Source organism: Myotis daubentonii, chromosome 7 (assembly GCF_963259705.1).
Source record: "Myotis daubentonii chromosome 7, mMyoDau2.1, whole genome shotgun sequence".
In the NCBI taxonomy this organism is placed as follows: domain Eukaryota; kingdom Metazoa; phylum Chordata; class Mammalia; order Chiroptera; family Vespertilionidae; genus Myotis; species Myotis daubentonii.
The window spans coordinates 77,845,242-77,906,968 of NC_081846.1; the positions used below are offsets into that span (position 1 = coordinate 77,845,242).

Here is a 61,727-nt window from a genome sequence, read left to right on the forward strand (position 1 = left end):
ACTGAAAACACTTTGAGCATCCCAGACCCACTGGCTGTAAAGATGTTTCAGAGGCAAATTTCTTTTACAAAATAAGCAACATGTCAGCTTACACTGATCAAATTTCAGATATTAACATAGCTGAATTTAAATTCTCAAATGAACACATTTGTATAGTAACTTGGCACCCTGAGCAGCCAGGGACAGAATGTGCTGCTTTTCTAATGTAAAAATGCCTGTCTAAATCAGCCCATTATAAAAGAATTCGTGCACGGGTGGGGTCCCTTGGCCTGGCCGGCAACTGGGGCCGATCAGGGCTGTCTAGTCCAGTCCGGGGTGGGGGAGGGGCAAGAGGTTGGCTGGCCGCAGGATGTTGGCGGTGGGAGCACACTGACCCCTGGGGGCAGCTCCTGCATTGAGCGTCTGCCCCCTGGTGGTCAGTGCGCATCACCGGCCGGTCGATCAGTCAACCAGTAGTAATGGTCACTTAGGCTTTTATATATATGATGGGCACATGAGACAGCAAGATGCCTACAATTACCAACAATTTAGGCATGTTACTAGGTGAGGAAACAATTACTTTCTATTTAGATAAAATTTGGGAAGAGTGAGATTTCTTGACAATACAACCAACCTTCTTCCTTTACAGATAATATACCGTGTTAAAAAAGTCCTTATTTCCAAAGCCCTAAAATATCTCATCAACCAAGGGTACTTAAAGAGTACATAACAGTCATTCACTGTTTATTTCTAAGGTTGGTTATAGGGATAAAAATCAGCCATTTTAACTGATCAAATATAACAAAAATGTGCTTTAAGTGCTTTTAAGGCAAGGCATTCAATAACAAAAAAACCACTTTAAATTGGTTATCTAAAATAGAACTCAATTAGTCATTTCTTTAGTTCTAAGGGGACAGACAGGCCAAAATTAAGGTATCCAACTGACAAGAGGAAAATTCTGATGTCCTATCCCAAATTAAATTACATCAGGCTGGAGTGTGGGAGAGACAGGAAATAAATCAGTTAACAGAGCCTAGGAATGAAACCAACAAGACTGTTCATATTCCTGAACGTATGTTGAAACTGGGAATTAACGTCCAGGTTCCTATGATCTAGAGAACAGCCGTCATCAGGTGATGTCTCATCCAGTTTACACATGAATATGCCAAACTGTTGCCCACAACCAACACAAAAGCACCAAATACCTTTCCTTTACAGCCTATCCTAGGATGGTCCCCGTTTCACCTTTTCCAGCCCCTTTTATCTAGAGCCAATGTGAATTCTTTCATAACCTCTTACACTTTTCTTCCCCAAACTCATTGTATGAAAGAGCCTCACCCACCCCAGGATGGTGGCTTAGACTGTACGCCCCAGGACCCGACCCTTACTCTGGCCAGTCCTCTTTTTCAGAAAACCTTTCAGTTTTGAAGATTTCTAAGAGTACAAAGCAATGTAAACACCCCTCATGAAATTTTGTATGAAATCAGGTATCACGGTAGAAATTTTCTTGGACTCTTATGAACTCTAATCAGAATGAATAGCAGGCTCATAGGAAGAGCCAGCTGCATCTATAAGTACACTCAAAGATAAAATTAGGGATGATTTATATGACTTTTCAGTATTTAAAAACCTGCAATAAGAAAGGAACCTCGGATTTAAACAAGAAAAAATAACTAGGATTTTTGCAAGGTCTTCCCAATAAAGACTACTGCCAGTTTTGTAAAGTAGGCCTCCAGGAAAATTTCTGTGAAAAGATATTCCTTTGTTTTGGTTCTAAAATACTGTTTTAAAGTAGCTAAGGCAAATATTAGGGGGCACAGCTCAATGTTGGAAAGTTGGTTGAAAGAGGTAGAAGTAAAGCCTTTGTATGCAGTGTGCTTCTGCATAAAGGTAACAACCTATGACCTGGGGAGAACACAACTAAAAAATGAATCACTCTTTTATACGCTGTTAAAAGATAATGCTTTTTAATATTTCAAATAGTTTTAAAAATCTCATCAAAAATGTTTCACCTTAACAGTACTTTGCACACGTGGAATTTCATACCTAAATTTGGTGATACTATTTTGGTTCATTTATGGCTACTTACAAGAAGACTCAGAAATAATGTCCATTCTCTAGAGTCTTTTTCTTTGGTTGAGCCTACTGGGACCAGGCTAATGAAACAGCTAAAGCAAATTCATGGTAATATGAATTATGTGAATTTTCACTGAATGGAATTGAAACTTAAAAGGATTTCCATATTTATCCCCTTCATGGTTTTGGAAGCTAATGTCCCGTTCAGAAGTTAAAGAGTTTGAACAGCTCACACAATCCTGTAAAAATTACAACTGGCTGCCCTTTAATAAATAAAGTCATTGTAAAGATTTACATTTACAGAGTGAAAAGTGAATACATAGCATTTTAAATTCAATTTTGGAAGTACTAATAAGTACTGACCCATAACAATATACACTAGCCAACTTTTTAACTGTCCATCATTAGCACCAATAAAGATTCAACAAAATTACTTTTATTCCCACATCTCAAAACAATTCTGCAAATTCTTTGTGAAGTTTAAGTATAGTCACAGACCTTAAATATTCACATTGTTTTCTATGTCATACTGAAAATATGTTCACTAATTTTCTGGATATTCTTTACAAAATCTTATTAAAATTCCTGGTATTATCATCCCTAAGTATACAGTAGCATAACCACACTATGTAGTTTCACATGATAGCTCCTTAGAGGTTTCACATCTAAATTACCAAGAACAAAACCCTTCCCTCCCTCATTCTGTACTCAGCTTAATTCTATATACTAGTCCTTGGATTATGTACCACTGTCAAAGTATAACTGCATCAAAATTATGTTTGTGGATAACAATAATATGCCATACAGAACAACAAAGTTACACATAATGACAAAGATTACTAAAGTTATGCAAGACAAACAAATGTTAGGACATGCTAGCTAGGGAAAGTCCCTAGAAAGAAGCTCCTACTATACTAAATTCAAATAACATTAACAAAATAACAAACAATTATCTTTTAAAAAATTATAAAGCTATTGGCAAATTAGGTAATTGCTAAATAAAAGTAGAGCACAAGATTAAACTCTCATATTTACAACTGCAACATACTTGAATAAAATTACAATTGTGCACATATCAGTGGCTTTTTAAAACAAAAATAAATCATATACATAGAGGAAAAATGAAGACAGCTTTCAGTTCAACAGAAGCTGAATTCAACCCATCTCAAAGATACTCAACAGCTCAAAGATTTACCACAGAATAAATAGAAGACTCACTGATAAACCAGGGCCCTATTACTGCTGTTTAAAACAAATTTTAAACAAATTAATGTCTATTGTTTATTCAAAGTCAGATGACTGTGCCAATATGACCTCAACAGGACTATACTGAGACGTGCAAACAAATGTAAAACCTCCACTAGCTGTCTACCTTTTTTTCCTCAGAGGTTCCTGATAAGCTATAAATACAGATACAATGCACAGTGATCTTTTTATTTATTGTTAGAATATAAAAGAACTGAGAGAGTAATAGTTTTAATTTTATTTTTAAAGGAAGACTGAATTTACCTGAAAAAGAAATGTGGCATCACACACAAACAAGCTTGAGGGGAGGAGTATGTTTGAGAATACACTGTCATTCCGAATGCTGAAGGAAACGCGATCCCTATTTACTGTTAAACTATGTAGTGTGACGTTTTTTCTTTAAGGAAAAAAACTTAATTTTTCACTATGTACTTTTTGTGAATTTAGTTTTCAAATCACAGTAATCTACATAACCATTATTAACAGCTCTGTGTTATAGTACTGCAACAAACCAACAAACATTTAACTGCACTTCACATCAAGAGTATGTAAACTTAATTTTTTCCTCTTCAAGCCTTCAGAAAACTAGGGGCTATTTCAGCAGCCGATCTGGTCAGAACCTCTGAAGGCAGGTCAGTGCCTCACAGTGTAAGTGACCATCTGTGGCACTGCATACCCATCAGGTACTGAAGCGTCCCCCTTCAGAGGCTTCCAGTAAGGCCTAGAGTTTAAGGTTAACATGAAAAGTGCCACCTTTGTTTTAGATTAGTGATGGACTCTGACAAGATAAAATAAAGTTATTCTGTATATTGTTATACTTACAAGCAGCTCCAATCCTGAGTATTTATGGTAATATCTAAACATACAAAAATGTATGTACATTTTTCTCCACTTTCCTGTAAACTGTTTTCAGTATACTGTTTTATCCCTTTAACATTGAAACATGCAAATCATACATACAAGTATAAATACACAAAAGAAAACAATTTACACTCATTCAAAAGTCAAGCAACAACAAAAATAATATAGCTACAGTTTTCAAATTATAAATAACAAATGCTTGAGGCATCTTATATTCCTAGAAGCAGCCAGCCATTCATCCTAATGTTCTCAGCTGCAATTGTAGAAATACTGAGTTTTGCACCTTCCATGCTTTTACAGTATTTATAACACTATCATATGTGGAGATAAAGACTTGTTTACTATAATCTCTTCTTTTCAGAATGAAGAATAAAGCAGCACTTACAAATATTGAAACAGTGGCAGCAACGGCAGGTGTTACCACTGCTAGATCAGGAGGATTCCATTCTAACAATCTTTAAATTAAAAAAGGAAAGGAAAAATTGACCTAAACAAACAATTACATGTTCATTCCTTGGGCACTTAACAGCGAGTCCAGCATGTCGTATGTGTCTTTGTAGTCCATATGCTGGCTGTTTGTACTGTACTCGTGATGGACATCAGGACCGTTGGTCTCCACTGGCTTCTTGTCCAGTTTCACGAGGGTGCTGAGATGTCCGTAGCCCACCTGGTATGTGACAGGGGGAGGAGGGGGTAAGGGATGGTTAAAAACAGAGTTGTGAGAGGATATATACTGCTTAACAGAGGAGGAAGAACTAGATGAACTACCTGAACTTTTGGAACTTTTGCTCATTTTGGCGTGATGGTTGTGAGATGCATCATTGACATGCAGCTTCTTCCTTGAAGAGCTGGAACTAGAGGAAATGCCATCACTGCTCAGGCCAACAGGACTCCTCAGAACAGTGGGTGGTATTCCATCAGCACTGTGTTTACTGCCACCACTGCTGCTGCCACTGTGTGAGTGGGAATGCTTGTGACTGCTGGGGTGATGGCGGTTGGAGGGATGTTCCTTGTGCTTATCTTTATGGTCTCTGCTAATATGTGGGCTGGAATGCTTGCTCTTCCCACTGCCTTCATCAGAAGAGCTGTGCCTTTCTGAAGAAACTTTTATCTTCATTTTCAGTTCTTCTTTACTGGCACTTTTATCAGTGGGTGGTAATGGGATCCGTAATTTCAGCGATCCACTTTTTTCCTTCTTATCTGCCATATATTTTTCAGGTTTTTCTGCATTTGTGATGGGAATTTTCATTTTAATGGGAGAAGTTACAGAGCTGCTGCTGGTTGCCTGCGACTGAACGTGTTTGTGTTGCTGTTCTGCCTGGGCAGCTATATAATGATCCCTGACATCCAGATCAAGGGTTTCTAGCTTACGTTTTTCTCTGTATTTATCTAAAGACATCTTCTGAGGAATAACTCCTGGAGTAGCAGATATTGGTCCATGGTGCTTACTGCTCCCTGCTTTATGAGTATATTCTTGCTTAATAGAAGAATGATCAGAAATTTTGTCAGGTCTGTGATGCAATCCTGAATGCAGGGAGAGAGAAGGTCCCTGCTGGAAGTTGATGTTGTACTGGCTACCAGACAGAGATGTCTCCTGTTTCTGTGAATATATCTGCTCGGTCCTTGCTGATTCTTGATGTTGAGGCCATTCTTGGTGTGACGACAAACTGTATGAGGTACCTGGCATTCCTGTTGCTAGTACTGACAAATTATCAGACGTATGGCTGTCTTGAACAGAAATATTTCCTGAATTCAGAGGTACTGGTGCAGGGAATGCTGATGTAGATGGTTTCTGAAAACTTGGGTTTGCAGGCACACCAGCAACACTATCTACTAAAATGGAATTTTGGACCAGAGATGAACCAAGAAGCGGTGTTTCCGATACTTGTCTATCTACTTTTGGTTTCTTAGCCGCCTGATCAGCCTATTTAAATAAAACACAAAAGAAGCAATGACAACAAAGGAATTTAGTACACAATTCTTTGGTTATAAAAGTTCTGTATTTATAAGCATAAAACAAGACTATAAAATGAAAGCACTAATTTTGGAATTCGATACACAACCTAGCCACCATTTGAGAAAGCAACTTAACTTGTCTAGGCTTTAACTTCCCCATTTGTAAAATGAGAATATTTCCATCATTGTGAGGTTTATAAAAAATTTATAAAATACTCGGCAAAGTCCATTGGACATAGTAGTTGAATACAATATATGTGTATATAGCTTCTGATACATTATAATTATTCAGGAATACTGGAAATAAGAATATTTAACTCCCAACATTAAACTGGTTAGCTTTGTAATTGTTAGATAAATGACAAACTGATAATCTTTTAAACCCTGCCAATTCTCTTACCCTCCAGTTTCGAATCTTCTTCAACCTACTAGGCGTTTTCTCCAGTATCTGTAGAAATTCATGTGTTAACTCTAAAAATAAAATTTAAATTTATAACTTAGAAGGTGCCTTTATGATTTAAATTTCTCTCAAGTGAGCAATATTAAAAAAGTTCTCAAGAGTTCATCTACTTCACTATCACCCTCCTATTCAACCTTCAGCATTTACAGTAGACATAGCTCTGAACTAGTATTTTTAAAGAAAATCACTCTCACACCCAAATTTTATATGCTTGCTCACAATCTCTGGAAAGTTTAGTAGCATTAAAAAAATATTCCCCCAAAATAAAAACCTCCACTAAGCAAAAACAGTAATAATATTTGTTGCAGGCAAGATCCATCAATAGATTTAAAATTAGTGGGCAAAAGTTTGAGGAAAAAGAAGGATATTTGTATAATCCCAACGTATCTTCTTCAAGATATTAATTGCAAAGAGAAAAACAGTAACTTTACAATGGAGAAACACAGTAAATACCATCTTAACCAAGTAATGATGGCTATCATTATTAGCAATAAGAGGTATCAACATGATGTACCCCTATAAGATCTAATCTAATAATAGACAAACATGGTAATTGACCGTACCTTCGCTACGCTTCCCATAGGCGAATCAGGGCGATATACAAATTAACTGCTAAGGTGGCGGTTAACCGCCAACAAAGATGGTGGCTAATTTGCATGCTGTAGGCAGGGTAGGGCAGCGCAAGCCGACATCCAGGCCCCCGTGTGCGACTGGGGGGCGGGCGGGGGCTGAGGTGAAGGCAAGCGGTGCCGATCGCCTCACCGGAGCCCTCACCCGCCCACCGGAGACAGGGGGCCCACTCCCGTGTGCGACCCAGGGGCGGGCGGGGGATTGGCGGCATCGCTTACCTTAGCATGAGCCCCGCCTGCCCACCGGGAGCTGGCCAGCCCAGGGCCAGGAAAGCGGGATGCGACCCTGGAGCGCTGGAGCTACCTGGGCTCTCCCTGCTGTCCGCGCTTCATGAATCGCAAGTTTCCGCAGAGGCGGTGGCTGCAGGATGCAGAGTGGGAAACAGGGGAGCGGGCAGAGCGCGGCTCGGCCTCGGGCTCGACGGAAGAGATATCCCCAGCGGGCAGCAGCTGCCCCTGCCGCAGGGGAGATCTCCTCTGCGCCGGTGCCCTCTGTCGAGCCCGAGCCTCACTCGGCCTGCTCCTGTCTCCCGCTCTGCGTCCTGCAGCTGTCGCCTCCGCGGAAACTTACGATTCATGAAGCACGGGCGGTGTGGTGGAGGAGGCACCTAAGAAGTCCCCAGCCGCCAGCGCCAGGAGCTGGGAACTTTGTGCCGGGCGCTCCTGGTGGGGCCATGGCAGAGGGGAGCTGGGACTCTGGCCACCACCGCCGCCGCCGCCCCCCAGCTGGCTTCGGGCGCTTGGTGCACTGGCTACTGCTGCTGCTTTGGCTGCTGGAAGCTCCGCTACTGCTTGGGGTCCAGGTGAAGGAGGCTGGCCAGGGGCCTGGTCCAGGTCAGCAGCCCCTGCCGCTGCCGCCTCAGCAGCAACAGAGCGGGCAGCAATACAATGGTGAGCAGGTCCTGAGCCCCGTCCACCCGCCGGGGACACGGGGCCCTCTCTGAGAGAGAGAGAGAGAGAGAGAGAGAGAGAGAGAGAGAGAGAGAGAGAGAGGGAGGGAGAGAGGGGAGAAGCGGAATTTGGCACCCCACAGCCCTCCCTGATCGACCACTGTGATTCTAAGCCAGCGAGGCCTGCCTTCAGGCCGCAGCTCCAGGTCCCTCATCCCCACCCAAGGCCCGAGAGCACAGTGCTGGGCAGGGGCACCCAGGGGTTCAGGAATGCAGCGCGAGGGGCAGGCACGAGGTGCGGGGGGAGGGCTGTGTTTATACCGCCAAGTTCCCCTCTTCTGCCCTGGCCTGCATCCCTCCTCCTTCCCCTCGAGGCCCAGCTCCTGCCTACATGCTTGCTGGGCAGGCCCAAGTGCACCGGGGAGTGAGCCATGGCAATCAGGATGGCCACTTCCTGGGATGGGATGGACAGACCACGGGGATTCATGAGGGTGATGAGGCCCGTGGGGCATGCGCCGCCCTCCGGCGGTGGAGGTGGCTGGCCAAGCCGAGTCTGGCTTCAGTGGTGCCAAGTGGGAGCCCGAGGCCACCCCAACCCCCACAGATCCTGGGCAGACGGTGGCTCAGTGGAGAGCGGTGTCTCCATGCATGGTGCCCAGGGGGGCTGTGAGCTGCTGCAACCCCGCCCCACGCTTCAGGGAGGGGGAGAAGGCTCGCAGCCACCAGCACCCTAGGCTGCACTGACTGGCCTGTGCCTCAGCCTGCCAGGTTGGCAGGGTCCAGAGCAGGTGAGCTGTTCCCTTCCCCCAGTGGGAGAACAGGGAGGAGAGCGCTGGGTGCAGGGAGGGGACCTCAGCTGGGATCCTCCTGGTGTGGGGAAGGGGCCCAGCCTGGGCCCGGTGGGGAGCTTAGGAAGTCTGGCTAAACAGGCGCTGGTTCATACCAACTCTTACTCTGCCATCTTCCTCCAGCTCTTCAAGCTAGCCCCCCTGCCCCACCTGTCCGGGGGAACGGACTCTGGGTGACCTCCCTGAGCTCAGACTGTGGACCCAGAGACCTCAAGGAAGAGTGCCCGGCCGGGCCCGGGCAGGGGCCGGTGCAGAACTACCAGGGCAGAGTTGCTTTGGTGTCTTGGTGAAGTCTGCAACTGACCCAAGGAGGAAACCTGAGAGGGGAAAGGCTGGGAGGCATGAATTGCCAGCACTTTAGCCACTTGAAATCAGCTCCACTTGGAATGTGAGGCGGTTGTATGTTCAGCTGAGAAGTGAGGGGGCTGAACTCCACCATCGCCGGGCTCCTGTCAGTCCGAGGCCTAAGCGTCCACCATGACAAGGAAAGAACAGAGCAAGGGGCCTGGAGGAAGGGAGGACAATTGAAGAAAACCGTGTCTAGACTTTCCCCAGCCCTCTCCTTCTTTCTGCTGCCTACAAGAGCCCCAGGCCCGACCACAGTTCTGTCTCCACCTTTTAGTCCCCTATTCTCCAACCACAGAGGAAAGAAATAAGGACGGAGTCTGTGCTGCCTTCAGAAAGTATCTATGTACCTGATCGGCCAGTTGCCTTCCACAGAGGGAGGCCAGGCTGCGGCTTAGGCCTGCTTCCCACAGTGACATCATTAGGACATCCTGTGAGAGCTCCCAGACTGTTAGATGGGGCAGGCTGGGCTGAGGGATGGCCCCCGAGTGCACAAATTTTTGTGCATTGGGCCTCTATACTAATAAAAGGGTAATATGCTAATTAGACTGGACGTCTTCCGGATGACCATCCAGATGTCCTTCCTGACAAAGCCGGGCCCAGGCGAAGCCACCTGCCCACGGTTCTGGACGCTGGTGCCTGCGGTTGCGGCCCAGGAGAGGGAGAAAAGCCATCCGCCCCGCGGTCCCGGGAGCCGGTGCCTGCGGCCTGGGAGAGGGAGAAAAGCTGCCTGCACCATGACTGTGGCTGGCCCGGGTGAAGCCGGCCCAGGTCCCGGGTGCCTGTGGCTGGCCAGAGGGAGGGAAGCCTGGGTCCTGGGTGTCTGTGGCCGGCCAGAGGAGGGAATCCTGGGTCCCGGGTGTGGGGCCGAGGCAGTTAGGGGCGATCAGGCGGGCAGAGGTGGTTAGGGGCAATCAGGCAGGCGAATGGTTAGGAGCCAGTGGTCCTAAATTGTGAGAGGCAGTCAGACATCCCCTGAGGGGTCCTGGATTGGAGAGGGTGTAGGCTGGGCTGAGGGACCCCCCATCCCTGGTGCATGAATTTCGTGCACCGGGCCTCTGGGGCATTGATAAAATGCATTTTTGTGTTTCTAGATGTCCTCAGTTGCAACAGGCATAAATCCTATTTTCCATTAGCTTCAAATTTTGTGAAGGAAGTTGGGGAAAGCCCACAAAAAGAATAAGCTAAAACCCAACATACTAGTTTAGGCACATCTATTAAGTAAGAATGTTATCTATTTCTTTTCTGAAATTTATAATACATAGCTAAAATGTCTTAATCTCCAAGAATCTCCTACCTCTGGCCAACTTCTCTTACGTCTTAACCAGAGAAATTTCTTATCAGGAGACCCTCAAATCCAGGTTCAATTTAGAGAACTTGTACCCCCAATTTTCCCTTGTCAACTCACATTTAATGATGTAAGACAACAATGGCACATTTCATCAGTGGAACTACAGAGCAAGAACTGTTACCCAGAAAATACCACTAGTTCATTGCTTCATATCTTCTGCAATACCTGACTTTGAGTCTGTACATTTTAAACTCAACAAAACTAATCTTTGAGTTTGAAAAAGCCTCAAAAGGCTTGAGATATTCAGTGGTGGTTAATATATGTACACTTTATTTTTTTTAGGCTAATGAATCCTTATTTTCATCCTGTGTTCATTTGATCATGTAATTATTCTTTAAAATCTATTAACAAATTGTTAAAAAAGAATTATAGTTATGTTTTTAAAGTCTATTTTTTGAAATACAAACTAAAATATTAATACATGAAATAATGATATCTGGGATTAGCATTAAAATAATTATAGGGGAGCCCTGGCCGCTGTGGCTCAGTTGGTTGGAGCATTGTGCTGTACACCGAAAGATCGTTGGTTCGATTCTCGGTCAGGGCACATACCTAGGTTTCGGGTTCAATCTCCGGTGGAAGTGTATACGAAAGGTAACCAATCGACATTTCTCTCTCCCTCTCCCTTTCCCTCTCTCTAAAATCAATAAAGGCATGTCCTTGGATGAGGATTAAAAATTAAAAACTGCAGGGGAGGAAGGAAGCTGAATTGGGCAGAATTGGTAACTATTCAGTTTGGCATGAGTATATGGAATTCACTGGTTTTCAAACCTATACAGAATTAGACAGAATTTTTCCATAATAAAAAGAAATATTTTTTATTTAAAAATGATTATTTTCTCTACTTACCATCTAATAATTCTAAAGTAACTGTAGGATCCACATATTCCCACCAATGTTTTCCATCAGTTGACACAGGAATCTCCCAATTGGACCATTTGCAAGCCAAATGAATGCATACACATGCTATCACTGTTGGTTTGTACTGAAGACAGAAGGTGGTAAGATGTAGACTGTTGTGGCGCATGTTTGAAAATGAAGAGTCATAGAAATTCAAATATGTAAAACAAAGAAAAAACATTTACCAGTAAGATTAGAACAGAAACAGAATTATAAAGGTTTTCTTCTGTAAGCCTAGAGTACAAAACCTTACTTTATTATGTTAAAAGCTAACACTATACTTACAAAATTCCAGCACTAAAAAAACCCTATACATTATGAACATTCCCCATACTCGTAAGCCCGAGTATTATATTAATATTTTATTAATACTAATATATTAATATTTCTGAATTTTGCTTTTACATCTAAATTCAAAGTATTTTTATTTCTTTATAAGTGGAGGTGAAGACATACCTAATACACTTCTATTTCCAATAACCACTATATACCAGTACAACACCTTAAACTTTTTTTGGTGGCATTTTTGTTTCTTTTGTAATACCATGGCAAAAAAGTAATGAAAAAGCTGAGGATTCCTGGTAAAAGTGACACATTTCAACAATGCATTATAATCAGAGATTCTACCATTTGATGTGGCTTAAACATAATTCTCAAGTAAGTTAAAGAGAATTTAACACTTATCTATGTAAATCTCTGTCTTCTTTTTAATAGAGCCACAGAGAAAACTTACCTTTTGCGTAACAGCTTCAAAGCCCAATGTTGCCATGAACTACAAAAATACTTTCTTTCTCCTTCCACTATACTGGGCATGTAGCATGTTACAAGTAGGCTTTTCTAACCAAAGTTTTAAATTTAAGTTTTTTGGGTTCTTTTTGCTTTTGTTGTTCAGAATTCCTCAGAATAGAGGTTAAAGCCCAACAACACATATCTGAGGAAATACATAGATTATTTGCCAATCCAAAATTTTAAATAAAACTTAACAGTGTCACAAAAAAATTAAGGGCCACACAAAGCTGGTTTGGTCCCCTCCTCCCCAGAAACCCATTAAAAAAACAAATTTAAATAATTAATATAATCAATACAGAACAGAATTTTATATATTAAAGGCTTTTAAAAACTATTCTTCCACTTCAGTTTCAGAATTAATGAAAATGTTTATTGATCAATCACAACTCACACCATTTTTTATTTATATAAACTGAAAAGGAAGTAAGGTTTTTTAGAAGTAAAAGTTGTACTTATGCACATCCAGGCACTGGTAAGAGTCGACTACTTCTAATTTACTACTAATGGGTATTATATAACCAAGCTATAGAAATTTTACTTATTAAAAAACTTTAATGATTAAAGTTAAGATTGGATCAATGTGAAATTTTAAAAATTGTCATTTAACTATAATTATAAACTAGAAATAGCTTTATACTTACCAAGTTGCTCGAATTTCTACGTTAAGTTTAGCTCTGTGTAATCTTTAGCTGCTATTCAGGCTACCAATTTTAGACTTATGCACTCACAAATCGAGAATATGTCATCAGAAAGCACCACTACACTTCACATTGTGCATTTAACCCCTCTGTGCCCAAAGTCCCTTGTACAATACACCGCAAAGCAGACAGGAAGGTACCACCACAGTAGATGGTCCAGTCTCCTGTTGCAACAAGGGTAAGAGACACATTGAGGGGGCCCTGCATTAAAGGAAGCTATAGTGTGCTACAACAGTGCAACAAAGAGGGTCAGGATAACAACCTGTTGGTAGCCATGAAATAGGATGTCTGTGCCAAATCCTTGCTTGCTGTAAGGAAAAAAAAGAAAAACGAAGACAATACTATCAGCTTTAACATGCTACCATTAAAAAGTTCTCAACATAACAAAAACTTCAAAGATGTGTACACAAAAAGTAAATTTTACTTACTACTTACAAATATCACAAGAGCGCCATCATTTTCTATACTACTGAAAATCTTCAACAACATTCACTCAAATGTTTCTTGCTATCCCCCAAAGATCTGAGAAACAAGCCGATTTGCTTTTAGCTAGCCAGTTACAAGGGCTAAACTTGTTACTAAGTTAAGCATCTAGTCAGCTAAAAGTTGCAATAAAGCATTCTCCTGGATTTAAAAAAAAAGAAGAGGAAGAAGAAGAAAAGATTTTGAAGTCTAATACAAAATACAAAGAGTTGCCTGCCAGACTTAATCCTCAGTCATATTTAAATTGGCTTAGCACTTCCATCAAAATAAAAGAAAACAAACCCCCACCCTCCAAAGTCAGAGAGCACAACTGCTCAGTTTTTCATCATGCTACTAAGCATCAACAGAGAATAAACAACCTAAAACATTATAAGGACAGATATAGGAAACTCCACTATATTGTTTTTTTTTTAAAAATTATAGAATCCAATTAATAGAACTTTAGATTATGATATGAGTATTGTAGAGGGAATCATGGTGCTTCAACACTGTCACCCCCTCAAAGAATGGAAATTAAGACACTGAAATGGAAAACTGGCCCTCCCCTTCTGCTTCCTATTCTTCCCAACAGGGATGCCTCTGCTATCTATAGTTCACCCTTTTCTTCCAATTACATTCACGAAACTGACATAAACTTTCCCCTTTGTTTCAACTAGGATTAGTTCCCTTCAACTCACCCCTCTTTAAAAGGCCTCAAAATCCTTGTCCCCTGGTAGTTTTATCTGCAGCACCTGTAATCCCTGCTGCCCCATGTGAATCTTAAAAAGGGACCTGGGCTTAGCAGAGCTGTGCTAAGAGTGTCAAAGCATCAGATGTCCTGGAGACAGTGTGACTTAAGTATTGCTTTCTTTCCTTATGGGAAAGGAAGGATAAATCAGAAAAGTGAAAGTCCCTGTAAAATGACATTAGCCAATTCTGCAGCAAAGGAGCATAATACCAATTTTCTCTTGTGGGGAAAGGAGAGAGGTAAAGGACTTGAAAGAAGCCAAACCATTTACTCCCTTCACAAAAGACGCAAAATATGTAGATAAGAAATTTTAAATTGCCGTAGCAGTTTTCACCTCAGAATATGTCTAAATTCAATAACCTCACTGTGCATCAGAGGAAAAATGTAGGGAAAATGGTCTTTTGTTAGCTTGAAATTGTAATATAACAAAGAAAAAAAGAGACCAAACATGAAAGAAAATTTATTAAATAGAGTGAGATACAAACCCTGTTACTCAAAATGTTAGTCAGACAAGAGGAGTTTAAACATATATAAAATCTGTACTAAAATTTAAGAGTTAGTCACATTTTAAACATTAACAACAAAAAAAATCATATTTTAATATTTTGCTTTGGATGATATATAAAATTTAGTTTTTGTAAATGTTTTAAAATTTACTATTCAATTTTGCAAATCAATGTTCTTTATGTCTTTGGCTTTTTTAGATATAGGAGAAAGTACAAAAAAAGTAATAAACTTCGGAAAACGATTTTTAAAAAGCTGACTAAAACTTCACAATACTAAGCTGAAAATCCAGTTTCAATTCCTACTAAAGCATTATTTTAACCTATATTAATACCTTCCTTCAATATCATTCTTCATCAGACTCAATTTAAAACAAATTATATGGCTTTCCATTAGTCTGACAAAACAGTTTACCCTTTCAAGTTTCTAGGAAAATAGAACTACTCAGATTTTTTTTCTTAATTCAACATCTACACTAGTTATCTATAAAAATCTATACTATACTGTAATACTGGGGATGAGAATGTGCTATAAAATATATTCAATCACAAAGAATAGGCACTATAATTAAGTATGTTCAAGTTTACAAATGATATGTGCTAATGGCATTTTTAGAGGTCCAGTTCTTGTGATGTCAGATAACAGAGCCTTTGTTTTAAAAAAAAAATGTAGTCATAACATATAAAATCCTACCTAGATATAAAATGAATTCAATTTAGAATGAATAAAATGTGAGGATATTTAGGTAAACACTAAAAAACAAAACAAGGCCTTCAAAAGTCTTACCCATTTTGTTTAGAATAATCCTAAAGAAGTCTGGTGGTAAAAGAATGAAACTGCAAAATTTAATTTTCAAAAAGGAAGTAATAGAAAAAGGCACACTAAAGATTCTAAGGGGTTGCTATTAGTAAGTAACATTTCTAATGGGAAGCAGTAGTAGCAGCAGCAGCAGTATAACAACATGCAACCGTGGAAAACTATTTCTAGGCAAATAACAGATACACCAGATTCATTAACAAGAGCAGAAAAACGTGTTCCACATGCTTTATAAGCAGTAAAGCAAAAGGTACAAAAGCTTCCTTATTCCTGTTTATAAAAGGTGTAATAGCCACATTACACACTACATATCATGCTATATAATTATTTCCTTATACACAAAAAGGAAACCATTTTTAGTAATACTAAAGAGCTGTGAAAAATGTATTAAGCCAATCTTGTTCAAATGAAGATGGGCAAGACATTTGCAAACATGACAAATCTAAGAAACACAATTTTTTTATAGAAAAAATCTGAGGTTGATCTCCAAATTCTTATACTGTAGTCTCTTCAAGTCAATGAAAGTTTCTGACATAATTAAAAATTAATACTACTCTCTGTACACATGTGTTAATGGCCTTCATCTTAAATAGTAACTGAAATATAGGACAGGCATAGCCCAAAGGGGAGGTAGAGAGCCCGAATATTTAAAGCCCTCCAAATTTTTAGTGAAATAAAACTCTCACTGAAGTGTATATAAATAGAAGTAGATGAGTAGGAAGATACATAACACTACAAAGTAATGCTTCAAAATGACATTTTCCTTATTAAAATTCAAGAAAAGGCTTTAAGAACAAAATAGCATTCAAATCAATTATAGACAACAAAAATCATAAATATTGTATTTAATTAAAAAGTTTCAAAGATCACTTACCTCTTACTAACTGGGTACATTTCACCACATCTGTGTGTGGGTGCTCAATGGTGATCTCAAAACCTGAAATGAAAAGCACTTTTTTCCCCAATCACTTACCACTACAATACTTGCCTGAGAAATGCCATTCACCACACAACCATAAATGTGTAATATATTTTTCACTATTAAAAAAACCCAAAGACAATGTTTCTTATCACTGACATGATCACTAAATACCTCTGATAGGAAATCATTTCTTCTCAAAAACAATGTTCCAATTATGAAAATTTATTATCAGTTATTTATAGATCAGGGAGGAATATTTATTCAAAAATCTGAATTACAATTAGTTTGAGATTATCCTCATTTTAAAAATAAACTAAAATCATAAGTTTGCCCCACATGTTAAGCAGGGAATTCAACTATGTAGTATATTTCTTTCCCCTTCCCCCTTTTATTGAATTTACTGGAGTTCTTAAGTGTATTCCAACTCTTTCAGATGTGAAAAATTTTTCATAAATATAACCTTTGGGCTACAGTGTAAGAAATGACCTTTTAAATAATACAGTGCTCTTATTTTCTTAGTATGCCTCAGATCAAAAGTTTCAGCAAGTTAGCTTATAACTGTGTTTCATTAATAATAAAATTGTTAAAGTTAAGTATACCTGTAGGCCTCAAGATTCATTAAATCACTGTTTCTAAAACCAAAGATAAAATGTTGAAAAGCTTTCAATGCCCAATCAACCCTTAAGTAGGGTGAGGACACATCTAATGCCTTCAGAAGCAATAAGTGAATAATATCCTAATAATAGGTAATCTGGATTTATAAAGTTACTGTATGGTCTATTTATATTCCCATAATAAAACCTGCAAAATCATACTTTAATGAAAGCCAAAGAGGTATATCTTATACATTCTTATGTTTCCCTTAAAAATGCTATTATTCATTCTTCATGCTTAATACTCTGTCATAATGCAAACACACTGATTTTTAAAAAAATATCTTTATTTTAAAATACAATGTTCTTTTTTCAACTTTCATTATATTTAAATTTTCATATTTATTTAACTTTATATACTAAAACAATAACATTTACATTACTGAATTTGAAGGGAATGAGAATATTCTCACTTTTATTTTTGTATCTTTTTATACTATAAAAACTTTAAACAAGTGATATTTCAAACAAGCTACTTTTGTAATAAAAATAATCAGTTATTATGAGAAGCTGTGATTACCATTTGAATTCAACATTTGGGAATGGAGTAATAAATAAAATAAAAGTAACTACCATAATAAATAATGATTATGACACAGACACTATGTGGCAATTTTTTAATATATCATCTTCACAATGTTAAGGTAGGCATTATCATTCCACCTCATATATAGAATGGAGGATGAAAGGTAAAGAGGGGAATTTTGCCCAAGTCAGAGGCCTACAGATTTAAACCCAGCTCTCTGTAAAGACAATGTTCTTCTAGGAGTAATACATGACTTTACAAAAGTCAAAACTGTCTTAAGCCCCAATTTCGTCATGGTAAAGTGAAACATCAGAATAAATGATCTTTAGAGGCCAATTAAGTTGCACTAACTTTGCAGACAATATAACTTTTAGAAAACAATGTTCAACATTCAACTATTATGTCACATTAAAAATGATATACATTCATTAAACACTGACTATAAGCTCTAGGACAGTGATGGCGAACCTTTTGAGCTCGGCGTGTCAGCATTTTGAAAAACCCTAACTTAACCTTGGTGCCGTGTCACATATAGAAATTTTTTGATATTTGCAACCATAGTAAAACAAAGACATATATTTTTGACATTTATTTTATATATTTAAATGCCATTTAACAAAGAAAAATCAACCAAAAAATGAGTTTGCGTGTCACCTCTGACACACGTGTCATAGGTTCGCCATCACTGCTCTAGGAGAACAAGAACTGCCATGTATATTTGTACACATTACAATCATGTGCAACAGTTTGAGAGGAATTATTTTATTCTCCAATGCAAAGCCAGAACGAAACATAGGATCCCAATTATCTGAAAACATTAAAATCTCACCAAAGGTTGTTTATGTGAAATGAAATGAAATTTTTAAAAATGGTTTTCTTATAACCAGGCAATAATATTCTGGCCCTAAACTTTATTTTAAAATGAAACTTTCATCAAAGATAAAATCACTCCAGACATTTTTTCCTTTATTTAGAATATATATAGCAGGCACTTGAATAATGTCATTTCACTCAACATCATTTGTTATACCATAGGAACTTAACTCTTGTTTGTATCAATTAGCCCATAGTAAACTGGTTTTATTATATGTTGTTTCACTTAGTTAAAATACCAATTGATGACATTAAGTAAAGACTTATTGTACTGCATTGAAGAACACACATAAAAATCTATGACGTAAGTACATACCTAGGGTTTGTAGCATTATGGTTTCAAGTAAAACCAGTTCTTGAGTTTGTTGAAGGTAAGCCTGCGAGGTAAAAACAGCAGTATTAAAATGCTTAAGATAAACATAACTACCAGACTATGAGACCGTTAAATTTCATGAGAATTATAGATTGATCACAACAGAATTAGAGTAGTTTATAAATATGAAGGAAAGAAATCGAAGGAAATGGAGAAAGCTTATATTCTGTGGCAAGTCAAAATTGAATTACTTCTGTAAATAAAGTAAAACCCCAAAAAACCTAACGATAATGATAATATGACAGGAAGGAGGGCTAGTCTATAATATAAAACTTTACCCAGGTATTATTAGTGCTCCAAGACATATTAGATAGGAAGCACCAATCCACGTAAGAACACCAAATTCAAACCCACCTTAAAGAAAGACTTATCAACTTAATCTAGGATACCTTCATGTGATAATTTGACAGTAACAGGTTACTTTTAGAATTAACTTCCTCTCTCCAAAAAAGGCAAAATAAAAATTTTAAAAAGCTGTATAATCTCTAGATTAAAAGGAAAAATTTTAGATATAAAATACCAAAATAATATATCATACACCCAACCTCAATAAATTATTCACCCCCCAGCTGGCTTTGCTCAGTGTTAGAGTGTTAGCTCCCGGAATGAAGGGTTGTGGGTTTGATTCTGGTCAAAGGCACATACCTCCGGTGCATACCTCGGGGTGCACGTGGGAGGCAACCAATTGATGCGTCTCTCTCACATCAATGTTTCTCTCTGTCTCCCCATCTCCTTTCCACTCTCTAAAAAAAAAATAAATGGAAAAAAATATCCTCGGGTGAGGATTAACAAAATAAACAAACAAAAAATTCCTCTACTGCAATTACTCTGAAAATAAAGGGTATGAAAAATTTTCTGCCATCTCATTTTTAGATCATGACATAACTACCAGAAATATTGTTAGTAAGAAAACAATATATCACATATAAGTATTCATTTATATAAAGACATACTACTAAACCCAGAGAGTGAAAGTACCTTTAATTTTACTTATGTCCCATTTGAAAAGGTCACTGAGCTGATTTTTAAAACATACATTTCGGTTATTTGAACAATATCCTAAGTAACCACAAGAAATAATTCTGAATTTGTAAAATTAGTAGACACTACTAATTTTAAATAGTTCTTATTTTTGAATAATCATACATTCTCTATTTTTGAATGGCTATATTATTATTCTACTTCCTTAACAACATATAGGATAACAACATCTAGATTAATAAAATCAGATATAGTTAATTGGAACTTAAACTTGATCCAAATCAAACTGAATTAATATAATCTGGTAGTCACTTAGTACTTAAAAGTTCCTGATAAAGAACTCACCTATAATAAGAGTGCTAGAAAAATGATTTTAAAGGCCCAGAATTCTTTCTTGTTATAAGATATCAGAGCATTTTAAAATGGTGCTTTCAAACAAGGTCTATTAAAATACTGATGAGAACAAGTTGTTTGGAAACTAGCATTACTCTTTAGGAAAATTAAAATATTTTTAAAAAGTGCTTGCCGCTCATGAAAGCATGGTGAAATGTATTTTTATGTATCAAAGAGATAAGTAGTAATATATATGCATTAAATAAAGAAACAATCCTGTAAAAAAGATTAACTACTGGTCTGGAGGTAAATCCAGAGGTTTTCCTATTCCTTCATTTGCTGACAATTTTGAGTTATTTATCTCTGATTTTGAACATACCCGAACAATGGAGGTGAAATGATTTACCCTCTACACATATCACAAGTATGCTGTGAGGATAAACAACAAAATGTGAAATACTTAAAAAGTACCTTACATAATTCAGAATGACATTATAATTCATGAACATACATGAAATATGTCTCTGCCTGATTGCTTCCTGCCATTACATTCCTAAGTGGTAATAGGAATAAGCAGCATTTGGAAGGCAACACTAATTAGGATATATTTTTATCATGTCTGAATAATGAAAAGGTTTCAAATTTACAAAGAAAACCCAAAAAACCAAACAAACAAAAAACAAAAACAAAAAAACCCCCCAATTTTTACATACATCACACTTAGTATCCAGCAGTGGCTCTAGGGGATGAAGACAAGCATGTGCTACTTTGATAACATGTTCAAGTTTTCGAGCCTGTTCTTCCACTTTTGCAGCCAAAAATAATGCAGTAGGTGATATTATCTGCAGCAAAGAAAGAAAGTTGGTGATTTAAAAACAAATTTTGGAAAAAACCTTACTTTCTAAAGAGGAGAGGTGTGCAAGAAAGGAATGCAACACTGAAATTATGAATTGCTAGTTGGGCTATGAAAATATTGATAAGAGTTTTAATAAAGTTATTCAATAAATCAAACTAGTTACCCTAATTGATAAAATCTGTTTTACTTGTTTTGCAAGTAGAATATTAAAGGGAAAAAGACTTCTACTTTATTAAACTAAGAGAAAGTTTAAATAATATTAATGCACATTGTGAAGGTAAAGGGAAAAACACTCAAGACAATGAATGAAGCCATAGCTTTAAAAAACAACGAAAAACTGGGTAAAGTATACCTAAATTTTCCTTCTTTTAGGACAGCCACCACTTTCTAGGGTTTTCTTAAATTAATCAATGACTCATTGTGTGGCTAAGAGCTACACAATCTTGCTTAAGAGACAGGAAAAGGATCTACAAGGCAAACTGAAGATTCTGCACGTGAAACTGCTACCTAATATCTCTAGTACTTTACTTACACCATTAAAAGTTTCATGGAAATAAACATGTTAAGACAAACTAATAGCATAGAAACATTAACAATTGAAGATCTAGAAATTAGCAATTTTTAAAGCATTACTGAGTTATGTTCTTTGGATTAAGGTATAAGAACATAGCACTAACAAAGATACTGAGAGAACACTAATTTTGAACAAAATTTATCCCTGAACTTACTAATAAACCAAATAACTGCTGACTCAGAAAATGGGCATACTTTAAATTCAAATAACGTTCTAAGATTACAGACGAGAAATATTTCATGGTGATAGAAGGAGACAAGACTTTGGGTGGTGAGCACACAATGGAGTATACAGATGTTATATTATAATATGTACACCTGAAGTTTATAAAATTATTAACAATGTTACCCCCATAAATTTAATTGAAAAAGGAAATATCTCATGGAAAGATAATGTCTAAATGTCAAGATTCAGATACATTATTTTTCAAGAGATAAACATCTGAGTTTCACTGTATTGGGGTTCAATCACTATAAAGAAACAATGTCAAAAGAGGGAGGGAAAAAGGGAAGGGCATAAATCAATGCTATGCGATTTGGGTAGGTAACAAAAGGAGAAAATTTCTGATACAGGGAAGGTGGAGCCTTTATTTCACTGACATGAAATTTAACTGCCAGATTTTGTATCTGAAAGGAACCTTCTCTATTTCAAACGCATTTGCAGATGTATGAGTAAAAATAACTAGAAGTCCTCTTCCTGAAATATAAATCTTTAAAACAGACCTAAAATTAAGTAAGTTTGGCTTTAAATAACCAGAAGTAATGTTACCTTAAAAGGACTGAATAATTTTAACTTGAACTTTCAAATTAATGTCATCTTTTAAAATTAAAATTATAACAAAATATCTTTTAATTGAGAATGCTAAAAAAGCAATGTATTCTTACAACAGATTTAATTAAGCAATATCAAAATCAGCTAATATTTTTGAAATGCCAGTTAAATAGCAGTCACCCAGGGCGGAGGAGCAGGGATGGTGGTGGTGGTATTTCTGAGATGTAAAAAGTATAAGATAACCGAGATTGGACAATTATTCCTATCTGGTACTTTTCCCCATACTTAAAATTTCCTACCATTGTTACCTATTTTGATTAACTCCTTTTCTATTTAAAGGCTTAACTCAAAAGATCATCTCCTTCCAAAGTAAAATTTCTGAGTCAGAGTGAAGTGCCCTTCTTTATTCAATGAAAAATTATGCATACCTCTATCATTGTACTTATACTGTATTCTAACTTCTGGTTTATTAATCTTTCTGTCCTCCAGTCTAGAAACAGCTTGAACACAGAGACTGAATTATTCATTCATGTTCCCATTATCTAGTATTGTGCAGCTGCTGTCCAATATATTTGAATGAATGACATGTGGATAATCTATATATAAACATAAAGGCACTAATATTAAATTCAAAGTATTCCAAATGCCACAGTAAAAATCTAAGAATCAATACCAAGGTAAGAAATGCAAGAAAACACCCAATAAAATGAAGACACTCAGTTTCGAATAACCTCTCATTTATTATCTTATTCACATCTAAAAGGGGAATGGCTAAGCCAACTTTCAGATGCTACAACTATTTATCAAGGAGTGAAGCAATAGAGGAACAAGGCAAAAGTCAAATTAGACTAAACTTAATATTTAAACTCCTTCCCAACTGCCAGATGATCCAGAATTTCTCTTACTTGCCTAAAAGGCAATTTTAAATGTCTCTAATGAGTTTTTCTTGGTAAAATCTTTAAGGATTCCCAGTCACAGGTCCATCCTCTTCAGACTTTTTGAAAGCCTCAATATGAAGAGGTACTTTCAGACCACACAGGTACATTGTCTCCTTAGAAGAGTCTCAATGTAAACAAAGTATTGTACTAGTGAGTGATTCTCAAATTCTACAAGTAATTTTAAAAATTAAGTATTCAGTGAGCTAAGCAATGATCATCAGGGTAGATTCCTGTGTATTTACCCACACTCCTCACAGAAGTCTTTCTGTTCCCTCTAAATAGGGCTCAATTCTCATTCTCCTCCAGTGCAACTAATACCCAACACTCTTCCAAAGTTTCTGGTGAAATCCACTAACTCCATTCACATTTCCTTCTCTACAGCCTGCAAACATTTTACTCCATCAGGGCTGTAAAAACAAAACAAAACACCTTTTTAGATAAATACTTTGTAAATATCCAAATGAGACTTTAATTTTAAGGGTGACTAAGAAAGGTAATCAAACTAGGCACTACTGCTTCTTATATGGAAAGCTGATTCTGTTGCGTGGCTTATTAAAAGGATAAGAATGTCAAATGTTTTAAATACTGGCAGTACTAGTTGGTCTGTGGCTTTTGAGGGAACAAACATTCATTAACACACATAAACTTGGCTCAAAGTCAAAGAATTCACACCAATACTGGAGTACATACTTGGCTGGTTCAAGTGACCAATTACTAACTGAGATTCAGTTCACTGGGGACAGGGACAATGCATTATCCGCCTTGTGTACTGGTCCCTAGTTTGATAAACTTTCTCCAATTACTATAACTAAAGGGAAGAAAAATTTATTTTTAAATAGTCCAGAGTATGTTACTCTAGCAAACCTACAACTAGTTCAAGGAGGTATTATATTCTCAAAACAATATACCATACAAATCATGGAGGGGGAGGAAGATGTGATGAAGCCAGCTGCAGCACAGTAGTCAGACTGCCTCAGTAGAATCTGACTAGCCTAGGCAAATTACTTATTCTCTTTGTGGTTCAGTTTCTGCATCTGTAAAATGGGAGAAACAGTATCTGCTGTAAACTTGTGGTGAGGATTAAATGGATCAAGATATGTACAGCACTTAGAATAGTGCCCTACAGTAATATGACTCAAATGTTATTACATGTTGAAAAATTAAACAATTGTGTATTGCTACTGTTGAGTTTAAATTTTAAATGCGATTTAACACGCTATAAAAATTTTCTTCTTTCTTGCTCACCTCTTCCTTCCACAGTTAAACTCAATTCTTTAAAGGTTCTTAGTTTCAAACTAAGCAGATTAAAACACTGAATTATGATACTTAACATGAATGGTTATACCCACATTCCTTTCTCCCTGCCGTTGTTTTCATCCCCTTCTCTTTTTCTGTTCCTTTATGTTTTCATTCCTACCTCTTGGTCTCACTCCTCCTGCCCATTCCTGGCCGCTGTCTCCCCTTTCTGCTCATGATGATGCCCTCACTGCTGACATTCTTCACTCTCCATTGCTGGCTTCAACCTTGATAGTTGGAGGCAAGGTTTTCGAATTAACAAAAAGCCTGGGCAATTTCTAAGTCACGGAAGATGGCTGTATCAGCCAGTTTCAAGTGAATCATCTGGTCTTTGTTTTAGTAATTAACTTTATGCACACACTGTGTGTACATTTGTATTTAAGAACCACCCACAGCTGTGTTATTACTCAACTTTAAATGTCCTAATTCCAAAAGAGCACTAAAAGCAGCAAAGATAACACTTCTAAGTCTGTTTCCTATTTGATAATACAGTACTAGTATCATCAGGCTCCTAAACTATTCTTATGTTTCCATCTCCCTGTCGCGCAGGCCAGTGAACCCATTCGCCGCCCCCCGCCCCTCCGCTTTTTAACTGCCTCGACACTAATCCCTCCCCTAAGGCTAGGATAATTATTTCTGTGCTTTGAAAGGATTTCACTAATAAATATCTAGCTAGTTTCTAGGTATCACAGCTTAAAATTTGGAAATCACTTGCCTAAGGCTATAGGTGAGGACAAGTAGTAATGGTATAACTTGAGCAAAGACTCATAGAAAGAAACTCCTAGAATAGAAAAAGGAAAGGTAGAAACTTAGATATAAGTAAAAACAAGGGAGGTAAGACCCCCACCAAAGAAGAAAATGTTAAAGTTCAAAATGCACATTTGCTAATAAGAAAGATTACCAAGCTCAAGCAAATTAAACCAAAATTCCAGCACAATATTAAGAAGTGGTTTAAATCTTTAATTTTGCTACACTGAAAAGACTGACATTTCAATATTACAGAAAACATAATTAACTCAGCCTGGTATTTTAGTTATTTTTTTTCTACTCATATAATTATGTGTGAATGTAATACTGTCAACAGAAGATAATTTAGCTTGAGAATTTAAAAAATCTTCAGGATGGATGTTATTTGGGACATCTAATTACATTTAAAAGAGAGCTGGCTTAATAAAGACTAAAAAATACTAGTATTCATTATTGCTGAAAAGCAGTCTTCAAGAGAGTAAGGCTTGATTTCCATAATTACATTTAAATATATTAAATATGCCTAATACTATCTGGCATTTTAACATTTATTTATTGTTACAAAAGAAAAACAACACATAAACAATAAGCAACTTATACTTTAAAGTACACTTAGCATTTCATAGTTAAGTCTCTATTCTCAGCTACCGTCTCACAAACTCATGTAGTACTTACTGTGAAACAAGAACATTAACACTGCATAGGTACTCAAATATTCTACATTAATCTTAAAAAGTCCACTTTTGCCCTGGCCAGTGTGGCTCGGTTGGGAATTGTCCTGTGCACTGAAAGGTTGCCAGTTTGATCCCTGCTAAGGGGCATGCAGAAGACAGCCGATTAATGTTTTGCTCTCACATTGACGTTTCTCTCTCTTCCCTTATCTCTCTCTAAAAATAAAAAAAAAATTTAAAAAGGTCCACTTTCCTGCAGATGGTTAAACAAATAAGAACTAATATTATAGAAGAGTTAATATTGTGAAGATAGCGATATTCCTCAAATTGACCTATAGATTCACAGAATGCCTGTCAAAATCCCAGCTTCTGTTTTACAGAAACAAGCTGATCCTAAAATTCTGGAGATAGCCAAAACAATCTTGAAAGAGAATAACAAAGTTGGAAGACTCATACTTCCTGAATTCAAAATTTACTACAAAATTATAGTAATCAAAACTATGTGGTACTGCACCAGAGCACCACTCAACCACCTCCACAAATGACACACCCAAAGAGCAGGCAGCAGAGCCCCACTGTAGCAAATCCTGCTCTGTGGGGTCAGCCCCTGCACAACAGCTCCTTCCCTGTACTGACAGCCAGTCCTCACACCAATCAGCTCGAGGGTCAATCCCTCCCACTGAGGTGCCAATAGCAATCAAGCCTCAACTACACACAACCCATACAATGGACACTCCTGGAGCACTGGCTCTGGTGACCAGGGAGATGAGGTGACGGGGCCCTACAAGACACTTACTACATCAGGCCACTCTACTAAGACGGAGAGATGTAGCGGCCCTACCTAATACCGAGAAACAAACACAGGGAGACAGACACAATGAGGGGACAAAGAAACATGTCCCAAATGAAAGAACAGGACAAAACTCTAGAAAAAAGAACCAAACAAAATGGAGATAAAGCAATCTATCGGATGCACAGTTCAAAACACTGGCTGAATAAGAAAACAAGACCCCTACATATGCTGTCCAAAAGAAACCTACTTCAGATCAAAAGATACACACAGATTACCCTGGCCGGAGCATCGTCCTGCACACCGAAAGGACATTATTTCGATTCCTGGTCAGGGCACATACCTAGATGTTTCTCCCTCACATAGATGTTATAGATGTTTCTGTCCCCCTTGCCTCCCCCCAAAAACACACACCACACAAACTGAAAGTAAAGAATGGGAAAAGAGAGTTCATGCAAATAGAAATGGAAAAAAAAAGCTGGGTAGCAGTATTTAGATCGGACAAAACACTTTAAAACAAAGGCTAATCATAAGAGACTGTTCTACTTCTGGTATTTATCTGAAGAAACCCAAAACATTAATTTGAAAAGACAGAGATCCCTATGTTCATTATAGCGTTATTTATAACTAGAGGCCTGATGCATGAAATTCATGCACTGACAGCAAGCTTCAAAACTTCATATGTCAAATTTGCTGAAGGTTGTTGAATTTCGTGCCAAAAAAAGAGCATCTGGGGGGAGTTTTAATTCATTACTTTATTTTGAAGAAAAAGTCGTATACTTCAGGAAGCTTCTGGTGAACATGCTCCATCTCAAGATACTTGTGAACGCTGGTTTTAAACACTTTAAAAGTGATGATTTCAATGTGAAAGATAAAGAACATCCAGGTTAACCGAAAAAGTTTGAAGACCAGTAATTACAAGCATTATTGGATGAAGATGCGTGTCAAACTCAAAAACAACTTGCAGAAAGATTAAACATTGCTCAGTAAACAATTTCCGATCATTTACCAGCAATGGGAAAGATTTTAAAGGAAGGAAAATGGGTGCCACATCAACTGAACAAAAGACAAATGGAAAACTGAAAAGTCATCAGTAAAATGTTTCAACGGCACAAAAGTCTTTTTTTGCATCAAATTGTGACTGGCGATGAAAAGTGGATTTATTCTGAGAATTCCAAATGCACAAAATCATGGGTGCATCCAGGTCAAACATCAACATTGACTGCAAGGCCAAACTGCTTCAGAAAGAAGGCAATACTCTGCATTTGGTGGGATTAGGAAGGTGTGGTGTATTATGAGCTTCTAAAGCCAGGTGAAACCGTTAATACTGACCGCTAACGACAACAAATAATCAACTGAACCACACTTTGATCATAAAATGACCAGACTGTTCCACAAGACATGACAAAGTAATTTTGCTTTATGACGACACAGCATCACACACTTCAAAACCACTTAAAGACACGTTAAAAGATCTTGTCTGGGAAGTATTAACCCACCCGCTGTATTCACCAGAACTTGCTCCTCCAGATGACCACTTGTTCTGATCGATGGCACATGCACTTTCTGAGCAGCACTTCAAAACGTAGGAAGAAGTGGAAAATTGGGTCTCTGAAGGGTCTGCCTCAAAATAAGAAAAGTTCTATTGGGACAGTATCCACAAATTACCTGGAAGATGGGGGAAATGTGTAGCTAGCAATGGACATTACTTTGAATAAAGCACTTTTGATGTTTCTCTTGAAATTATCGTGTTTTCTTTGATTACAAAATCCACAATTATTAACTGGTACACCTAGTATATATGTATGGTGTCAGATGAATACCAGGCTTATTGGGGTGATCACTGTGTATGTTAATGTCTCATCACTACATTGTATACCTAAACTAATATAATGGTGAATGTCAACTATAATTGAAAAATAAAAATTAAAAAACAACAACACACAAACTATGTGGTATTGGCATAAGGAAAGACATACAGATCATGGAACAGAATAGAGAGACCAAAATAAACATATTTATGGTAGACTGATTTTTCAACAAGAATATCAAGATAATTCAATGGGGGAAGAATAGTCTTTTCAACAAATGGTGATAGGACTACTGTATATCCACATGCAAAAAAGTGAAGATGGCAGTTCCCTTCTTTACACCATAAACAAAAACTAACTCAAAATGGATCAAAGACCTAAACGTGTCAGCTAAAACTATAAAACTCATTAGAAGAAAACAGGAATATATCTTCATGTCCCGGAATAAGACAATGCTTTCTTAGGTATAACAGCAAAGCACAAGTGATAGATGAAAAATATAAACTGAATGCATGTGATACAAATGATAACATCAAGAAAGTGCAAAAGATAGTCCATAGCAGGGAAAAGTTATTTGAAAATCATATCTATAATAAAAAAAGTGTAATATACTAATTAGACGAGAAGTCCTTCTGGATGACCTTCCAGACGAAGCCGCGGTGGCAGGGGCTGAAGCAGAGGTGGCCGCTGTGGTGGTGGGGGCCGAGCCCTTTGCACGAATTTTGTGCAGAGGGCCTCTAGTATCTGATAATAGACTGTTACTCAGGATATATAAAGAACTCTTAAAACTTAATAAAAAGACAACACAAATTAAAAAATGGCGAAAGGATCTAAGCCAGGGGTGGGCAAGCTTTTTGACTCGAGGGCCACAATGGGTTCTTAAACTGGACCGGAGGGCCGGAACAAAAGCATGGATGGAGTGTTTGTGTGAACTAATACAAATTCAAAGTAAACATCATTACATAAAAGGGTACAGTCTTTTTTTTTTTTTTAGTTTTATTCATTTCAAACGGGCCCGGGCTGTAGTTTGCCCACGGCTGATCTAAGCAGACATTTCTCCAGAGAAGATACACAAAAAGATGTTCAATACCATTAGGCATTATGGAAACACTAATCAAAACCACAACGAAATACATTACACTCACTAGGATGGCCACAATAAGATCTTTTTAAATCTTTGATTAAAAAAGAAAAAAGACAATACTAAGTGTTGACAAAGAGATAGAGAAATAGGAACCCTCACACATTGCTTGTAGGAAGATAAAATTGCGTGGCTACTTTGGAAAACAGTTTGGCAGTTTTTCTAAATGTTTTTAAAAAAACTCTCCATGATTACTGAGGCCTAGAGTTACCATACAACCCAGCAATTTCACTCCAAGGTATATACCCAAGAGAAATGAAAACATGTGTCTACACAAAAACTTGTACATGAATGTTCACAATAGCATTATTCATAATAGACTCCAAATAGAAACAATCCCAATGTCCATCAATGAGGTATATCCCCATGATGTATGGAATGTTTGTTATTCAGCCATTAAAAGGAATAAAGTACTGATACATGTACCTTATGGATGGATCTTGGAAACATTATGCTATGACCATATTGCATAATTCCAGCTATATGCAATGTTCAGAATATGCAAAGCTATAGAGATAGAGAACGGTATATCCCAGGGTTGAGAGGGAGAAACTGTGAACTGCTAAATGATACAGGGTTTCTCTTTAGGGATGAAAATATAAACAACACTATAATGATTATACAACGCTGCATTATACATTCTATGTGGATGAATTATATCTTAATAGATGTTTTAAAAAAGGTGCTGTTATAGATATCTTTTAAATATTTAGTGTACACAAACCAACAAATTGCAAGGAAACAAAAGCCTAATCACAACATAATACTGATAAACATGTATAACTTTATTGCACATGTTAATTTAAATTAGGTTTCATTTTCATAAAGTATGTATCCATTTCTCTTTTTAAAATGTTTTTATTGATTTTAGAGAGGAAGGGAGAGAAAGAGAGAAAAGAACATCAATGCATTGATGCATGCCTCCTGCACACCCTCTGCTGGAGATTGAGTCTAAAACCCAGGCATGTGTCCTGACTGGGAATACCAGAGACCTCTTAGTTCCATGGTCGATGCTCAACCATTGAGCCACAGGAGCTGGGCTATATCCATTTCTTAAACAATGATTCATTCACTTTGACTTATGCAATTATTCCAGAAAATCATTAATTTTCTTGTTTGGTTAACAAAAATAATTTGAACTATGTTCAAGTCTACATAAATGAACCTTATTAATTTAAATAGATACTCCTATTAGGCATTCAAAACAACAATCACTGAACTACAGCAATAGAAACTACAGGATCTACCTAAGGATATGGGGAGCGTGTAAAAAATCTGGAATCCTCTCTGAATCAATGCATCATTTTATTGATTTTTTTACAGAGAAGAAGGGAGAGGGATAGAGAGTCAGAAACATCGATCAGCTGTCTCCTGTACACTCCCTACTGGGGATGTGCCCAAAACCAAGGTACATGCCCTTAACTGGAATCAAACCTGGGACCCTTCAGTCCACAGGCCAACGCTCTATCCCCTGAGCAAACCGGTCAGGGCCAATGCACCATTTAAAGATTGCTCCCAAATCCTCAGAACTTTTTCCTGCTCTCTCAGCTGTTTTTTAAACCATCACCTGAGGATATGTTTTTATTGATTTCAGAGAGAGGAAGTGGGGAAGGGGAGAGGAGGGGGGAGAGAGAGAGACAGACAGACAGACAGACACACAAGAGGGAAACAAACAAACATTGATTGGTTGCCTGCAACACGACTGGGGATCAAATCCTAAACCTTTCAGTGTGCAAGACGATGTTTCAACCAACTAAGCCATCCCACCAGGGCTCAGCTATTTTTTCCCAAGCATGGAACTATGTCAGTTTTCATGATCTTAAGATTCTTCACTAGAAAAGAATTATCATTTTTACTTTTTCAACTTCTAAATGAGTCCTCAATTTAAAATTAGTTTGAATGTGCACTTTCTTATAGAACAAATTCCATAGTCAATTCCACTATAATTTATTTGTTGATAGATATAAACATCTATACAGTACTTTCCATTAGTAGTTACCTTGTGTTACTTTTAAGAGTTTATAGTCCAAACCAGCACTGTCAAATATAAATGTAATGTAATTATGATTTCTCAAGTAACCACATTAACATAGTAAGTAGGAAATTAACTCCTAGCTAATGTTTATATAGACATATATATCAGCACAGGTTTAAACCTATAGTTGGCATTCTGAATATAAAATTCATTAAAATTACATTAAAACAAATCTAAATGTATTAAATGCTTCACATTGCATGTATTTCCTTAAATGCGATCACATAGGTACTTAATATGTCAGCTTTATAACTAGAACCATACTTATTTAAGTATAAAATATTAAGTTTAATACTCCCAAATATAATAGGGTAGTAAGGTATAGTGATGGAATTTGTTTACTTAAAAAAGTACCCAATTTTATATACTAAAAACATCTTCAGAATTCCTGTTCTAACTGCCTTCAAAGACAATTTATAAATGACAAAAAGTCAGTCTTTATACAGAGACCTTTATGTGTCTTGGTCAATGCAAACATTCAAAACACTGTCTTCGTTCTGGGATAAATGAACTAATGCCACCATAGAAGCATTTGAACTATTAGTACTAACAGACACATTTATGTATGTGTGTGCATGTGTATATGGAAAAGCTTTGAGTATTTTACAATCATCTAATTTTTGAAAAAGAAAAACCTGCTTCAAGGAGACTTTATAAAGACTCATGTAATATATGGTCAATATGCTCCATAAGTCAATATCCCTGCAATTAGGCACATGGAGCACCATGTTTGAGAATAACCTTAAAGCTATTTGGAAAACTTTATAGGTATTCTTTTCAGATTCAATTTGAAAAAAAAATCAATAAAAAAATATCACATGCTTTTTTCATGTTATCAATAAACTCTTCCAGATAGATTCTTCTCCTTGTTTAACAGAATAAACTTCAAGTATATTAATTATTCCTAGGACTAACCCTAATGAAGTACATTTAAATGATAGTCTATTGTAGTGATTAGAAATTAGTGTATCAACTTCTGAAGTGACTAAAGATAACCTTTTAATATCTTACCTGAGGAGTTAATATCCAAAATATAAAAAACTCCTACAACTTAACAAAAAACACCCAATTAAAAAATGGACAAATGTCTACTTGAATAGACACTTTCCCAAAAAAGACATAGTGGCCAAATAAGCACATTAAAAGATGGTTAACATCAATAGCCTTAAGAGCAATGATAATCAAAACTACAATGAGATACCACTTCACAGCCATTAGGATGGTTATCAGAAAATATAGACTTCAACATAAGCACTGGTAATGAACAATATAGAGTTACGTGCAGAACCAAGATTAAATGAGGATTAAGTGTTTTGTAATGGCTGTTTAAGATAATGTAGACATATGAATTAAAACCAGGGATGAAAAACAAGAGCAAAGCAAAAACATTTAATTGTTCACAGTAAATATGGTGGTGGTGGTAGTACTGTTATTCTGATACTTAACTAAGATTTTTGGAGTGAAAGAAAGGTCACACCTTTTGAAAAGGTAATAAAAAAGAGGTTAACAAAAAATAATGTTGTCTTGAATCAGAATGAATTCCTGAGGTATTTTAAATATATATTAAAATAAAAATATATAAAAAGCCCAGTTAATGTATATTTCATGTTAATGCGTAAACAAAATTTAACATATTGATGTGCACAGTGAATATATATTTAACGTACTATGTATTTTCTCTTTTCATTAAAGATGCCTAGAAACAAGACCAACATAATATGATCCCTAGTGTCCAAGTTGGAATCTTGAAATACCACTTGCTACTAAAAGAAAGCAAGTTTTTTAAAGAAATGGCCAATCCAGCTGTGGAGCAGAAAATGTACAAATGAGCCTAGAATACCTTGCAATAGCAGATAATGAGGAAGCTATCCAAGATTACTGGAGTATAGAGTTACCATATGGTCCAGCAATTCTACTCTTGGGTATATAATCAAGAGAAAGCAAGACATGTTCACACAGAAAGTTTTACATAACTGTTTATAGCAGCAATATAATAAGCCAAAAGGTGGAAACAACCCAAATGTTAATTAACTGATGAATGTATATAAAATGTGGTATAATGGTAGTTCAAGAAAAGTAAAGTACTGATACATGCTATACCACAGGCAAACCTTGAAAATGCACACTAAGTGAAAGAGGCCAGTCACAAAGGATCACATTACCGTATGATTCCATTTATAAGAAACTAGGGGCCCGGTGCACGAAATTCGTGCACTGGGTGTGTGTGTGTGGGGGGGGAGTGTCCCTCAGCCCAGCCTGCCCCCTCTCACATACTGGGAGCCCTCAGGCGTTGACCCCCATCACCCTCCAATCGCAGGATCGGCCCCTTGCCCAGGCCTGACGCCTCTGGCCTAGGCGTCCGGCCCGGGCAGTGGGGACCTGCAGCTGCAGCGGCCCCATGATCGTGGGCTTCGCTTTAAGCCCAGGCAAGGGACCCCTAGCTCCTGGGACTGCCAGCTTCGACCATGCCCAGCTCCCATTGCTGGCTCCACCCCTACTTCCTGCTATCACTGGCCAGGGCGGAAAAGGCACCTGATTCTCCGATCATGGCTGGGGGGCAGGGCAAAGGCGGCCCCAGGGCCACCTTTGCCCTGCCCCCCAGCTCTTAGCTCCCCCCTGGGTTTCCGATCACTGTCAGTGGCAGGGGGCTTCTTCCTGCTTTCCCTTTCGCCTCCCTGCATTGTGCCTGCATATGCAAATTAACCGCCATCTTGTTGGCAGTTAACTGCCAATCTTAGTTGGCAGTTAATTTGCATATAGCCCTGATTAGCCAATGAAAAGGGTAGCTCGTACGCCAATTACCATTTTTCTCTTTTATTAGTGTTGATGTCCAGAATAGGTTGGAGGGACTTGGGGCAGAGGGCCAAAGGGTGTGGAGTTTCTTCGTTGGGTAATGAAAATTTCTAAAACTGATGTACAACTCTGTGAGTACACTAAAATAACATTCAGTCTTATACTTTTAATAGGTGAAATGTGTGGTATGTGAATTACACCTCAACAAGGTAGTAAATATAGGGCAAGAAACAAGTATTTATCTTGCCTTTTCAATATGAATCACAGCATTTCATTATAAAAATATTCTAATTAATGAAGAAAGATAGAATTAGAGTATCAAAATGAATGAAAAGAATGTAGGCATCAAATGTCAATAGCTGCTTAACACCACAAAAAGAGAGACAACCAGACATTAGGTGCCTCCTGCTGAAAGAACACAAAACCACCTGTACTTTTGCCAAAGGGATCTAATACGAATCTGATCAAATTTCAGGATCCAAATGGCAATTTGCAGGGAATACAAGAACAAAGAAACATGATAAACCACACCATGAGTATACAATGAACAAATTCCAGACAGCTGGAAATTCTTCAGATCTAATGCCCTAGGTCAGTGGTCGGCAAACTGCGGCTCACGAGCCACATGCGGCCCTTTGGCCCGTTGACTGTAGCTCTTCCACAAAATACTGACTTCTGCGCATGGGCCACAAAGTTTCAATCACACTGTACATGCACGCCCGCATGTGGTATTTTGTGGAAGAGCCACGCTCAAGGAGCCAAAGAGCCGCATGTGGCTCGCGAGCCGCAGTTTGCCGACCACTGCCCTAGGTCCTTCAACAGATTAAAACTTATGTGAAATAAAGGGACAGAGGGGAAACCTGTATACCGAGACTTAAAAGACCGATCAAACCTTAGTCTTGCCTAAACTATCGTGTTTAGGAATGCAGAGTTGGGTGATAGAGTATAAATGAACTGGAAAAAGTGATTACTGTAACATAAGAATACTGGTACTTTGTGGAGGGGAGGGTTTGATAGCAAAATGGGGCACATGGAGGCACTTCTGGGGGTAGTTAGCAAAGTTTCTTGACTTGAGTGGGGATAAAACGGTTATTTGTCTTATAATTCACTAAGCTATACATCTGGTGGTTTTATGTTTATTGTACTTTATAATCATAAACACTTCACCTCATATATGCATGGTTTTCCCTCAGCACTAAAGGACACCAAACAGATGGAATACAATGGAATGTGAATAGGACCTAAATGATAAAACCAGAGAGAAAAATTTAGAAGTGAAAGAGTGGAGTTATCTGGGAAATACTTTATGAAAGAGTTGTGATTTCAGCCGAGTCATAAAACCTGATAGACCATAATCACATGAAATGGAGAAAGCACCACATAGGGGGGAAAAACAAAGAGGGGGAGGGGAATATGGCTGAAAGAGGAATTAGGGGCCTAATTCAAAAAAAGGACTTTATTGGATTTTGTCCAATGAGGTAAAAGCAAATCAAAATCGGCGAGTATTTTCATTATTTACTTCTGTTCTCATCTCCTCAGAAATCACTGGCATCAATGATTAGTGTGCCCTATTTCTTAATATTAGGGTAGGACAAAAGTGAGAAAAATACAGCATGGGATTAGGCAACAGATCTAAGTTCGAATGCCAACTACATAATGGACAAGTAGATTTGGACAAGTCACTCAGAAACTGCATCTGTTTTCTCAGGAGGAGAATACTTTAGCTGAGATAAAGTGCCTGTTACATAGTGGTTCTTAAATTTTCATCCATGCAATTTATGTTAAAAAGGAATTTAGAAATCATCTAGTCTAATCATCTCAAATGTATAATCAAGGAAACATGTGTTTGGTTAGTATCTACTGTTTTAAACAGCAAAGATACGATATATTTCCATTACTGTAGAGCAGTGGTTCTCAACCTTCCTAATGCCGCAACCCTGGACAGCATACAGTATTTCACAGTTGTAGTCATGAATAATATATACATTATTATATATATTATATGTATAATAATATAATACATATATAATATAATACATATTATATATAATAATAATATATACGTATACATATACATATATATATGCCTCAGTAACTGGTAGGACCGAACAACTGGTCGCTATGATGCGTACTGACCACCAGGGGGCAGATGCTTAATGCAGGAGCTGCCCCCTGGTGGTCAGTGCGCTCCTACAGGGGGAGCCACTCAGCCAAAAGCTGGGCTTATGGCTGGCAAGCACAGCTGCGGCAGAAGCCTCTCCCAGCTGCTGCAGCAGCAGCGCTACCAGATGGTGGAAGGCGCAGCCGGGGCGGGATGAGCAGCTGTGGAGCTGTGCCTAGCCCCAAATGGGGCTTCTCCCCAGCCGCCTGCCACTTTAGCACTGCTATATCCCTCGGGCGGGGGGGTGGGGGCGAGTCGGACTGCAGGTTTTGGCCCGATCCCTGTAGGCAGGCAGGGATCGGGCCAAAACCGGCAGTCCAACATCCCCCAAGGGGTCCTAGATTGTGAGAGGGCCCAGGCCAGGCTGAGGGGCCCCACCTATGCACGAACCCGTGCACTGGGCCTCTAGTTTTAATGTAAGACTATTCTTGGACTAATTTGCTTTTATTAAATTAAAAGGCAGAGTAGGAGTGAGCTATAATAGAAACAACCACTCAGATTTCACAAAACCAGAACATTAACAATGGGTTATGAGACACACAGGGGAAAAAAGCAAAATTTAAACGGGTCTTCAAGTTGAGCAGCCATCAGTATCACCTGGGAAGTTTGTTAAAGAATCCCAAGTCCCACCACAAATATTCTGATTACACAGTTTATTTTATGTTATTATTATTCTTTAATCCTCACTAGAGGTCACTGAGAGAGAGAGAGAGAGAGAGAGAGAGAGAGAGAGAGAGAGAGAAGTGGGGAGAGAGAAGCATCGATCATCTGCCCCCTTCACACGTGCCCCAACCCGGGATCAAACCTGCAACTCACAAATGTGCCCTGACCAGAAATCAAACTGGCAACCTTTCAGTGCACAGGACAATGCACAAACCAAGTGAGCCACTCCAGCCAGGCCAGTAAACCATATTTTTAATGAACATCTTGACAATTTTGATGCAGGTAGTTGGTGAATCACAAAAGCTTTATACATATTACTTTCAGTGAGAAATTTCAGGGCTATGATGAGCTTTCTAGAAATAGATTCTTGAGGGAGACATAGTGGTAACTGCATGAACTATGGAGTCTAGATCTGGCTGTGATTTTTGCTTTTGTCACTCTGTTGGTGGGTGAGTTTCGACAAAGTATTTAGCTTTTATGGTTATCTGAATTAAGAAAGCATATATTGCTTGGCCTGTGTGACGCAGTGGTTGAGCTTCGACCCATGAACCAAGAGGTCACTGGTTCAATTCCTGGTCAGGGCACAAGCCCAGGTTGCGGGCTTGATCCCCAGTAGGAGGTGTACAGGAGGCAGCTGATAGATAACCATCAATGTTTCTATCTCCCTCTCCCATCCTCCCACCCCCTCAAAAAATCAATAAAAACACATGTAAAAAAAAAAAAAGAGTACATCAACTTCAAACGAACATGCAGGAACCACATTCCAACATAAACCTAAGAAGGAAAAAAAAAAACAATAAAAACCCAAGAACTGTTTCCATATCAGTAAATAAATATGGGGAACACTTATCTCCAGATAAGTATAAAGGTAATAAAATAAAGCAAAAGGCTGGTAGATTTAACAAAATTAGAACATAATTAAAATTAGAACAATATTAGAAGACAAATTAGAAAAAATAAATTTTGTAAGTAATTGTCAAATTCATAACAAACTCAAACAAGAGGCTAAGAACAGTATTTCACAGAAAGGCAACATTTATTAACAAACTAAATATAAACTTTAAATTTTATCAAAGTTTCCCTAAAACCCTCAATTAAAAAAAATTACAAATGTGATCTTTGTTCTTAAGGTCCTTGAGGAATTACAGATGAATAGGCAATTTCTTACTGAACAGATGAAATTACCAAACACTCAAAATTAATTTAGTGAAAATAACATAGTTTCAGTCTCCTTCATTCAACCCAACTCTTCAGGACTGGTTAATGTGGGGTTTTTGCAACCTCACTACTACTGACATTTTGGACCAGGTAACTTTTGCCAATAGTACCCCTTTCACCTATTGTGAAAACAAAAATACGTCTCTAAACATTGTCAAATGTCCCTTGGTCGGCTAAACCACTGCCAGTTTACATCCACTGGGTCAATCTATACTACCCCTTCTGGTGCCATCTTAAAAATTACTTCCCCAGAAATAGCCACACCTAACCCCAACTAGGATGAATCCAATTCTATATGAGGCTGTGTGCTGGTTCTAAGAACTGGGGCATGGGAGGGACTGTTTTCTGTGCTGAAAAATAAATACACATATATGCCTGCACAAACAAAATGTATTTCTGAAAGGGCACACACATACTGTAACAGCCAATGCTGAAGGGCAGGGGGCCTAGACACTGGGATTGAAAGGTTTATAGTATCTCTTTTTGTACAGATTTCATTTACCACATGCCTACATTAGTTTTCAATAAAAGAAAACATTGTGTGTCTGTGGGGAGGATATATATAGAGAGGAAAATGTGTAAGGATTCGTTAATAACGCTGTGGGCAAGATTAGACCCATTCACCCTAGCCAGTTTGGGACAGAGCGTCGGTCTCTGTTCCACTCTCTAAGAAAATCAATGGAAAAATATTCTTGGATGAGGATTTAAGAAAAAAAAGATTAGATCTATTCTACTGACAAATAGTTGCTGAATATCTGTTCTATGAGAGGTACTGGTAATATAACAGTAAGCAAAGCTAAAAAGAAAAAAAGAAAAAAACAAAAAACCTCCGCCCTTTACATTGCTTACTTTCTAGTTTTAGAGAGTGTGTGTTAGGGAGGCGTTTTTATATTTAACTTTATTTATCTACGTTCTTATCTTTGAGAAAAATTAGGGCTTTCACAATAAAAATTTAAATAAGACTCTTTAGCTAAACAATTTCCCCCAAATGTTTTCTTTCACAAAAGGCAATGGTATAAACTGGTTAACATTAACTTTAAAAAAATCATAAATAAATTTCTACTGTAAGGACTGTTATTAAAAATTATGGGAGAATGTTATCAGACAAAGAACAAAGATAGTGAGCATTTATCTTGATAGATAAGAGAACCTCCAATTTTCAAATGCTATCTACTAGTCAAGAGCCAATTCAATTGAGAAAGATTATATATATTGTAAGCAAAAAGTGGTAATCAAATTTTAGCACAAGCAAATACAAATTTGCTTATGTGCAGAAGCTGACCAACCAACCAAACTTAGATGTATAAAATCAAACTCAGACATGAGATAAATGATGCATTCATTCTTATGTCATTCCTTAAAATCACAAGTCTTGAATACTGTCCTTAATCAACCATGTACTCTTGGAACCTTAAAGAGAATTACGGTTCACCTAAATTTGGCATATTATGTACAGTTTTGATTGTTGCAGCTCAAAAAAGGCAAAGGAACTAAGGAAAGTAGAGGGTGAGTGCTATGACAACAGACTGTCGCCAAAAAAAATACTCAGAAGAGTGTGCTTTTTACTACAACCTCATCTTAAGAGAACTCATTAGATTTGGAATGTAAGAAACAAATGCATCATAAACTTGTCTAACCAAATTAATGAGCAGGGTTTCTAAGAGAAGCTAGGTCAACATCTACTCTTAAGATTGACCTACGGGAGGATGCTCTGCTATAGTATACACCTTGAAGGCACTATTGGTCCCAGGGCTTTCATGCTTTACTAGATTTATCTTGAGCTTGATCCAGCAAAGACATTCTTTAATTACTAACCCCAATTACATAAACCTCACTGTGTCCAGTGAGCAAAGGGTAGATTTATCTACCCAGGTTACACATAAAAGTAATTTACTGCTGATAGTGATCCAATTCTACAAGGCAAAATGACAACAGAATTCAATGATAAATCAGTTTCTGGATCACAAACATGCTGAAACTAATTTTATTCTTCAATACAACAGCACTTGAATTATATAGGATTTTTACTTTTTAAATTTGTCAATGTGGGAAAATGAAGCCACAAAACAGTAAAAATATAATATAATTAATGCATAATATTGATTATAAAATCAAATAAGCTTATCTCCAGTATCTTAAAATTTAAGCCTGTTAGGGCTTAATTTACTGACTGGTGTTCAGTTTACTTTGTGAGGACTCATGTTTTTTTTAAGTTTACTCTACTTAAACCATTCTATTATAACCCTAAAAATTTTTTTCTCCCAATGATGCGGGGGATTATGAATTTAAAAGTGACTCACATTCAATTTGAGACCACCCCCTTCACCCTAAAAGAATAGGGGGGAAAAGATAAGAGAGTGAGGCTGTGCAATTGATGTAAGTGTACGTACACAGATATTAAAACCACTTTTGATTTAATAGTAAAGGTAAAAAGACAACAATTACATATGAACGGTGCAAATTTACTTTTCAAAATAGAAATTAACACCAGATTTCAATTATCCTGCTAATTACAAGTCAATGCAAAATGCTAAAGTTCACCTCCATACACATATAAAGACATTAAATAGGGTAATAGAAGTTAATATTCTAGCTTTTCTTATTGAACAATGGCATTTAAATAAAATAGTGAAAGTTAGAAGGCAAGTGACCTGGAGTTCACCAGTCAACTTCAAGTTAAAGCTGTGAATTTTAGCTGTAAGCAAGATGGTTGTTTTAAAGCACACCAACCATGTTACAGGGACAAATTATGAAAGAGGGAGGATTCAAAATGATAAGTGTAGTCTTGTGGAGAGATAATTTACTGGATGTAGAAAAGTAAGCCTGATTCAGCAAATGGGACATCTGTAGCCACATAAAGATTTTTCAAACTATTTTGCCTTGTGATTTCTACAAGCATTTTCCAGGGCTACTTAAGGAAAGCCACATTTATATTAGTACTCATTAGTTTACTACTGTCATTGCAGACAATTTAAACATAAACTTAATTCTCTCAATGTAAATGTTATTACCAAAAAGGCTTCCTCTCTCTTCCATAACACCATCATTGACCTAAGTTCTGTGCACAAGAAATACTAGGAAAATGGAAACAGATCAAGAATCGCACAAATTTAAAAGAGAAAAAGTAGAAGAAACAAAGGATGCAAGAGACCAAAATGGATACAAATACATACTGTTCAAGACAAACCTATATGCCAATCTAATAAACCAAATCAGACAGGATCAGAAGAGATGAAAATAAGAATCAATCTAAATTATGAAGCTTTTCTTTCCAATTTTCCAATCCAAAACAAAATTTTAAGGACCTTTTCAAAGGCTTTTCTTAGCAAAAAGATCCTAATGACAATCCACAAATAGTATATAGTCTTCCATGGTCCATTTTTCTATACACACCTTTCAGAATAGCATTCTAAAAATAGCTGTGATAAAAAAAAGACCAAAAAATACAGTGAGAATTAAGGTAGAGTTAAATATTTCTAAACAATATGCAATTTTTTTAAACATATGCAACACAATATGCATGCTACTCTGAAAAGAACAGACACCAAATTCACATCTTTCAAAACTTAAAAATAAAAATTTCAACTAAATGCCATTACTAAATGTGCCAAGATTTACAGGTAATGTTCAAAATCAGTGCCTTAGTATTGTAGGGTAAGTTTTACTCCAAAATTACACACACACACCCACACCCACACACACCCCTGGCATGGTATGTTTGCAGCAAGACTGGACGTTTGAATCACCAAAAATTTAAGTAGACAACTAATGCTAACGCGTGATAAACAGGAATTATTGTGTTAGCAAGTGAACTATTCCTGCAAACATTTAATTCTTTCAAAAGGTCATTTCAAACTAATGTTACAATGAAGCCCTATTCACAACATTTGAAACGATGAGTCCAAACACAATTAAGATCTACAACAGAATGACTAGACGTGCCCAAATTACACTGCACATTGCTACCTGAGACTACTGAAATTTTAGGCATAAAATTTAAATGAACACCGAGTTAATAATCCTTTGAGTATCAAAGAAATGTTTCTTTTTATCTTTCAGCTCACACGACCTGGTAGAGCCCGACACAGTCTTGGAGGCTTGTCATCACAAATGAAGCAAAATGTTCACCAGGAGATTTATTTACCTTTACTGTTCACTTTGGACACTAAACCCAAAAGTCAAGTCAATAACCTTATCCTCCCCCCCCCGCCCCGGCCCCCCCCCCCCCGCGTATCGGCTTAGTTAAAATTTGGTTGCAGTAAGAACAGACAATAAAACAGTACTTACATTTTTATTGAACTTGGTGAAAGAATGGTACATATAAAACCTGTGCATATAAACAATCGCAGTGTTTATCGTAAGCTGTGAGCTGAAGCGTAACATTGAGGAAATGTCCGAGGAAAACGATTCTGATGGGAAATTCCCCGTCTGCGGTCCTTCTCCAAGCCCTCCCGTTCACCCAAACCCCAACGAGAAGCAGGAAGAAAATCAACAGACGAGCCCAGAAGCGACTCCTCACCAGCAGCTACGACCAAGCTCGACGTCAAACAGTCGAAACGCGCGCGCGCTCGCACGAAACCACGCCGGGAGCCGAGGGACCCCGGTGCGCCCCGAGGACCCGACCCCGCCGCGGAGGGGCGAGGACAGGACGCCGGGAGAGGCTGCGAGCCTCGCCCTCCGGCATCGCGAACCCGCCCGCCCAACCCCTTCCTTCCCGGACCGGAGCCCGAGCAGCCGCCTCTCTCCGGCCTTAACCCCTGCGATGCCCCTCTCGCCGGGCGGCACTCCCACCCCGCCGCCGCCACGCGCGGCCCCCGGCCCGCATGCCCGGCTCCTCTCTTCCTCCCTCCGCTCGCGGCCGCCCGGGCCCGAGCCGGCCTTCCCTTAGGGCGCGGCCGAGGCGCCCGGGAGGAGCGGCGCCATGTTCGCGGGGCACCAGGCCCGGAGACCCGGCGAGGAGTGGGGACCCGGCGTGAGCAGTGGAGGGCCAGGCACAGGAAAGGATACACATTGAGACGCTGTCCCATCTCCTGGATAAGGTTAGCCGCCTGCTGGCGGTACGACAGCTCTATGTCCGCCTCCACTCCGCAGCGGCGGCTCGGCGTGTTCTCCAGCTGTTCCCGAGTAAAGAACCAGCGAGAAGAAGCTCCACGGCCCGACGCCATGACACTTCCTCCTCCGCCCGCTCCTTCGGCCGCCCCCCTCCCCTCCCGGCTCGCGGACTTCTCGCCAAGGCCGCGCGGCCCCGCCCCACTCCGCTCGCCCGAGGCCGCGCGCCGCCGCCGTGCGCATGCGCAGGGGCCGCCCGGCCGGCTCGCGCTAGTAGTTTGCTTTCTTTTTTCGTCCCCCGCCGCGCACGGCGTACGGACCCACAATGCTCCGCGCCGCTTGTCATTTGGAGACACCGGAAGGTGGGGGTCGGAGGAAGGGAAAGGTCGGCGCGGTGCATGCCGGGTCTGGGGTTGGTGGGGTAAAGGGGCGGGAGGAGGGGACGGAAGGCGTGGCCCTGGGGTCGGGTGGCGAGAGGCAGGCAGGCTCCCGGCTACCGTGTGCAGGACCGAGTCCGCCCACCCGGCTGTCCTGGGAAGAGCGCACAAGGGAAAACCCTCCACGTGTGCCTCGCGCCGGGTGCTTTTCCCCAACGTTATCTGGTTTGAATCCCGCAACTGCCAGTACGCGGTCGGCTGTTCCGTTTTGTTCTCCAAGTACTTGCCGAACGTTACGCAGTTTGTAACTAGAGGAGCTGGCTTTCTGGACTAGGTTCCGAGTCCCTGTCAAGAGTGTGCTTTTCCAGCCCGCTGTGATTTAAGAGAGGTCAGGAGAAGCCGAGAGTGCGGGAGAGGCTGCGTGAAAATGCTGTTTCTAGAAGGTAATCCAGTAACGTTGCTCAGATCTGCTAGCTTCATCGCTGAGTCCCCGGAAGAAAAGACCGCAGAGCTCCACTCGGCGTGAGCAGGTCTGTGGCTCTGAGCCAACGCCTATTGCATGTCTGCCTATATTGTGCGTGAAAATTTTAAATTAAAATGTTAACACTGCACAGCACAGGCAGAGCTTCTTCTAAAAGGCAACTGAAACAAACAAAAAAGAGAAGTAGACAAAAACAAAAATTAAAAAATAAAAATAAAAGGCAACTGATTCTATTCCTGAGTTCCTGATTCAGGCTCCAGGCTTTGGTCATCATTTGGGGGCTCCGATGCTCAGCCAGCGACTCCATCGTCACCCTGTCTGTCCCCATCACACTATCCAGCTATCGATTAGTTTGCAGTAGGCAGTTCTGAATCGCTGTCTAAATAACTCTTTCTTACCTACCTCGCTGGCCTCCAGCAGAATTTATAAAGTTCCAACTCCAACACATTCATGAGAAAAGCTGAACAAATAAGCCATAGAAGGGAACTTCCTCAACTTGCTGGAGAGCATTTCTAGGAACCCTACTGCTGGCGGTATCCTTAGTGTTGAGAATAGAAGCGGTCCTGGTAAGTGGAGGCTATCTCCTCTCCCTATTCCTTTCAACATTGTATCGGGAATCCTAGATAATACAATAAGAAAAAGAAAGGAAGTCACAGGTAAACAGATCAGGAAGGAAAAAGTAAAATTGACTTTATTCACAGATGACAATTGTTTATGTAGACATTCTCAGTTAAAAAAGCTGGAACTAGTGATTATAGCAAGATTATAAAGTATAAGCTTAAGAAAAAAATACAAGCTTAATACACATTATCAACAATGTGCAACTGAAATTTGAAACAATACTGTGTTTACAAAAAGTAATATTTAGGTATGAATCTAAAATATGTACAGGATCTACATGTAGAAAACTGCAGAATTCTAAGAAATGAAAGAAGATATAAATAGGAGGCTATTCTGAGTTCATGGATTAGAAAACAGTGTTTAGATATCAATTCTTTCCAACTTGATCTATAGAGTCATTCAATCCCAATCAAAATTTTAGTAAGTTATTTTATAGATAACTTGATTCTAAAGTTTATATGGCAAGACAAAAGACCCCAAATAGCCAAAATAATACCAAAGAAAAAGTTGGGACTGCTACCCAATGTCAAAGATAGAGTCATAAAGACAGCTTATATTGGCAAAAGAAAACACACTTGGATCAATGGACCAAAGTAGAGATCCCACATAAATATAGTCAATGATTTTTGACAAAGACAATTCAATGCAGAAAGGACAGTCTTTAGCTGGTGCTAGAAAAACCAGACATATGCAAAAAAGAAAAGAATCTAGACATAGACTTTACACTTTTCCCCAACATTAACTCTATATGAAACTTATAGAAGAAAACAGAGAAAATCTAGGTGACTTTGTGTTTGTCAGTGAGTTTTTAGATAAAACACCAAAGCATTATCCATGAAAAAGTTAAGTTGGACTTCATTAAAATTAGACACCTCTGCTCTCTGAAAGATACTATTAAGAAGGTGAAAATACAAGGAGAAAATCTTTGCAAATTACATATCTGATAAAGCACTTGTATCCAAAATATGCAAAGAACTTAGGAAACTCAACAATAAAAAAGTAAAGAACCCATTTTAAAAATGCTCAAAAGAGGTGAGCAGACACAAAGAAGATTTTACAGGTGGGAAATAAGCATATGAAAACATTCACTATCACATCATAAGGGTATTCTCAGTAGTTGTTTATAATTGCAAAAGACTGGAAACATGATTGTTTATCAGTATGACTTGAGCATTTGATGATTATGATACATAATAGGCCCAGTGCACAAAATTCATGCACTCAGGGCAGGAGGGTCCCTCAGCCTGGCCTGCGCCCTCTTGCAGTCTGGGACCCCTCACTCCTTACTGCCCGCCTGCTCGCTGCTCATTACTGCTCGGCTGGCTGCTCCTTAGCACAGCCACCAAGGCGGGAGAGGCTACTGCCACTGTGCTTGCCAGCTGTGAGCCTGGCTTCTGACTGAGTAGTGCTCCCCCTGTGGGAGTGCACTGACTACCAGGCAAAGCTCCTGCATTGAGCATCTGCCCCCTGGAGGTTAGCACACATCATAGCGACCGGTTGTTCTGGTAGTTCTGCTGTAATGGTCGCTTAGGCTTTTATTATATAGACTAGAGGCCCGGTGCACAAAAATTTGTGCACTCGGGGGGAGGGGGAGGGGGGTCCCTCAGCCCGGCCTGTGCCCTCTCACAGTCTGGGACCCCTCGGGAGATAATGACCTGCTGGCTTAGGCCTGCTCCTGGGTGGCAGAGGGAAGGCCCAATCCCTAGGTGCAGCCCCTGGTAGGGCTCAGAGCAGGGCCGATTGGGGAGTTGGGGCACTGCCCCCTGTCATGCACAGAGCAGGGCAATCGGGAGGTTGTGATGCCACCCTCAGTCACACTCAGGGTAGGGCCGATTGGGGGGTTGGGGCACTGTCCCCTGTCACACTCAAGGCAGGGTTGATGGGGAGGTTGCGGCGCCACCCCCTGTCACGCACAGAGCAGGGCCCATCAGGAGGTTGGGGCGCCGCCCTCTATCACCCACAGAGCAGGGACGATCAGGGGGTTGGGACCCCACCACTCTCACTCAGGGCAGGGCCGATGGGGAGGTTATGGCTCTACCCCGTCACACACAGAACAGGGCCCGTGGGGGGTGGGGGAGTTGGGGCGCCGCACCCTGTCACACACAGAACAGTGCCGATCAGGGGGTTGGGGCACCTTCCCCTGTCACAAACAGAGCAGAGTGGATAGGGAGGTTGTGGCTCCGCCCCCTGTCACACACAGAGCCGCAGGGCGATCAGGGGGTTAGGGCGCTGCCCCCTGTCATGCTGATCCTGGTGCCGGGAGGCCTCTCAGCTCCGCTGATCCCGGTGCTGGGAGGCATATTACCCTTTTACTATATAGGGTAGAGGCCTGGTGCACGGCTGGGTGCCGGCTCGTTTGCCCTGAAGGGTGTCCTGGATCAGGGTGGGGGTCCCCACTGGGGTGCCTGGCCAGCCTGGGTGAGGGGATGATGGCTGTTTGCAGCTGGTCACACATCCTTCAGGGTGGGGGTCCCCACTGGGGTGCCTGGCCAGTCTGGGTGAGGGGCTGAGGGCTGTTTTCAGGCTGGGGGTGACTGAAGCTCCCAACTGCTCCTTTTTTTCTTTTTTCTTTTTTTTTTTATTCTGGGCCAGCTTTAGCTTTGAGACTTGGCTCCAGCTCTTAGGCCTCCGCTGCTGAGAGTAGGTTTCTGGCCTTTGCTTACAATGTTGCGATCCTGCTGACTGAAGCCCGGCGGACGAAAGCAGGTTTCTGGGGTTTTGTTTAGCTTCTATATTTGTTACATAGTTGCTTAGAGTTGCAGTTTAGAGGCCTGCAGTGGCAGGCGGGGAACGTTGGAGTCCTCCGTCACTGAAGCAAGCAAGCCTCATGTTAGTTTCAAGCTGCCTGGCTGCTGGCCGCCATCTTGGCTGGCAGTTAATTTGCATATCTCGCTGATTAGCCAATGGGAAGGGTAGCGGTCGTACACCAATTACCATGTTTCTCTTATTAGATAGGACTAGAGGCCCGGTGCACAAAAATTTGTGCACTCGGTGGGGAGGGAGGGTCCCTCAGCCCGGCCTGTGCCCTCTTGCAGTCTGGGACCCCTCGGCGGTGATGACTTGGTGGCTTAGGCCTGCTCCCTGGGGGATTGGGCCTAAGATGGCAATCAGACATCCCTCTGGCAGTCCGGCAGCCCTCAGGGGATGTTCACTTGCCAGCAGGGAGCAGGCCTAAACTGCAGTCGGAAATCCTTAGCGCTGCTGAGGAGGCAGGAGAGGCTCCCACCACCCCGCTGTACTGGCAGCCATCAGCCTGGCTTGTGGCTGATCAGAGCTCCCCATGTGGGAGTGCCCTGACCACCAGAGGGCAGCTCCTGCATTGAGTGTCTGCCCCCTGGTGGTCAGTGTGTGTCATAGTGGCCAGTCATTCCCAGTCTTTCTGCTGTTAGGGTCAGTTTGCATATTACCCTTTTACTATATAGGATAGCGGCGTGGTGCATGGGTGGGGGCCGGCTGGTTTGCCCTGAAGAGTGTCCCGGATCAGGGTGGGGGTCCTGCTTGGGTGCCTGGCCAGCCTGGATGAGGCGATGATGGCTGTTTGCAGCTGGTCACACCCCCTTCAGGATGGGGGTCCCACTTGGGTGCCTGGCCAGCCTAGATGAGGAGATGATGGCTGTTTGCAGCCGGTCACACCCCCTTCAGGGTGGGCATCCCCACTGGGGTGCCTGGCCAGTGTGGGTGAGGGGCTGAGGGCCGTTTTTAGGCTGGTGGGTGACTGAAGCTCCCAACCTCTCCTTTTTTTCTTTTTTTTTTTTATTCTGGGATTTATTTACCTTCTATGGCTGTCACTGGAACTGAGAGCTGGCTTTAGCGCTGAGGCTTGGCTCCAGCTCTGAGACCTCAACTGCTGAAAGCAGGTATCTGCTTTTGTTTGGCTTCTATAATTGAAACACTGTTTCAGCTCCAGTTCTGAGGCCCGGCTGGCTGAAAGCAGGTTTCTTTGGTTTGTTTAGCTTCTATAATTGCAACATTGTTTCTTAGAGTGCAGCTCAGAGGCCGGCAGCGGCAGGCGGGGAACCTTGGCTTCCTCCATCACTGTAGCAAGCAAGCCTCCTGTTCGCTTCAGCTGCCTGGCTGCCGGCTGCCATCTTGTTTGGCAGTTAGTTTGCATATCCTGCTGATTAGCCAATGGGAAGCGTTCAGGGGTATGGTCAATTTGCATGTTTCTCTTTTATTAGCTAGGATAGGCAATGAAATGCTATTCAGCTATTTTCTTTGCTGAAAGAAAAATACTCCAAACCAAGAAAACTCTACCTGGCAAAGTCCTTCAGAAGTGAAGGAGAGAGAGAGAGAAGTTCACCATTAGACTGGCATCACAAGAAATGTTAAAGGGACTTTTTAAAGCTGAGAGGAAAGGGCACTGATAAGTAACAAAACATGAAATTATAAATCTCACAGGCAAAGATAATTACTGTAGTATAAATTAGAATAATCTAATAATATAAAGGTTAATCTCATAAAATTAGTATGAAGGTTAAAAGACAAAAGCAGTAACATAGCTACAGCAATTTGTTAATGGGTACACAAGATAAAAATAGGTAAATTGTGATCTCAAAAATATATAGGGGTGGGTGGGGGGAGTAAAAATGTAGAACTTAAAGATGTGTCCAAACTTAAGTTATCAACTTAAAATAGACCATTACACAAACAAAACAGAAACAGACACATAGATACAGAAAACAAACTGATGCTTGCCAGATGGGAGGTCAGTTGAGGCGCTGGGTGAAAAAAAGAGACGGGATTAAGAAGTACAGATTGTAGTTACAAAGTAGTCATGTGGATGTATAGTACAGCCTAGGGCAGTGATGGTAAACCTATGACATGCGTGTTAGAGGTGACACACGAACTCATTTTTTTTGGTTGATTTTTCTTTGTTAAATGGCATTTAAATATATAAAATAAATATCAAAAATATGTCTTTGTTTTACTATGGTTGCAAATATCAAAAAATTTCTATATGTGACACGGCGCCAGAGTTAAGTTAGGGTTTTTCAAAATGCTGACACGCTGAGCTCAAAAGGTTCTCCATCACTGGCATAGGGACTATCTACACTAATAAAAGAGAAACATGGTAATTGGCGTACGACCGCTACCCTTTTCATTGGCTAATCAGTGAGATATGCAAACTAACTGTCAGCCAAGATGGCGGCCGGCAGCCAGGCAGCTTGAAACTAACATGAAGCTTGCTTGCCTCAGTGACGGAGGAAACCAACGTTCCCCGCCTGCGGCTGCAGGCCTCTGAGCTGGCAGTTTCAAACATTGTAACAAATACCGCTGGACTTCAGCCAGCAGATTCGCAACATTGTAAGCAAAGGCCAGAAACCTACTTTCAGCAGCGGAGGCCTAAGAGCTGGAGCCAAGCCTCAAGCTAAAGCTGGCCCAGAATAAAAAAAAAACACAAGGAAAAAAGGAGCAGTTGGGAGCTTCAGTCACCCGCAGCCTGAAAACAGCCCTCAGCCCCTCACCCAGGCTGGCCAGGCACCCCAGTGGGGACCCCCACCCTGATCCAGGACACCCTTCAGGGCAAATGAGCCGGCCCCCACCTGTGCACCAGGCCTCTACCCTATATAGTAAAAGGGTAATATGCCTCCCAGCACCGGGATCAGCTGAGCTGAGAGGCCTCCCGGCACCGGGATCAGCATGACAGGGGGCAGCGCCCAAACACCCTGATCGGCCCTGCTCTGTGTGTGACAGGGTGCGGCACCCCAACCCCCTGATCGGCCCTGTTCTGTGTGTGACGGGGTAGAGCCATAACCTCCCCATTGGCCCTGCCCTGAGTGTGAGAGTGGCGGTGCCCCAAACCCCTGATCGGCCCTGCTCTGTGGGTGATAGAGGGCGGTGCCCCAACCCACTGATCCGCCCTGCTCTGTGTGTGACAGGGGACGGTGCCCCAACTCCCCTATCGGACCTACTCTGTGAGTGACGGGGGGAGCTCCTCAACCCCCTGATGGGCCCTGCTCTGTGTGTGACAGGGGGCAGCGCCCCAACCCCCCGATTGGCCCTGCTCTGTGCGTGACAGGGGGTCGCGCCGCAACCTCCCCATCGACCCTGCCTTGAGTGTGACAGGGGGTGGTGCCCCAACCCCCCAATCGGCCCTGCTCTGAGCCCGACCAGGGGCTGCACCTAGGGATTGGGCCTTCCCTCTGCCACCCGGGAGCAGGCCTAAGCCAGCAGGTCGTTATCTCCCGAGGGGTCCCAGACTGCGAGAGGGCACAGGCCGGGCTGAGGGACCCCTCCTCCCCCCCGAGTGCACAAATTTTTGTGCACCGGGCCTCTAGTCTATACTAATAAAAGCCTAGGTGGGTGTCGCGTGAGGGCATCACGTTGTCACAAGATGACCACCACAAGATGGCTGGCAGGGGAGGGCAGTTGTGGGCAATCAGGCTGGCAGGGGAGGGCAGTTGGGGGAGAGAGGGCCAGCAGGGGAGCAGTTAGGCATCAATCAGGCTAGCAGGGAGCTCTTAGGGGGTGATCAGGCTGGCAGGAAGAAGTAGTTAGGGGCAATCAGGCAGGCAGGCGAGTGGTTAGGAGCCAGCAGTCCCAGATTGTGAGAGGGATGTCCGACTGCCGGTTTAGGCCTGAATCTGTAGGGATCGGGCCTAAACCAGCAGTCGAGCATCCCCCGAGGGGTCCAAGATTGGAGAGGGTGCAGGCTGGGCTGAGGGACACTGCCCCCCCATGCACAAATTTTGTGCACTGGGCCTCTAGTAGTCAGTAATATTGTAATAACTAGAGGCTCAGTGCATGGATTCATGCACTGGTGGGGTCCCTTGTCCTGGCCTGTGGGGTTTGGACTGAAACTGACAGTCCTATATCCCCCAGTGGATGTAGTGCGTAAAGCGGCAGGCAGCCGAGGAGGAGCCCAAGCCTGGACTGTGCACCACGTGGCTCCCGCTCATCCCAGCCCCGCTACGCCTGCCACTCTGCTGTGGTCTCCACACACCTGTCCTCGGGTGATACCGGCACACCCATGACCAAGAAGCAGCCGCAGGCTCATGCCCAGTCAGTCTCGATGCTGGTCCTGATCCCAGTTCTGGTCCAGATTGGAGAGGGCCGCACAGGGGGAGTGTCTGCCGGAGAGGCTCATGCCGCCACAGCTGCGATCGCCAGCCATGAGCCTGGCGTCTGGCGCCCATTGGTCAGCTGAGCGATGCTCCCGTTGTGGGAGCGCACTGACCACCAGGGGGCAGCTTCTGCATTGAGCTTCTGCCCCTGGTGGTCAGTGTGTGTCATAGCTACTGGTCGAACGGTCGGAGGGGCACTTAGCATATGAGGCTTTTATATATATAGATTATGTATGGTGCCAGGTGGGTACTAGAATTATCAGGGGGATCACTTTGTAAGTTATATAAATATTTAACCACTATGCTATATATCTGAAATGAATATAAAAAATATTGAATGTCAACTGTAATTGAGAAATAATCAATAAATAAAAGAGGCTTACAAAATAATAAAAATGAAGGTAGCTTATATGTGGAATGAGCACCAAGATATTTAGTAGGAGGGGAAAAAGCAAGATGTTACTGTTTAGGTAAAATGAGCAAAGGAATATGTACATGTAAGTATTTGTATAACTCTAGACCAGGGGTGGGCAAACTTTTTGACTTGAGGGCCACAATGGGTTCTTAAACTGGACCAGAGGGCCGGAACAAAAGCATGGATGGAGTGTTTGTGTGAACTAATATAAATTCAAAGTAAACATCATTACATAAAAGGGTACGGTCTTTTTTTTCAATAGTTTTACTCATTTCAAATGGGCCGGATCCGGCTCTCCGGCTGTAGTTTGACCACGGCTGCTCTAGACTATTGTAAGACACACACACACACACAGAAAATTGGTTCCTTCTAGGAGACAGTTTGAATTTGATCTTGAACTCTTCTAATGTGTTTATGTATTAACTTTTCAAAAATAAACTACATTTTTTTATTAGGTTGTGAGCAGTGTTCTATATTCAGAAATGGAAACTTCAACCCACTTTTGTTCTATTTTGACTGAGGAAAAAGCCTCAGAATTGTCTCTTTAAGTTAAATATAAAATGGGTATTTATTTAAATTAATCTAATCTTAAATAATTGTTTTGAATATAGGCTCAAGTTTTCTGGTTGGATAATATAAATTGAGTTGAGTCAGAGTTGGTTTCCTTTTTAGGAGAGATTGAAGAGATGGGGAAGGGTTGTGTGAAAGGAGGAGGAATGCTTCGATGGCTAGGCATGCTTGTCTTTTGGAATCTGATGGTGGTGGGATTTTTTTGTCAGGGGCTTATTTTGAAGAAGTACGTACACTAGATAACAAAGGAGAGAAAGGGCTGAAAAAGTTATTTTCTTTGAGAGACTTTCAAGATCCAGTGTTATTTCAGGGCCAGAAGGTTCTTTTAAAAATTCAACTCTAGTTATGTCGCCCCTTCCTTGAAAACCTCATTGCTTTCTGATGTATAAATTCCTCGATTGACTTGTGAGCCCACATGATCTTGCCACTTTATACCAAGAACATCTTGCTTTATTATCTCTAGCCTTAATGGTCTTATTTCTTGCCATGTTCTCTCCTGCCATAAGGGTTTCATTTGTGCTATTCTCTCTGTCCAATACTCTTCCCTTTCTTTTAGCTCTTGTCTGCTCTTCCTAATTCTATCTTAAGCAACACTTCTTCTGAAAAGTCTCTCCCCAATTCTGACTAGGCCAGATCCCTTTTATGAGTTCTCTACACACTCTGTGTTCCTTCATAGCTCTTATCTTGGTAGCAATTTTATGTTGATTTGTTGCTTACTTGATATGTGTCTCCCTAACTAGATTATAAGCACCATGAGAGCAGGAACCATGTTTATTTTTACTTACATTATCTTAGCACCTAACTTGGTTTTTGGTACATAACAGGCCCTCAAAAAATACTGTTGAATGTATGCGAATGACTGAATGAAGGCTTGTTCCTGCTCTCAAGGAAGTCCCAGTTTAGTGTGAAGATAGCAATTGCAATTTAAAATGAGAGGTGTGATGCCGAAGCCGGTTTGGCTCAGTGGATGGAGCGTCGGCCTGTGGACTGAAGGGTCCCGGGTTCGATTCTGGTCAAGGGCATGTACCTGGGTTGTGGGCACTTCCCCAGTGGGGGATGTGCAGGAGGCAGCTGATCAATGTTTCTCTCTCATCGATGTTTCTGGCTCTCTATCTCTCTCTCTTCCTCTCTGTGAAAAATCAATAAAATACATTAAAAAAAAAGAAAAAAAAGAAATGAATTAAAAAAAGTAAATAAAATGAGAGGTGTGCTTTATTAGATACTAGAGGCCCGGTGCATGAAATTTGTGCATGGGAGGGGGGGCGTGGTCCCCTCAGCCCAGACTGTGCCCTCTCCAATCTGGAACCCCTCGGGGGATGTCCAACTACCAGTTTAGGCCCGATCTCACAATCCTGGACTGCTGGCTCCTAATCACTCACCTGCCTGCCTGCCTGGTCACCCCTAACTACCCCCCCCCCAACCTGGCTGGCCTTATGGCCCCTCACTGCCTCTGCGTGCCAGCCTGATCGCCCCTAACTGCCCCCCTGCCAGCCTGGTCTCCCCTAACTGCCCCTCACTGCCGGCCAGGTTGCTCCCAACTGTCAACTACCTGCTGGCCTGGTTGCCTCTCATGCCCCCCCCCCCCCCCGCCAGCCTGGTCGCCCCACGCATCCTGCTTGTTCAGTCATTTGGTCATCCCTCATTAACCCCCTGCCTGCCTGATTGCCCCTAACTACTTCTTCCTGCCGGCCTGGTCTTAGGCAGCCATCTTGTGAGGGCGTGAGGGTTAATTTGCATATTACCTCTTTAGTATATAGGTTATCAGTACAATTTTTAAAAGGAGGAGGTATTGATCAAGGAAATCCCCCAAACTAGAAACCACTACTTTAGTTCATGAGAAATTTTGAGAGAGGGAGTAATATGATCAGATATGTACTTTGGAAATTTTCCTCTGGCAACAGGGTGGCAGATGGATTTTATCAGACTAAGCCCAGAGTCAGGGTTATAAATGAGAAATTATTTTAATAGTCCTGGTGAGAGATGAGGACTGGAATATATTTAGAAGTCATAAAGAAGAAAGGATAGATAAGAAATAAAGATATAAAAGTGGTAGAATTTATTGGATTTATGACAGATTTGATATGGGTGAAGGAGAGGATTTAGGTGACTGGTGATGCCATTAACCAGAGTTGGTAATTTAGGAAGTGGAACTAACTTTTGAGATAAAGAGATTTAACTTAAGTTACATTTGGGCATATGATTCTTTAAGGTACCATAGTATTATAGTTTTTATTATTATTTTTTTTTAATGCCTAAAGCTGTGAGGACTTGAAAGTTGTCTTCCCTTGACTTCAGAATACTGCTTTTTTTGTTTTGTTTTGTTTTGTTTTCCTCCTATTTCACTGGCTGCTACCAGTGCTGGTTCTGCCATCTGACATCAGCTGTGGGTTCTTTTAGTTCTCCCCTTTACTTTTTCTCCAGGAGATTTCACCCAGTCTTATTTCTTTAAATACCTTATATATACTGATGACCTCTTTCCAACCTCTCTCCTGAACTCTCCAGACTAGTATACCCAACTGCTTACTGGATATTCCTACTTAAATGTCCAAGAGGCATCTGAAATATAAGAAGTCCAACAGTGGAACTATTGATTCTCTTCCCTCCCAAGCCTGCCTATCCCATCGTGTTCCTCATCATGGTAAATGGTAGTAAATCTACCCCACTCCTCAAGTAAGTATGTCTAAAGCATGGATGTGTTTAATACCATTAACTACTAGTATACCTCAGAGGCTGAATTATGTGCGCAGAAAAGTCAGAGTTAGTTTCATTGCTCTTTTCTAGTGTCTTTTTACAAATAATTTTTATTTTTCAATTATAGTTGACATATAATATTATATTGGTTTCAGGTGTACAACATAGTGATTAGACATTTATATAACTTACTAAGTGATCAGCCTAGTCCCCATCTGTTTCCTATTGTCTTTTTAGTTTCTATTTCATTTATTTCTACTTTGATCTTTGTTATTTCCTTCCTTCTACTAACTTTGACCTTCATTGTTCTTTTTCTAATTCCTTGATGTGTAAAGTGGGGTTGTTTATTTGAGACTTTTCTTGTTTATTAATGCAGGCATTTATCACCAAGAACTTTCCTCTTAGAACTGCTTTTGCTATACCCCATAAGTTTTAGTGTGTTGTATTTCCATTTTCCCTTGTCTCAAAGTATTTTTTGAGTTTTATTTTTTATTTCTTTGACCTACTGGTTGTTCCATGGTACTTTGTTTAATCTCCACCTATTTGTGAATTTTCCAGTTTTCTTCTTGTAATTGATTTCTATTTTGATACTCTTTTGTTTGGAAAAGATGCTTGATCTGATTTAAATCTCATTAAATTTATTAAGACTTGTTTTGTGGCCTAACAAATGATCTTTCCTGGAGAATGTTCCATGCGCACTTGCAAAGAATGCATATTCTTTTGCTTTTAGATGGAATGTTCTGGCCTAACGTGCTGTTTCAAGCTGATGTTTCCTTATTGATTTTATGCAGGAAAGAGCTTGTGGCAGAGTTTGTGAACAAGGGGAAAAGAGGTAGGAGATGAAGCTGGAAAGTTGGCTAGATAAGTAGGCCATGATCAAGAGTTTAGATTTTTATAAGTTTCATAGGAAGCCATTGGAGTTTTTATTTTATATTTTTTGCCATTGGACTTTTTAAAATAAGTCTGTGATATGGTCTGATTTATGTTTTTCTTTTAAAGGAAAACCCACATTAGCAGTTGTGTAGAGAATTACTTAAGGGGTCAAGAATGATAGTAAGGAGACTAGGCAAGAAATGACGATGACTTGGGCAAGAATAATAGAATGAGGTTGTGAGATGTCATAGGTAGAACCAACAGTACTTGATGATGGACTGCATGTAAGGAAGAGGGAGGACAGGAAAGAAAGAATCAAGGTTGACTCCTAGGTATCTGTACATGTGTGTACTATAGTTTGTTTAGTCTCCTACATTTGGACAATATATAATTATCAATATTTTACAATAACAAATAATGCTACAATAAAATTAGATGCATTCCCCACATAATATATAAGGATAACTCCAACATTGTCAAAGATTCAACCATAAGACAATGAAGCTATGCAGGCACTAGAAGAAAGATGGGTAAATTCCTCTTTAATCTGGGTGTAGAGAAGGGCTTTCTAACTATTACTGTTCTATCACTCAAGTCTTAAATCAAAGTTTTCTTTAAAGAGGCTTTCTCTGATCCTACAACTTAATGTCTTATTCCCCGTCCTTCTCATAGTCCTGTTATACATTTCCCCATTTTAACTGCTTCATCGTATTTATCAGAAAAATTTCCTTCCTTCATTCCTTTTCCGCTCCAATCCGTTCCTCCTCTCTCCTTCTTCTCTCCCTCCTTATATTTCTTACCCTCCAGACTGTAGGCTTCATTAGAGAAGAAATTTTATTCTTTATCCCTTTTATTCTATATCCCCAGTGCTACAGCTTGCACATCACATAAACACTCTGTGAATATGAATATCCTCATTATCTATCTATTTATCAACCTATCTATGATATTAATATTTACTAAAATGATCAGGTTACTTTTCATGATAAAACAGTAATTAAACATTATGTTAAAAAGTGCTCAAATATAGAATATTTGAGGAGGGATGGACCTTTTCCCTAAATAATGGGGAAGGAAAAATAACATGCTTCATGTTGCTCTTTTGTTCAGCCTTGTTTTCCATTTCAGGCGGATTGGCGTAAGAAGCAGAGCAGTGGGTGGGTAAAGTAGTAGAAAGCAATAGGAGGAGCGCAAAGAGATGGAGTAATGTACTAAGTAAAGTAAAAATAATGGGATAGATGTAGTTTAGCAAAAATTATATTAGCATAAATTACATGCCAGTACTCAATTTTCCTGGGCCAACAGGAGGGAATATGAGCACTAATCAGTCCAAGCAAGAGGGTAATTTTGAAAAATTATATTTGCTTTTGGAATTCAGCCAGAGGTACACAAAACACACGTTCATCACCCCTCCAAGTTCATTTCCAGCAGCCCAGGTAGGAGCATAAATGAAGTGAGTGGAGTAAGCCTACCCAGGTGTTGCTCTGCTCAGTCTCCACGGCCAGCTTTCCACGCTCTGCTCAGGATTTTAAAAAAGCTTCCGGTAAAAGTACATTATAGCCTGGAATTTTTCTCCAGAATCAATTGCCATTTAGTCTGAAACCTCTATTCCCAGTTTTTCCTCCCTATGTGTTTACCACCTCCAACTCTCCATAAGCCTCTTCCATCCTTCTAGACTCGCTCCAAGTTCCAACTTCGGTGAAGATTCTCCCAAAAGTTTGAGTCCGGATGCATTTTACTGAAACTTCTGTGACACTCACGTTGCATTGCTTAGTAATTATTTCATGAACATGTGACTTGCCTCCGTATTGGAACTATAAGCTCCTACAGGTTATGAAATATTTACAGCATTTAGTTTGTGGCATCTAAAGCATTCCCAGACCAGTTACGGGCCAATGGAAGGTGTTTAAATTGAATAAAAATGGGTATTTTGGGCCCTCAGCACATATACTTGCTCAAAGTGGAGAACCTACTTGAGTCCTCGAGGGTGAATCTAGTTTTGCTTTTTCCATATAAAGCATTAATGACACTTTGCATTTTATTTCTGCTATTAATTTTTAAAGTGCTGGGAAAATCATTTTTGGTTTGCATGTGAAATAATGTACTGCTTTTCAGAGTGAAAAACACATGGGAGTCATTTTTGTTATGTATAATTTAGGATACTCAGGGATATTCTATTTCTGGATAAAATAGTTCAAAATAGGATTTTAATATGCACGTGTGATACATATTTAAAAACAAGAATAAAATATCTTCTTGAAAGATTGCCTTTGTAGTGAATTCAGTCATTCAAATTGTTTTCTCTCAAGACCCAAAAATGCTAGGGCATTGCCAGCTTTGAGTTTGTCCTGAAAAAAAAGTAAAAAAGAAAAGGTTTTATTTTAAAGCATTATTTAATGGTTGTTCTTAAGTCCTGTATTGAATGTCTTTATCAGGTTTTTAAAAAATCAATTCCCCAACGTGAGAAAAAAATATTAGCAGGTTAAACAATGAATCTCTTACCCAAATCCTCTTGCCCCATGTTTGAAACTTGGTTGTAGGAGGAAAGGAGGAAATTATAAGGGGGAGAGAGAACCCTCTTAGGAAAATGCTCTTTGGGAACTTCAACAGGACTCTCAATGGTTTTTAAGGACTATTTGGAGGCAAAACAGAGAAAAGGTACAGTTTAGGACTGTGGAACAGCAGAGCTGGAAGTCATGTAGCCACCCCCAGCTTCCAGGCATGTGTTGTCCTTTTGCACGGTCCCAAATAAAAGGGAACTCTTTCAGAGCAAGAAAAGTGATATAGATGAAGAGTCTCAGAATAAATGTACAAATGTGTACATTTATCAATTTCACGTTAGAAAAGGACTGCCAAATTTTTTTCACCTTCTCCAAGCTATAAACTAAATGAACTTCTATAAACTAAAGAACGCCTATAATTTGAAAGGTAACTTTGTGATGTGCTAACTAAAAATTGTCCAGTTTGCAAAGTTCAGGCATGTAGCTGAGGGTGGAAGGAAACATGTATGGAGTTGTATAACATCCATACCATATATACATCTAGATATCATGATCAATTTTTGAGCTTTGGAGCTCAAAATTCAAAATTATAAAATGGATGCTATCTTCCCAGAGATAGCCATCCTTTTTTTCTGTAATGGAATATATTTTTATTTATATACTTTGCAACAGCTTTCTGGAGATACTAGAGGCCCGGTGCATGAAATTTGTGCACTCGGGGGACGTCCCCACCTGGCCTGTGTCCTCTCACAGTGCAGGAGCCCTGCAATCCATCACCCCAAAGAGGTAGGCACCGCCCACCCATCCTGGGCTCCTTGATGAATTGCCCCAAAGTGGTAGGCCGGAGCCGGGGTCCTGCCTCCGTGGTGGGCATGGGGCTGTGTGGACCCTGGCAGATGTTGCGCTGAGTGGCCGGCCTCCGAGGCGCAGGGCCGCGGGAACCCTGCCTCTGGTGTGCACATAGCCCTCTTGTGACGGTGTGAGGGTATCGCATGTGAGGGTGTGATGACTACTTAGCCTTTTATTAGTAAGCATAGTTAACCTGCCATATAATTAACCCATTAAAGTGCATAATTTAATGATTCTTAGTGTGTTCACAAGGTTGTGCAGCCATTAGTTTCTTACCTGTTATTCTAGAGATATTTTATACACATATAAGCAAATACTTATATTTAGGTAGATAGAGATTCTTTTTCACAAATGGATAGTATACTATACACAAATGGAAATATACTATATATGTTGTTTGGCACCTTGCTTTTTTAATTTAATATATCTTATAAATTGATTTTTAGTGTTTTTTTTAATGGCTGTATAGATTCCATTATTATTTATGTAACTATTCTCCTATAGATTGTTGTTAGTCTTTTATTACAGGCAATGTTGCAATGATTAACTTTGTACAAAATGTCATTTTTATTTGTGACAGTATAAAATTTTTATACAAGATATTTTAAAACTTGAAAGTGATAAGCACATAAAATTAAATAATAAAGACAAAGTAATTATTCCATTAATCAGGATGCTTGGGGTAATCTGGTTTCAGTTTAATTTTTATTAATTTTATAGATAGTTTTTCATTTTCAACCTCTGTTGTAAAAAGAAAAAGTAAAAAAAAAAATCTTATTATGGCTTCCTACTTTAATAAGTACATATTTAACAATTCAAGACTATAAGTGCCTTAAGGTGAGTCAGTGCCAAGGGAATCTCAGGTTTCCCAGTTAATAACTTGCAACCAGTAAGCAGAGTCGATTCTTCTTGGCATTTGTTAATGTGCTTCACTAAATCCTTAACGATTAGAGCAGAGAATTAGAGACCAAGAGAACTTATGGATTCTAGTTTAGAAGAAAGCCAAGTATTATACAAAAGGATTATGACTATGACTTGTGAGACTTGTTAAGAGTTCATACTGTATATCCACATGTTTTTATTTTTGGCCATCCCTAACCCTGTGTAGTGATTGGTGGTGAAGACCTCTGAAGAACTTGTTTTGTTGGGGGGCGTGAGGGAGGGGATGTCAAGGATGGCAAGGGAGAGAGAATCAGGGACAATGCATCTCATTTTAACTCTACTTGGTTCAGGAGCCTCAGGCAGGGGTAGAACAGGCAGTGGCAGCACTAGGGCACATTTACCCACCTTAAAAGTCAAATGCCGAAAGAAAAACACCCAATTACTTGAGGGTTCTCGTCCTTGGGTCCTTGTTAATCAAGACTTTAGTCTCAATATTCAAATTACTAGAATCATTACAATTTTTGAGATGGGTAGATTGTAAGAGAAATAGTAAATTAAAAATTTAGACATTTTTCTTCTAACGTGCAAACATAAATATATTATCATGATATGCTTCTTTGCAGTTTTCTTTCTTTATAAATTTAGTTGTAGTAGGTTGACTTTCAGCTTTT

The 61,727-nt window shown here is 40.0% G+C and overlaps 1 protein-coding gene across 13 annotated transcripts; it reads right to left on the reverse strand.

Annotated features, from left to right (window-relative positions):
- Positions 1-1,929: 1,929 nt before the first annotated feature.
- On the reverse strand, positions 1,930-43,934 carry CCNT2 (cyclin T2). Of its 13 annotated transcripts, XM_059704614.1 has the most exons (11): positions 43,691-43,746; positions 42,971-43,052; positions 42,077-42,102; positions 40,984-41,010; positions 20,932-21,060; positions 18,848-18,908; positions 16,432-16,509; positions 13,290-13,335; positions 11,490-11,653; positions 6,518-6,588; positions 1,930-6,085 (listed from the first exon to the last, which is right to left on the reverse strand). In XM_059704614.1, the coding sequence occupies exons 6-11, from the start codon at positions 18,861-18,863 to the stop codon at positions 4,661-4,663; spliced, it is 1,800 nt and encodes a 599-aa protein (XP_059560597.1). In that variant the 5' UTR covers positions 18,864-18,908; positions 20,932-21,060; positions 40,984-41,010; positions 42,077-42,102; positions 42,971-43,052; positions 43,691-43,746; the 3' UTR covers positions 1,930-4,660. The 13 variants fall into 13 exon arrangements, 12 of the variants coding, with proteins under 12 accessions (XP_059560597.1, XP_059560590.1, XP_059560591.1 ...); XM_059704607.1 differs by lacking the exons at positions 40,984-41,010; positions 42,077-42,102 and having other exon boundaries at positions 1,930-4,828; positions 4,930-6,085; positions 43,691-43,932; XM_059704608.1 differs by lacking the exons at positions 40,984-41,010; positions 42,077-42,102 and having other exon boundaries at positions 1,930-4,828; positions 4,930-6,085; positions 16,432-16,494; positions 43,691-43,931.
- Between the last annotated feature and the right edge of the window lie 17,793 nt (positions 43,935-61,727).

Excerpts from the sequence above, each read along its gene's own strand:
- CCNT2 (XM_059704603.1), bottom strand. The coding sequence starts at position 43,848 with ATGGCGTCGGGCCGTGGAGCTTCTTCTCGCTGGTTCTTTACTCGGGAA. Across the intron at positions 43,053-43,690 it reads ATGGGACAGCGTCTCAATGT|CTCACAGCTTACGATAAACA; the intron begins GTATCCTTTCCT and ends GTTACGCTTCAG. Across the intron at positions 6,589-11,489 it reads TACTTTAGAATTATTAGATG|AGTTAACACATGAATTTCTA; the intron begins GTAAGTAGAGAA and ends TTTTATTTTTAG.